General features: G+C 42.7%; 3 protein-coding genes across 6 annotated transcripts; 1 reads left to right on the top strand and 2 right to left on the bottom strand.

Moving 5' to 3' along the window:
* Positions 1–9,868: 9,868 nt before the first annotated feature.
* On the bottom strand, positions 9,869–27,575 carry TMEM182 (transmembrane protein 182). Its single transcript, XM_081003302.1, has 5 exons — positions 27,111–27,575; positions 26,655–26,754; positions 24,083–24,181; positions 16,897–17,034; positions 9,869–12,388 (listed from the first exon to the last, which is right to left on the bottom strand). Exons 1-5 carry the CDS (start codon positions 27,249–27,251, stop codon positions 12,165–12,167), a joined length of 702 nt encoding a protein of 233 aa, XP_080859428.1. The 5' UTR covers positions 27,252–27,575; the 3' UTR covers positions 9,869–12,164.
* A 4,570-nt stretch (positions 27,576–32,145) lies between these two features.
* On the top strand, positions 32,146–43,872 carry MFSD9 (major facilitator superfamily domain containing 9). 3 transcript variants are annotated; one of them, XM_081003107.1, is made up of 6 exons: positions 32,146–32,611; positions 33,901–33,984; positions 37,489–37,532; positions 38,756–38,885; positions 40,061–40,270; positions 40,901–43,872. In XM_081003107.1, the coding sequence occupies exons 1-6, from the start codon at positions 32,161–32,163 to the stop codon at positions 41,689–41,691; spliced, it is 1,710 nt and encodes a 569-aa protein (XP_080859233.1). In that variant the 5' UTR covers positions 32,146–32,160; the 3' UTR covers positions 41,692–43,872. The 3 variants fall into 3 exon arrangements, with proteins under 3 accessions (XP_080859233.1, XP_080859234.1, XP_080859235.1); XM_081003109.1 differs by having other exon boundaries at positions 32,317–32,611; positions 33,901–33,988; XM_081003108.1 differs by lacking the exon at positions 33,901–33,984.
* A 1,195-nt stretch (positions 43,873–45,067) lies between these two features.
* SLC9A2 (solute carrier family 9 member A2) lies at positions 45,068–71,316 on the bottom strand. Of its 2 annotated transcripts, XM_081003011.1 has the most exons (13): positions 70,915–71,004; positions 68,848–68,903; positions 65,270–65,733; positions 61,058–61,308; positions 58,430–58,647; positions 57,194–57,396; positions 55,551–55,640; positions 54,118–54,188; positions 52,356–52,517; positions 50,490–50,592; positions 49,401–49,526; positions 48,974–49,064; positions 45,068–46,086 (listed from the first exon to the last, which is right to left on the bottom strand). In XM_081003011.1, the coding sequence occupies exons 2-13, from the start codon at positions 68,864–68,866 to the stop codon at positions 45,761–45,763; spliced, it is 2,124 nt and encodes a 707-aa protein (XP_080859137.1). In that variant the 5' UTR covers positions 68,867–68,903; positions 70,915–71,004; the 3' UTR covers positions 45,068–45,760. The 2 variants fall into 2 exon arrangements, with proteins under 2 accessions (XP_080859137.1, XP_080859136.1); XM_081003010.1 differs by lacking the exon at positions 68,848–68,903 and having other exon boundaries at positions 70,915–71,316.
* Between the last annotated feature and the right edge of the window lie 207 nt (positions 71,317–71,523).

Here is a 71,523-nt window from a genome sequence, read left to right as displayed (position 1 = left end):
ATTAAAATACAATAATCTATTAAACATTAAAAGCTTCCCTAAACAGGGCTGCATTCAGATGTCTTCTAAAAGTCTGGTAGTTGTTTTTCTCTTTGACATCTGGTGGGAGGGTGTTCCACAGGCGTTCCTCTGCCTGGTTTCCTGTAACTTGGCTTCTTGCAGCGAGGGAACCGCCAGAAGGCCCTTGGCACTGGACCTCCGTGTCTGGGCAGAATGATGGGGGTGGAGATGTTCCTTCAGATATACTGGACCAAGGCCGTTTAGGGCTTTAAAGGTCAGCACCAACACTTTGAATTGTGCTCGGAAATGTACTGGGAGCCAGTGTAGGTCTTTCAAGACCGGTGTTATGTAGTCTCGGTGGCTGCTCCCAGTCACCAGCCTAGCTGCCGCATTCTGGATTAGTTGTAGTTTTCGGGTCACCTTCAAAGGTAGCCCCACACAGAACACATTGCACTGGACTAAAGTTTCCATCCAATACCATCTCCAGCCTTGGCCACTCCAGATGTTCAGACCACAACACCTGTGCCATCAGCAATACGCAGAAGGGGCTACTGGGAGGTGTCCTCCAAAACAGCTGGAGGACACCCAGTTGGGGAAGCCTCTTTGAGGCTGCTTGCAGTTCTGGCTTCTGCAGGTTCAACACACAAGGAAGTTTTATGGGTCAGAGTGTGCTGTTTAAAACAGGAATAGTGCGTACACTGTGGTGGTAGCATACCATAGGGTGGAATGGGAAGCAAAGGATTTTGAGATGCCCAAATCTGATCTGATTTCCAGACATAAAACACTGCAATCACCCAGCACTGCAGTGAGGTGCAAGACTTCTGTGTGGTGGACTATTCATCTTTCAGATTAGTAACAAGTCCGCACTCATCCCACACACAAACACCTCCCGGGGCTCCTCACTCACACACACCTAGATTCATAGGCTTCCAGTCTTGGTTCCTGACACGTCGAGCGCCCCAGGTGTTGTTCTTCATGAAGCCCTTATGCAAGATAAAGGCTTGGCTGGCCCCTATAATTTCAAATTGTATTAAACTACCCTGCTGTCTACTTAACCTTTGTGCTAACTGCTGTGCTGCTGCAATGGTTGTTTTTTTTCTGGATTTCCTCTTTGCAATTGAACTGTTCCCTGGCCTTCCAGTATTTTCGCTCTCGTGCGCAGTTAATCCTGGGGAAGGATGTCCTGTTGCCCCCTTGACAGGGAGTTCATTAGGAGAGGAGAGGACATTGATCAAACGCTGCGTCAGTGTCGATGCAAACGCAGAGCATGTGTACCAAAACCGAAAGCCGCCACCTCCTCTGCACACTATGTCTTAATTTAGGAGAATGATGACTTTGGGAGACAAGTGACAAAGTATTTTAAAATAAATGACAACTATCACCATAGATTTCACTTGGCAGGGTAGTAATTTATCTGATCTGTTTTCGCTGTGAGGAATTAGGGGCGAGGGGGAAACCAGTTAAACGTAAACAGAAAGAAAGCTTTGTCAGTTACGGAATTTCATGAAAATGTATTGTCTAGAAAGTATGAGCAAACTGAGGGATTACCCAAAGAGCTTTCTAAAGCAGGGGGTCTTTTATCAGATTGTTTATTCTTTCTGTTGCTGGTGATGTCTTCCTACCCTGCTAGGACAGAACACACTCATGCAACACACACACACACACGCAAACCATACACACGGAGGGAAGTTCTTTTGACAATTGTGTTTGTGAACTTGAAATTTTACAGTGGTACCTCGGGTTACAGACACCTCAGGTTACAGACGCTTCAGGTTACAGACTCCGCTAACCCAGAAATAGTACCTCGGGTTAAGAACTTTGCTTCAGGATGAGAACACAAAACGCGCAGCAGCGGCGTGGCGGCAGTGAGAGGCCCCATTAGCTAAAGTGGTACCTCAGGTTAAGAACAGTTTCATGTTAAGAACAGACCTCTAGAACGAATTACGTTCTTAGCCCGAGGTACCACTGTATATATAAACCAAGCCAGTCAAAGCTGTTTCCCAGGCTGTCTCACGCTTCTGGGAGCCACAGGTGAGATCTGAGTTCAGGGTAGGGACCCAAGGTGGTCAAACTACCCCAGAAGGAGCACAACGTCATCCCCCCACCAAAAATACTACCCCTCCCTTAACACCCTATGCACCCACAGGCAAAATATAGAATTTTGGATTCAGCACTCAAAATGGCAGACCGTCATATAAACATCTGGACATTTCCACCAGGAGATGATAACATACTTGCTCAATTAAACCAGGTTTTGTCTAGTTAAATGGTGGTAAACCACAAGAAGGGTACAAGTAGGGATGAGAATGGCGCTGTGGTCTAAACCACTGAGCCTCTTGGGCTTGCTGATCAGAAGATCGGTGGTTCGAATTCCCGTGACGGCGTGCGCTCCCGTTGCTCTGCCCTAGCTCCTGCCAACCTAGCAGTTCGAAAGCACACCAGTGAGAGTAGATAAATAGGTACAGTGGGAAGGTAAATAGCATTTCTGTGAGCTCTGGTTTCCATCACGGTGTCCCGTTGTGCCAGAAGTGGCTTAGTCATGCTGGCCACATGGCCCGGAAAGCTGTCTGCAGACAAACGCCGGATCCCTCGGCCTGAAAGCGAGATGAGCACTGCAACCCCATAATCACCTTTGACTGGACTTAACCGTCCAGGGGTCCTCTACCTTTTACCTTTTTTAGGGTACGATAAGCCATTGTTTGTCTTCAGCACCTGCTACTCAGAGGTATACCACATCTGTTCATAGAAGTTTAACTCAACTGTCTTGAGTAATAGTCAATGATAGACCAATTATCAAAAAACAAAAAAACCATCTGATCTAGCCATGATGAGCCTTTTTCAGGCTGGAAGCCATATTACCCTAGTGGAAATCTGTTGCAGGACACATCCAAATATCTTTCATCTGTCTTCACCTGCTATTTCCATACTGCTCAAGCCAGATCCTGCCCCATCTCTCCATTTTTTTTTTCATTTCTCTGAGGAAATGAGATGCACCAAGAAAATGAGAGGCTGCAGCTTCTATTTTTGCTGCTGTAAAGGAAGCAGTATTAGGTGGCTGGCTGAAATGCCTTTGCTGGCTACCCACCAGAAACCCATTTTTTAAAAACGACCTAAGGCAGTGGTGATCCTCAAAACCAGTGGTGAACACAATGAATTCCACAAATTAAGTGTGCATTAGGTGAAGACTCAGTGCCGGATTTTTGTATAAGCTAAACAAGCTATAGCCTAGGGCCCAACTCTCGGGGGGGGGGGGCAAATTACCATATAGCATATATTCAACACAAAAAACAGCAGCAATTTGTTGTTGACAAAGGACAGCTGGACATATAAAGGGCCCCATTATCTTCAGTAGGTTAGGGCCTCATCAAAACTAAATCTGGCGCTGGGTGAAGTATGTCCTCCTTCTGTCTATGGTGAACCAATCAGTCTCAAGGACTTATAATATTTCACACAGTACAACCTCTATATTCCACACATAGCTTTGCAGTAGTACCTTGGATCCCAAACGCCTTGCGAGTTGAACATTTTGGCTCCCGAATGCCACAAACCCGTTTCCAAACATTTTGGAAGTCGAACAGACTTCCGGAATTCCATTCCACTTCTGAGGTACAACTGTATACACCTCTATCATATTTGTGTCCCCCTCTTTCACTATCCTATTTTATTTCCTAGACTTAAAAGAACCAGACTTCTTAGCCTTTCCTTGTAGGAAAGATCCTCATGTCCCTTGATCATTTATGTTGTTTGTTTCTGTACTTTCCCCTCACCAAATCCATGATTTGCGATGTGGAGAATACACAGCATGTGGTTACGGCATACATAGTATTCAAAATGTAATTCTGACACTTCTTTCTCATTTTAAAACAGTAGTCAACCAATCCCAATCCCCCCCAGATTTACCGGTATATATCGGTAACTCGGGTTACATACACTTCAGGTTACATACACTCCGCTAACCCAGAAATAATGCTTCAGGTTAAGAACTTTGCTTCAGGTTAAGAACAGAAATCATGCTCCGGTGGCGTGGCAGCAGCAGGAGGCCCCATTAGCTAAAGTGGTGCTTCAGGTTAAGAACAGTTTCAGGTTAAGAATGGACCTCTGGAACGAAATAAGTACTTAACCAGAGGTACCACTGTATAACTAACCACCCAAAGATCTCCACCCATGTTTATTATATAAACTAAGAGATACAGGCCCGTGTGTTTGGAAGCTGGCAGAATTCTCTAAGTCATTCACAAATACCCTTGACAGTTCATTTCATTCTGTTTAGCACTTCTTTTTTTATTCTCTGTGGTCTATAAGCTCTTAAGCAAATGTAAGAGGGAAGAAAAGCTAATGTATCTGATAATTCACTATATCTGACTGACAACCTTGTGGAATTTCCCCTGTGGTGCTAGCAAAACACTGTTCCAAAAAGTAATAACATACCAAAAAGAAAAGGAAAGGGGGGGGAGGATCATAGGGCTCATGCCGTCAAATTTAATTTCAGAGAACAAAAATGTGTAAGATGATTTCTGTTTAGATCAGTCGCATGCTAGTTGGGGAAGCCGGTGCCAACTGCTGCAATGGGGTAATGTGATCTGAGCTTAAAATAGCTGCCAAATATACCATGTGGTGACTGGCACCATTAAATGTGTTGCAGTGCGAATGATCTCTTTCAAAGCAGAGCCACATAACATCAAGCCACGCTGGTGTAGAAAAGGAATGTTTTTCCATACAACTCCCCTAAGTTTCGCGCTCTGGTACTTTTTCAGTCTCCCTCAAGAGCTGGCCATTTAATTCAGGCAAATTGTTCTTTTCTCAGGGCTGGGCTTCAGTTCCCACCTGTCGGGCAAAGCCTTGAACACTGCGTACAGAAAGTTCCTAGGTTCAGTCCCCAACATCTCCAGCTAAAAGGATCAGGTAGGGTCTTTGAGTGTACCTGTCCAGACAGGCATGCGGGCGGCGCTATGGTCTAAACCACTGAGCCTCTTGGGCTTGCTGATCAGAAGATCGGTGGTTCGAATCCCCACGACAGGGTGAGCTCCCGTTGCTCTGTCCCAGCTCCTGCCAACCTAGCAGTTCAAAAGCACACTAGTGCAAGTAGATAAACAGGTAGCACTGTGGCAGGAAGGTAAACGACGTTTCTGTGCTCTCTGGTTTCTATCACTGTGTTCCGTTGTGCCAGAAGCGGTTTAGTCACACTGGCCACATGACCCGGAAAGCTGTCTACGGACAAACGCCTGATCCCTCGGCCTGAAAGCAAGATGAGCGCTGCAACCCCATAGTCGCCTTTGCCTGGACTTAACAGTCCAGGTGTCCTTTACCTTTACTTTTTACATTGGACTAAATGGACAAATTATGTCTGACTTTATATAATGCAAGTTCCTATGCTCCAGGAGAGCCATGGCCATCCCCTCCAACATTTCTGCAATGAAAATAGGTAAAGGTAAAGGGACCCCTGACCATTAGGTCCAGTCGTGACCAACTCTGGGGTTGCGGCGCTCATCTCACTTTATTGGCCGAGGGAGCCGGCGTACAGCTTCCGGGTCATGTGGCCAGCATGACTAAGACGCTTCTGGCAAACCAGAGCAGCGCACGGAAACGCCGTTTACCTTCCCGCCGGAGTGGTACCTATTTATCTACTTGCACTTTGACGTGCTTTCGAACTGCTAGGTTGGCAGGAGCAGGGACCGAGCAACGGGAGCTCACCCCATCGCGGGGATTTGAACCGCCAACCTTCTGATCGGCAAGTCCTAGGCTCTGTGGTTTAACCCACAGCGCCACCCGTGTCCTGCAATGAAAATAGGGACGTCCTAAGGAAAAGCAGGACATTCTGGGATCAAATCAGAAACCAGTATGGTTCCTGAAAAATAAGGACACTTGGAGGATCTGCATAGGGTCCCAGAAGTAGCCACAATTATGTGGTGGGGTATCTAAGAACTAGACCACAGAAAAGATTTAAAGCTGTAATCCTATGCGTTCTGGAACTACCGTAAATGGGACTTACGTCCAAGTAGGGTTAATCTGTAAGTGATTTGAGATTAAGTGTTTCGCAATACTAGAACCGACTCTATCCTGCTCAAGCTGTCCCACTGCAATCTGATGGACTATGGGACATCTGTTTCAATGCTTCATGCCATGCTTAGCCAGTAACAAAATACACAGGGTGCTCCCATTAGGAGCAATGCCAACTGCTTGTATTTGGGACTGGAGCTCCTGTACTTTAGAGAACAGTTACAGTACATTAGATTATAGCTGGAACTGGAAATGAGAAGAGAGGCAGCCTCAGTGATGATGGGGGACCTTACTGTCACAGAGCTGTGTCTTACCAATGAATGGGAATGTGGCAGGACTTTTCACTCAACTTATTTTGACCCTCATCTGTCAGCACTTTTGAGTGCTTTCAAAGTCTGTAAGCAAGATGTGTTGGGGTCAGTAAAAGGGGGCGGGATATGTTGACTTTATTAGTAGAATACTAGAAATACTTGCATGTTTTACTCAAGCAAAACCAGAAGAGGGGAATTCTAGATGCTATTCTTTCACTTTAGTTAAAAAAATAAAAGCAAGGCATCTGTGTGGCATGAAAACACCACTGATATCATTGGAGTCATAGAATCATATAGTTGGAAGAGACTCCAAGGGTCATCTAGTCCACCGAGAGATCTCAACATGTGGTCTCCCTTCCAGTGTGAAACCATACCAGATCCTGCTTAGCTTTGCCAAATGTGCTAACAGATTTATTGCTGCACTACTAGGAGTCCTTCTGTTAACAGTTGAGTAGCATAACCTGGGGCATTCAGGGGGTTTCACAATTAACAGACACCCTGATGAAGTTAGACCGAGAAACAATAACTTTCCAGCTTTCTTCCCTGTTAAATGAGATGAGTCCCTTACCTTTTTCACTTACACCTCAATAAATTACCAGGAATCTAATGAAAGACTCAGCAAGAACTCCAGAAGAGCACCTAGAAGTTAATGAACCAAGGGAAATACTTTTGAAATTGTCTACAAGGTGTCAGTGACTTTCTTATGAATCAATAAATCTGTAACTATTTAAGAGGGCTTATTTCCACTGGGAGAGAGAGGCAGTATTATGCGCAAGTACTTGTGCTAAGTAGATAATGGCTCACAAACAATATGGGCGCCAGCCAATTAGCAACAAGGGCATAGTCTGATCCTGCCACTTTGTCAAAGCTAAGAACATAGGAAGAGCCTGCAGGATCAGGCCAATGGCCCTTCTAGTCCAGCATCCTTGTTCTTGCAATAGCTCAACAGATGCCTATAGGAAGCCTGCAAGTGGCTGGAAACAGATGCATGAGGAATAACAAAGTTATCAAATAGCCTTGATATATGGCCATGCGCTGCACTGAGTTAGCAGAATAATTGCAAAATCATGTTAGGCCTCTGCGAAATTATTTTCATGACTTTCCGATTACCACCTCCGAGCTGCATTCTAAAGCAAAAGGGGCTAATCTTGAAAATGGAATAAATAGCGGGGGGAAATTCTGGATATTTCCCAATTGCAGAATGTGCTCGGTTGGGAGAGAGATCCCAGCTAGCTTACCGCAACTCTTAGGTGGTCGCTGTTTTGTTGACTTCACTATTCAGAACAGCTGTGGAACGAAGCAGAGTTCACTGCAAAACCAGCATAATATCATGTGGACTGTGTAACTTTATCACATTTTTAGATCACCTCAATTTTAACCAGAACCATCGTCACGCACATGACGTCGCACAACGTCCTCTGAATATTGAGGGGGCCCAGTCCCCTAAAAATAAAATTTGGGGAACTGAAACTGCCTTGGTCGCTAGGAGTCAGCACCTATGTTTCCAGCTGGTGGTTGGTATCCTGCATTGTCTTGTGCAATTTTCCAGCACTGGCAACGCCCAGAGACAGCAGTGGGGGACAGAGTTTGGCTTCATAAGGTGGTGATGGTCACTCACTCGCTCAGTGTACATAAGGGCAGCTGATTTGGGGTGTCATGAAAAGGTACCAGATTGCTCAATATTGTATTATTATTATTATTATTATTATTATTATTATTATTATTATTATATTTTACTGCAATGAAAGAAGAGTGATGCTTGCGGGATCTTTTACCTCATAGGTTGCGACAACTTGACCAGCCTTAGATACTGTGTACCTTGACTAAGGACTCAGCTACATTAGTCAAAAAACAGCATTTTGAATGCTGGTAAGGGACCCCAAACAGTTAAGTCCAGTCAAAAGCGACTATGGGGTGTGGCGCTCATCTTGCTTTTCAGGCTGAGGGAGCCGCTGTTTGTCTGAAGACACCTTTCTGGGTCATGCAGCCAGCATGACCAAACCGCTATTGGCGCATGGAGGACTGTGATGAGGGCCAGAGCTCACGGAAACACCATTTACCTTCCCGCCGCAGCAATACCTATTTATCTACTTGCATTGGTATGTTTTCGAACTGCTAGGTTGGCAGCAGCTGAGACAGAGCAATGGGAGCTCACCCCATCACCGAGATTCGAATCGCCAACCTTCCAAACAGCAAGCTCAAGAAGCTCAGTGGTTTAGAGCACAGCGCCACCCGAATTCCTCATAAACATGCAACACCAGATGACGCTGGAGAGCAAAAAAACAAACAATGCAATTTTCCATAGTTTTTTTCCTTTTGTTATAACGGTTTTATTTCAGACTTATTTATAGCATGTTTTTTTCCTGTGTGTAGATCTACCCCTAGTGTGGAAGATAGGTTTCTCATTTGGTAATCCACCTCCAACAGCAAAATGTCTGGCTCCACTAGCACAAGATGCTCCTTTTCCCTCTGTCTGCCACACACCTACTACTTATTTCCTTGACATCTGATGGGAGGGCATTCCACAGGATGGGCGCCACCACCGAGAAGGCCCTCTGCCTGGTTCCCTGTAACCTCACTTCTTGCAGTGAGGGAACCAGCAGAAGACCCTCAGTGCTGGATCTCAGTGTCTGGGCTGAACGATGGGGGTGGGGACACTCCTTCAAGTATACAGGGTCGAGGCCGTTTAGGGCTTTCAAGGTCAGCACCAACACTTTGAATTGTGCTGTATGTCTAGATGTGGCCAGTCACTGAACGGGAAATGGCTTGGAAACACTGGACACCACCTGGAAATCCATTGGGGGGGGGGATAAGATAGAATATAACCATAGCAACTAAAATAAGCAAAGTACACAGAGAAGCAAATGACAGAGTGTGCTAAAATAATGGAATTCAACTTCATGGATTGGCTGGAGGGAGTGGTGGGGAAGAAAGCTTCCTTTGTGCTGATCTTTTCTTAATTAACTTTTTATTTTTTTTAAAAAAGTAGAACATAGCAAGCCATTTTTACATAAAAACACATGTCGAATATATATATATATTTATATGTTTAAAGGTATCCAGTCATCATGTAATGCTGAAAGAAGGAGTCTATCTTTGAAAAATCTGCCCGGATTTTAAGGATGTGGATTTGGCAGACTTGTGAGTTGTTAATCCCATCCTCCTGGGACAGATCATGCAATAAATATAAAGCTGATGAGGATCTGAAGCTCTCTCTCTCTCTCTCTCTCTCTCAGGCTCTGATAGACACAAATAGAACTTCTGGACATGGAGATTCCCCAGTCACTTCAAAGGGAATAAGCGCTTGGGAGACTGAGAAATGGAGCTGCATGGAATTCCTGGACTGGGCTACCGGACTTCCACAAATTTATTTATAAGTAAGTCGTATTGTACATCATCATACATTTTATTTGCATACTGCAAATAAAATGTAGCCTATAGAGCAAGTTGCTTAGTAAACTTATGGAAGGTCTTTGTCTGGTTGGATGGCTTTAATAAGAAACGGGATAACTACAGAATCGCAAGAATTTGAAGGGAGCAAATACTAATAATAATAACAATAATATTAATAATAATTTTATTATTTGTACCCCACCTATCTGACTGGGTTACCCCAGCCACTCTGGGCGGCTTCCAACATATATAAAAACATAATAAAACATTACACATTAAAAGTCTTCCGTATACAGGGCTACCTTCAGATGTCTTCTAAAGGTTGTATCATCTTGACATCTGATGGGAGGGCATTCCACAGGGTGGGTGCCACTACCGAGAAGGCCCCCTGCCTGGTTCCCTGTAACCTCACTTCTCTCAATGAGGGAACCACCAGAAGGCCCTTGGAGCTAGACCTCAGTGTCTGGGCTGAACGATGGGGGTGAAGATGCTCCTTCAGGTATACAGGGCCATGTAGTTGCACTCAACACAGCAAGCATGACTCCTCTTTGGACAAAGTAGCTTCTGGTGGGCCGCCTTCCCTGTCAGTGGTTCCTGGTGGGCTTGTGATGGCAGCCCTCCAACAGCACTGAACAACAAGGCCTGGTCAGCCTTTAAATTTCTCTCAATGCCCCAGAAGAGTGCTACACCAGAAGCATCATGGGAAATTAAAAAGGTGGCTAGAGTGTCAGACGAGGAAAAAATGGGGGTGCAGGGCTGGCAATTGGGCCAGAGATTCCAGGTGCCAACACCAGACTTGGCTGAAAGGCCGGGCCGTTTCTCCATCAGCGGCCTATAGATATTAAGGGAAAGGGGCAGAGTTATTGACAGTCTCCAGCTAATTTGGAAGGACACACATTGCCACACTTCCTGCTTCTTCAGAGGTCCAGGCATCCATGTGTGGTGGAAGTGGCAAGCTTCTCACATTGTCAGCAGGTTTCAGATACCCTTTTCACATTGTGAGATTTCACATATCCGTTGCATGGTTCCCAGATTTCCTTGTATGTCAAAAGAAGAAAGCAGGCTGGCTGCAAGAAGGTGACTGATGGACACCAGTCAAGGTGACTTGACCAAACAAGTCAAGCCATAAAGTACAGAGGGAAGCAAAAATAATAAAAAATATACAATGGACAGCAGAAAAGCATGTATTGTTGTTAAGCCCACGGGGGAAAGGGGAATCTGCTATTCCAGAGAACTGAACTAAATGACCCATAAACTTCCCAGTTCCATTACACTGAATGTTTATGACTTGGACCACATGAAAGCATACAAACAGTTCTGTATTCATAGCAGCACCACAGCACTAATTCAGCGACCTGGCCTTCTGTACTACTGCCACATTGGCTAAAGCAATACATGGGCAACTGCAGAAATATTTGTTCATATTAAAGCTAATGCCAAATACCGAAAGAATAAATAATGGGTGATTAAGGGATTCTGTGGACACTTACTTTGTTCTGCATAAGCAGAACCAGGACTAATTCACACATTTCCTTTCCTAACGAGGGAACACACATGACTGAGTTTACTTTTGCTTAGGTTAGCCACAGAGAGATGGGAATAGGTTTCATTCTTCCAGGAAGCAGCACAGTTGCTTGCAGATGGGAGTTACAGCATTCACTTTCCCGTTGCCTTGCCACGACCAGATCCTGTGCTCATCACAAACCTAGCCAGCGTTAACACCTGCACCTCACTTACCAACCATGACGATTCCTATCGAAGCACACAAACCTTCCCCTTGGAAGGAGACTCTGAGCATGGAGAAATACAATCTTACATCAAGGGAAAGTAGCCATTGTTAAGATGAGCCAAGCACTGTCACTTGAGACTAGATTTGTGGCAAGCAAGAGGCAAGAGTTCTGGCCTTGCTAAAAGAATGGCACATTGGCACAAGGTGAATGCTAGGCGACTACTGGAAGGGTGATCTACAGCCTGTGCTGCCCATTCCCTTCTTCTGTGGCTAATATATATGAGCAGGAGGAGTGGTTTCATTGCATATTCCTTCATTAAGAAGATAATGGTTGAATTGGCTCTAAGCCAAAATTCTTATATGAATCATTTCATATTTTTATCTGACCCCCAGTGCGTTCAACACAGAGACATGAAGTTGCAAAATATCTCGTGTGTTGCATGCAGTTCATCAAGATCTGAAGGAATTTGAACAGTCTAATTTATGTCACTATTCCTTTATGACAAGGATATAAAACTGAGACCGCAAATCCTATAAGGACGTACCTGGATATAAGCTTCGCTGAACTCAGTAGGACTTATATCTGAGTAGATATGCATGGGATTGCATTAGTTACGTAAGCAGATCTAGAATAGCACCAGCAAACACATGGCTATAAGAGGGATAATGTATAAAAAATAGCTTTTCAGCAAAACCTCGCCATAATTCCAACATTTCAAACAGCCGACATCTGATTAATCAGAGTGCAGATAAATTGTACGCCCTACCAGTAGGAACAGCATTCCTGAAAACATGGTAAAAAAAATTCCAACTAGAGCCAGTATAAAAGACCAGCCATAACGCACATAGACAGAAAAATCAGGACAGTCTATTTTCTTCATATTCACATAGTTTTCAAGATCAGCCATTGCCTGGACCCAGATGACGTAAAGGATTACCACCAATGTGAAGACAATACCTGAAGGAAGGAGGGGAAAAATAAGTTTTAGTAAAGATATATGATGGCTCAGTTTGCTTGAGAAATGCTTGGTATAGCCAGTGAAGGACAACGGTCAAGTTTCCCCCTAACACTAAGCCAAACCAAGCCTTAGCACAAATGGTTTGTTTCCACCAGACAAACCATGAACTGCAAACCCAAGAACAAAACTTCCTCACAGCTTGTGGTTTGTGTGACACCCATGCTCAGAGGCCGCACGAAGCCAAACCATCGCTCAGCTTATGGCAGAACAGCAGCAAGAGGGCCAGAGGAGGAGAACGGCAGCCGTGATCATCTCTCTGGGAACCCGCACACATGCAGGTTTGCAATAAGTCACTGTCAAACTGCACCCCACTATCAGCTTGATATCGGTGTGTCCTCAATAGCATTGAAAGCTGGGGGGAAATGTGGTGAATATGGGGACCAATATGGACATGAGCAGAGTTCAGATGAAGTGCCATACAGAGCAAATGTACATATGATAGGGTCCTATCCCACTAGACATGCATCCAGCGTCATCTTCGTAAAACTACTATTTAGGAACTAACATTCAGTCACATCATAACTTGCTGAAGCCACTTCCTGTAACCTTAAGCTATCTCTGTTTGCCTGCCTTTCTTTCTTGCCTTTCTTCTTTCAGAACATTTATCATGCTTTGAAAGGCAGGAGAGGATCTACTGCAAGTCTAATTGCAATGTCAGTTCATTATGAAGCGGGACGTGTCAAACAAAATGTATTTATTTTGGGAAGGCTGTTCTCAGCCTCTCATGCTGACAATTGTCAGGAAGGGCCGTGTTTTCAAGCCCGGTGGCTGAGATTAACCTCATCCCTGCCATCAACTTCAAGAAGCAAGCATTTTTAGAATCATTTCAGGCTGCAAACATATTTCTTCGTTTTCAGCTTGTTAGACCTTTGCTTGGGGCACAAATATCTGTTGTTTAGTCAAACAGGATTTTTTTAAAAAAAGAAAAAAGCTGCAGTGAATCACAAGCGACTGGGGGCAATTATTTTTAAAAAGTAAAATATATGTCTCAGAGAGATTAGGATAAATAAGCACTTTCATTCTTTTTCCCCCCTCTCCCCATGCCTTTTCTATTTTCCTATTTTATTTTTAAAGGAGGCCCATGTTTGATACACAGCACTGTGGAATGAGATAAGACCCAGGCTCCTCGGAGGTCAGTCATTTCTGCCATTAACATTTATTCTTTTTAATCTGTTTCATGCACACACACACACACACACACACATTTCTGCTCATTGCGGGAAGAGAAAAAGAACACAGAATCTTTATAAATGCCTAGGAATTCAAGAGCAATTTTCAGGCCTTCCTTATTCTTCCTGCACAGCAAAATGTCTTTTGCTCCTCAGCTGTGAATGGCTGTTTATGGCACAAAGCTTCCACTGCGCAGACAAGAAGTCAACAGGTGCTGTAGAGAGTGACAGGAGCCTCAGGCGGGTGCCGCTGGTAAATGTAGAACTATGTTGATTTGTAAGCAGTTGTTTTGCTCACAGGTTTACCTCGCAGACTTTGCTCCCACTGTGGGTGTCGTCGGGCTACGTATTGATACTTTCTCTACGCGAGTCAATAACCGAGAAGTTCCGCTGTTGAGACTTTTCGTAAGATCCAAGTTACTGCAGCGAGAGGCTGGCAGAAAATCTGAGGGTGTAATTTAGCATGAGCTTAGTAGCAAAAGGAGAAGAAAAAACTATTCGCACAGCTGTCTCTGTAATGATAGAGACGAACAGAAGGAACCAAAGTGTTCCACAAACAAGTGGCTGAACAGGCCTAGGGAACAGCAGGCAAGGAACAGAAACCGAAGCAGGCGTTTTTGCACCGACCTCAGAAGACTTGCACGGTTGAAGGTCCTTTGCTGCCAACTCAAGTCTCTACTCTGAACACAAGAACATAAGAAAAGCCCTGCAGGATGAGGCCAGTGGCATCCTGTTCGCACAGTGGCCAGCCAGATGTCAACGGGAAGCCTGAAGGAAGGATCTGAGCAGAACAGCATTGTCTCCATCTCTGATTCTCAGCAACCAGTATTCAGAGGCAAAGTACCTCCAACAGTGGGGGTAAAACACAGCTGTCATGGCTAGATTTGGATAGCTTTATTGTCCATCAGCTTGTCCAACCCTCTTGCAAAGACATCCAAGTTGGTGGCCATCATTTCCTCTTGTGGGAGCAAATTCCAGTTTGTGCCTGGCATTAGGGTGTTGGTGGTTTGCACCCCATACATGAGACTCGCAGCGCACTTCTGTACAGGTAAACTCAGAATGTAAATTCCAGGGGCTTAATCTCAGGTTAAGTGGCTATAGGATCTCAGCGGAAATGTTTCAATTACAAACCTTGCTACATTCAAATTGTAAACCAGAAACTCCCTGAGAATAAATGGATTTGCCCCCATACAATCAGTCGTCATGCTTGGGAGCAGAGAGAATAATTTCTTGACAATTATTCTGGCTTGAGGGCTTTGCATGTGGCCCTCTAGATTTGAATACAGTCTAGACAACAGAGTACCTCTCAATCAGGGAGGGGGAAGCTTTTTTTAGTTTGAGGGCCACATCTCATCTTGAGTAATCTGGGGCCCCCCGCACAATACCCCACAAGCATCCCAGAAAAAAACAGGACATCCCATTTTCTCACAAGAGAGCATGGCAGCCATTCTGAGTACTGTCATCTCGTGCGATTTTGCACCGAGATTTTGCTCCAAAAAACCACCATGATCTTGTGTGATGCCCCCCAAAAAACACGTTTTTGGGTGCTATGCAAGCACGTCCCAGGAAAAAAAAAGTGTCTTTTGGATCCTTGCGCAGATCATGTGACTCACGCAGGAGCATGGGCAAGAAGACATGCGTCCTGTTTTTGGGACTCAAAATGTTGAAGGACATGGGTCACATACCAGTGTTGGCTGGTGCCATAGGGCAGGGCGACAGCTGTGATTCCTACTTTTGTACTGTAGGCCATGTTTCAGCCATGCCAATGTCGGAGGTTTCTACACACAAATCTCTCAACACAGACAAGCAAGAGGCACTGCCACAGCTCAAGGACACGTTCTAGTCAGGCAAAAGCAGTCAGGGTGGGCATGGATCAGGCCTGGCAAGGAGGGGCTGAGGAAAGGGGGGGTGGCCTATGAGGGGAATATTGCCTGGGCTCAAGGGCCGGATAAGGAGTCCTGGAGGGCGACATTTGGCCCATAAACCTGTGGTCTCCCATCCATGCTCCAAATACTTTGAAATAATACATATCAACAGGAACTGAAAAGCAGGAGATTCTGAACAGTACCAAACTGCTACGCTGATGCATTGGGCATGAATTCTTGGATTATGCGCAAACAGACACTGGCCACAAACTACAAAAGCACATCTTGCAAAAGCAGAGCCACAATGCAAACATTTCCTCCAATACTTAGTCCAGAAAGTGCTTCATATTGTCTATTATTACCATCTTACTGATTAAAGAAACAGAGATTAGAGACAATAACAATAAGCTTTCTTGGGCAAGTAGGAATTTCTTTTCAGGTGTTCTAAACCCAAGCCAAGCATTTTCTTGACATACTGGTCCTCACAGGCAAATCACACAGACCACCAAGAAAACTACATGAAGAAGCTTTCCCAGATTTAGACCGTGAGACTCTTACTCTCAGGGTTGTGGGTTTGAGCCCCACGCTGGGCAAAAAGAGATTCCTGCATTGCAGGTCGTTTGACTAGATGACCCTCGTAGTCGCTACCAATTGTACAATTCTGTGATTCCATGACAGTGTGGCCTTGGCACTGTTCCCTTTTCTTGACATTATAATCCTTCTAACCACGAAGGCCTGGGAATGAATGTCTTATGTAGTGTTGGAAGACGGATTCAGAACGCTAGATCAATCCTAGAACCATCCTACTTTATTACCACTTAATAATATCTTGTGTGCCCTTCTTGCATTATATAAATTATTAGTACGATTACACATATATTATATAATTACATAAAATTATTATGCATTGCAGGAGATTGGACTAGATGACCCTTCCAGCTCTACAATTCTATTATCCTATGATTCTATTATTATTATTATTATTATTATTATTATTATTATTTGCCCTAGACCAGGCATAGGCCAACTTCGGCCCTCCAGATGTTTGGGACTACAGTTCCCACCATCCCTGACCACTGGTCCTGTTAACTAGGGATGATGGGAATTGTAGTCCCAAACATCTGGAGAGCCGGGCTTTGCCTATGCCTGGTCTAGACCTATTGAAGTGAACCATAGCTGCAACATGAACTCTCCCAATTCTTCCCCAGTTCCCATTTTCTTCTGCGAGCCTTCTGCCAGAAAACCTCCAAAATAGCACTCAGAATTCCCTTGATGTGCATTTTTGTTTTGTTCTGTTTTGTTTTTTTAAAAAAGCCAAACCCACCATTCTAGGCCAAATGTTGCAAGGTGTTTTTTGTGTTTTTTTAAAGGAGCAGGGGTGGTTGAATTTGGATTAAAACGTTTAACACTTACCAGCAGTGATGAAAAAGCCTCCCCCAACTTTGTACAATGCGTGGCTACCAAAGGGTGCAGCGCAGATGATGAAGAAGCTCGCCACGACCACAGTGACCACTCCCAGCAACATGAGAACAGACCAGAAGCCACGATAAACTAGAGGTTATCAGGGGAAGGCAGGAAAGATACAGAAAGAGGATTTTTCAAAAACATCCTTACAACACAAGGCCATTTTATGAAGTCCCGTCCCCGTCCCCGCCTCCCATTTTCATTTTCTTCATCACCAAAGCTGATCATTTATTCTAACACGGCTTCCTGTGCCTTAGTGATCTAAGACGCCGTATGTCTTTCATTAGACTTGAACGCCAAATCCTATCGGATGATCTTGGAATATAATAACGTTAAGTATACGTGTATACGGTTAATAAGTATACAGTATACGTGTGCGGTTAATAAGTTCGTTTACTTGGGGAATGGAAATGGTTCATAAAATGGTGTGCTGAACTGTAGCCAAGATTCTTCTAGATAATTATACGGTTTCGCTAGATAACAACCAAGTTCACCAAAGTAGAAACAGACACAAGAAAGAAAGCTCATTTGGGCATTCCTAGGACAGGGCCAGTTTAAGGATTCAGAATCCTTCCTGCTTAAAAAAAAACAACCACAGAGATTTCGTGAAGCTTGTGTATTTTGGGGGGAAATACACTGGTGTGTGGTTTTTAAAATGAAACTGAAAACACCAACAGGACAACCGGGGGGGGGGGGGGAATATATCAAACGAGGAAGTCAAGTCTGCCTATCGCCATAGCCATTCAGTTCTTTGTATATTATTCAATTCAAAATGCAAAACTACAGAATCTCATTGAGCCAAGGGCAAGCAATGCTGAATTAATGGAAGCAGCTGGTGATAAATGGGCTGAGAGTTTTGTGACATATGGTGGCCCCCCAAAAATGTTCATAACACAATAATTTAGCTGCTTAATTACACATCTATTTTCGGAGACACTTTAAAGACCGTGGCCGCGGAAATAAATTCGTTCTGTACATTGTAAAAAGGGGAATATCAATTCTTCTTGTTAGACAAATTATTTTATAGCCTGTTTTCCTAGAGCTAAAATGGAGGAGATAAGGAAAGAAAGTGTAGGCCTATGTATCACGGGTGACAGTTTAAGTTTAATAAGTGGATATCAAAAACAGTTTAATACCAGGTTTTGGTATTAATATCACTGAACTAAGACAACCTATACTCATTCAACCAATCATATGTGACTGACGATGTCTCATAAATCTTACAGTATATGAGAATTCTAGCAATCCACACTGTATATATTATCTTCAATGGAGGCAGACATTTGTATTTTCATTTCATAAATTGACCTTTAGTTTCCTTCGTTTATAACTATTCTGCAGATAGATATAATTCTAAAAATATCTTAAATAACTATATGCTAGAGAGAGAGAGAGAGAGAGAGAGAGAGAGATGATAGATAGATGATAGATAGATGATATAGATAGATAGATGATAGATATAGAGTCATTGTAGGTCATTCCATTGTTTTAAAAATATATTCTTGCATGACAAGCACCCCACCTTGCCACACCCTGGAATTTATTACTTTGGCCAAATTGTTTTTCGCAACTACTTGTTGAACTTCATTTGTGGCTACAGACAAAAATTCCATAAGGAAAAACAACAACCAAACAATTGTTGGAAGTCATGAAAGTTAGACATGCCCGCAATGTAGTTGGCACTGAGTAGACCCAATCCTTGATGCCCACGAACATTGTGCTCTGTGATAGTACCAGGACATGTAATGAGGCCTTTTAAAACTGAGGACTGTAGGCAGGTTCAAATGTGGAGAACCTTTCTACTTTGGGGCATGCCATTTATGCCTATTTTGTGTAAATTATTTGTTTAGATTATCCTGAACCATGAAGGTCCTCAAATTTAGAAGTCTTTTCCACTGGTGATTCATCAAAGCATGCCTTATTTAAATGGTGTAAGAGCTTTTCATTCTATTTTATTGGTTGATCGTGTTCATTCAAACTACTAGAAATAGTGCAACATAGAGATAAGGTAAGATAGTTAATATATTGCTATCTGCTCTGACACCTTGGTGTGGATAATATATCACTCCAATTAAACTTCATTAATTCCTATATTTTTTTTCTATAAGGTTTTACCATTTGCCCACATATGCATGTAGAAATTGGGCTATTTATCAGTTGTCTTCAGGTGACTGTGCAATCATGAGACTGTACTTAAATATTATGGGTTGAATCCACTCACGCAATGGGTCTTCTTCCTTTCCTCCTCCTGCAGCCTCCTGCAGCCTTCCCAAGATCTGCTCAAAAGGATCCACAACTCTTCAGAGCAGATATTGGGGGGCACATAAGACTGCCAGACGGAGGAGAGGAAGTTTCAAACAGAGCTGGATACAATCTCATACAAATTATCTTCCATATATCAGTTGGACAGTTTAAATTATTTGCTTAAAAACTTTGGTCATCAATTGGGGGGCTAGTTAGATCAAGGTAAAGGTAAAGGGACCCCCTAGTTGCAGACAACTCTGGGGTTGCGGCACTCATTTCGCTTTATTGGCCAAGGGAGCCGGCGTACAGCTTCCAGGTCATGTGGCCAGCATGACTAAGCCGCTTCTGGCGAACCAGAGCAGCACACGGAAACGCCGTTTACCTTCTCGCCGGAGTGGTACCTATTTATCTACTTGCACTATGACATGCTTTCGAACTGCTAGGTTGGCAGGAGCTGGGACTGAGCAATGGGAGCTCACCCCGTCGCGGGGATTCGAACTGCCGACCTTCTGATTGGCAAGCCCTAGGCTCTGTGGTTTAACCCACAGCGCCACCTAGCATTATCACAGGGGGCCCCATGTTGTGCAATGAAATTTTGTCTACCAAAGCAAACACAGAAATCTTTTATGTAGTATAGTTAACCCCATCTATCAGCAAGTAACACATTTTCTCCCTACAGTTCAGAAAAGAAAACTCTCTGAAGAATCCATTTGAGAAATCCATCCCTGGGAACAGTAAAAGGTAAAAGGTAAGGGATCCCTGGATGGTTAAGTTCAGTTAAAGGCAGCTATGGGGTTGCAGCGCTCATCTCGTTTTCAGGCCGAGGGAGCCAGCATTTTCCCACAGACAGCTTTCTGGGTCATGTGGCCAGCATGACTAAACCGCTTCTGGTGCAACGGAACACCGTGACGGAAACCAGAGTGCACGGAAACGCCGTTTACCTTCCTGCTGCAGCGGTACCTATTTATCTACAGCGGTACCTTGGATCTCTAACTTAATCCATTCCGGGAGTCCTTTCATCTCCTAGAACCATTCAAAAACCAAGGAACAGCTTCCAATTGGCTGCAGGAGCTTCCTGCACTCAACTGGAAGCCACGTCGGATGTTTGGCTTCCAAAAAACCTTTGCAAACCGGAACACTTACTTCCGGGTTTGCGGCGTGTGGGAGCCGATTTGTTCAGGGGCCAAGCCGTTTGACAACCAAGGTGCCACTGTACTTGCACTGGTGTGCTTTCGAACTGCTAAGTTGGCAGGAGCTGGGACAGAACAATGGGAGCTCACTCCATCACGGGGATTCAAACCGCCGACCTTCCAATCGGCAAGCCCAAGAGGCTCAGTGGTTTAGACTACAGGAACAGTACAGTACATAATGCCCTATATCTTCCACTGCCGCACATAAACAGCAGTTTACAGATATTATAGTATGTCTCCCATACTGTATATAAATCAGTTTTATTTCCAATATTTACATTCAAAATCTTTCTAAAGTGAAGCAGTGTAGGAAAGTAGGAGAGAAATTCGACCAGGGCTTGGTATTCCATGTCTGGCTACTCTGTGTTGTTGCAACAGGATGACAGAGAATAGTTTCCATAACTTAACTGTGCAGCATTTTTCTTCATCGTGTCACAGCACTTGCCTTGGCAATGTTACCCAAAGCTAAAAATATAATTGAGTCAGGACAGGTCAAGGAAGACAGAACTGAATGGGCTGTACCCAAGTCTGATTTCTCAAATAGCAATATCATTCCGGCATCTCTCAGGTAGGCGCCATTTCCATTCTAAGAGAACGAGGGAAGTGTCCATGGTGAATCCTGGAACCACTTTTTCTAGAAAAATAGCACTGGCCATAACTAATATATTATTATCATCACCAAATAGGAGTTAGTGGTTTTTTTGTATTTTCGATTCATGATTGTTCAGAAAAGTTGTTCTTTATGGCTGTATTATTATTTTTCTTAAAAAAAATAATCAATATTCTAGACGACTGTTTGGCTCTTAATCAATTATTTGTTCAATCAATATGTGCTCACTTATTTAAAAATCTCAGAGATGACATGTCTGAAAGCAAAGAGCAGTTTCCAGAATGAGGCCCACAATTTTCAGTTGCTGTTCCTCACAGCTAACAGAAACAACTGTCTTTATCAAGGGTGCTTGGTTGTTGTTTTTTAAAATGTGCTTTTTCCCATTTGCAAATACAGAATCTGGAACGCTTCACATCAACACACAGCACAAGGCAAAATGCAAACTATAGAAGGGTCACATTTGCATAGATTTCTGAGAAGATCTATCAGGTACAGCTGCCTGCCTGCAGTTTCAGCCTGAAAAGAATTATCTGCTAACTTTAAGCGGTAGAAATAATGTTTCTGTTTTATCATACTTGCATAGGCATGTGGGATTAATAACACCAGATAAGGCCTGCAATCCTGCTTATGTTTACTTGGGAGTAAGATTCCTTGAGTTCAGTGGGATTCACCTTTCAGTAAACATATACTGTATATCAGGCTAGAAGACTTGTAGTCCTTGTTTTATGCCCAGCTGGGAAAAGACATTTAAAAATGCATAATATCACCATAGCATACCCTCCCTCCAACATCCCACAGAAGAAAATCAGAACGTGCATATTTTGGGGCCACACTCCCGTGGGAGCCAGGTGACTTGCACAAGATCATGGACCCCCAAAGCAGGCATCTTTGGGGCCACACTCTTGCAGAAACCAAAGCAGGATATCCCAGGATCCCATCAGAAGCCAGTGTGGATCCTATAATTTTGGGATGTCCCGCTCAGTGGGACAGTAGACGAGTATGCTATAGTTAGAATTAAAAGATGTAATGGGAGATAACGTTTAACAGAAATGGAATGCCCAGCATCCATCAGTGACAAATAGACTGAGAAATGCAATGCGCTTAACACTCAGAACACATATAATCTTCAGTGTGCACACATTGTAAGCAAAGGTGACAAATACTTTGCCGCATACTTCTTGTCTTGGAAATTAAGAGTTACCTTGGGAAATGGGTAGCTGAGGACACGAAAAGGGATTCTAAGAAGAAGAATGCAGGGCCCCAAAGACAAACAACAATATATCAAATGCTGTATAATAATAATACAGTGGTACCTCGGGTTAAGTACTTAATTCGTTCCGGAGGTCTGTACTTAACCTGAAACTGTTCTTAACCTGAAGCACCACATTAGCTAATGGGGCCTCTCGCTGCCGCTGCGCTGCCGTAGCACGATTTCTGTTCTCATCCTGAAGCAAAGTTCTTAACCTGAAGCACTATTTCTGGGTTAGCGGAGTCTGTAACCTGAAGTGTATGTAACCCGAGGTACCACTGTAGTTGCATTACTTCTTCACTGTGAACTGACTTGTTATGTGGTAGTGCCGGCTTATGGCGAATATTAGATCTAAATTTTAGAACTCCACATTTTCAATTGTCTCTGGAAAACAGCAATTTAAAACCTGAACATTTATTTAATCCTATTGCTCTGGGTAGTGAAAATCTTAAGATCGTAGTTAGCAATGAGATTGGTCCATATGAAGAAATTAAAGATGAGCATTTCTGTGTCATGGTGATTCCCAAGTATCATAAACACTGCAATCCTATACATTTTACATAGAAGTAAGCCCCATTGAGTTCAGTGAAGCTTACTCCTACTATGTAAGTGGGAATGAGCTTGCAGCCTAAGAATGTGTGCAAGTAAGCCAGAAATAACAGCAAATTTATTCATGTTTTCTTCTAGATAGGCACGACTATTTAGAATGGGTTAACAAATTGTTATTGCCTTTGAGGCAGCAATAGAACAGTCAGGAAGCTACATTTCTGTGGATTTTTTAAAATCAAAGATAATGCAATTTTAAGTACTGATGTCTTGGTGCAATTAGGTCAATTTGAAACAGCACCAATGTTTAAACACAACACATGCTTTATAAAATAGTAAAGGTAAAGAGACCCCTGACCATTAGGTCCAGTCGTGGCCGACTCTGGGGTTGCGGCGCTCATCTCGCTTTATTGGCTGAGGGAGCTGCCCTTTACCTTCCCGCCGGAGTGGTACCTATTTATCTACTTGCACTTTGACATGCTTTCGAACTGCTAGGTTGGCAGGAGCAGGGACCGAGCAATGGGAGCTCACCCCGTCGCAGGGATTCGAACCGCTGACCTTCTGATCGGCGAGTCCTAGGCTCTGTGGTTTAACCCACAGCGCCACACGCGTCCCAATAAAAAATAAAATAGTATATGATGCCAAATCAAATCACATGACACCAAAGCTTACATCACAGAAATGGAACAAGGTGTAAGTAGGACTTTTTTTTCCAAATAAAGCACTTATGGTAGATGAGAATCAGTTTCAATGCACACATTTAGGAGGTGCTGCTGTATAGCGATCATTAATGAAATGGCAATGGCAAATTATATTGATTGAAACATATGAAACAGTGGGTGGAAATCAACTAAGCCAGGGATCGGCAAACTTTTTCAGCAGTCCACTGTCCCTCAGACCTTGTGGGGGGCCGTACTATTTTTTTGGGGGGGGGGAATGAATTCCTATGCCCCACAAATAACCCAGAGATGCATTTTAATTAAAAGCACATATTCTACTCATGTAAAAACACCAGGCAGGCCCCACAAATAACCCAGAGATGCATTTAGAATAAAAGGACACATTCTACTCATGTAAAAACACACTGATTCCTGGACCATCCGTGGGCCGGATTTAGAAGGCGCTTGGACCAGATCCGGCCGCCAGGCCTTAGTTTGCCTACCCATGAACTAATCTTTCCTCAGATTGCAGCATGGTCCTTTTAGCCTAGGATTCTGTTTTCCAACAGGAGAGCTCTCATGCAAGTCGTGAAAGCGATAACGCTATTGACACAGTAGTGAACAGGAAAATACTTACTAATTGCCGAGTTGTAGGCAGTTGAATTGTGCTCATCTCGGAAGAACGGAAACGGAGAGAGATAGGCATGGGTGCAGTTTTTCGTAGGTGACTGGTTTGCTGAAAAACAGCAACCGCACACATTAAAACTACTGTCCTGCATTTATTGGAATCTGCAGAGGAAGCCGTTAGACATACCATGACCTAGACATGTCTATCTTTACAGTGATACAGAGAAGGGATTTATCCATGGTACAACAAACTCCGATGGACATCAGGCAGGCAACGGATATTGGATGCTTTCGCTTACCATTCAAAACATGCCTCTTTTCCAGCTTTTTCCAATTATTTATATCAGTTCCTAGCTTTCTAGCTATTGTGATGTTTTATTGCTGTTTTATTAAACAACAAAGAAGGCTTTTGTTATATAATGTGCCTTAAAGTGCATACATTGAGTATGTATGGGGTACAGTGGTACCTCGATTTTCAAACGTCTCCGTTGACTAACGTTTCGGAACTCGAACGCCGTAAACCCGGAAGTAAATTCTTCGGTTTTCGAATGTGTCTCAGAAGTCGAACCGGAAACACAGCTTCCGTATTGAGATTTCCGCTTTGAGGCTTCCATTTTGAGTTTTCAGTTTTCGAACGTTTCGGAACTTGAACAGTCTTCTGGAATGGATTATGTTCGAAAACCAAGGTACCACTGTAGTCAGTGGGGTGTTATCCAGATATTTTAAACCTCCACTCCCATTAATCTCAACTAATGGGCAGAGATTATGAGAGCTGGAGGACACAATATTCCTTTATCTACCTCTTTATTTAATTTCTATCCTGCTCTTCTTCCCAAATGGGCTTAGTGTGGCAAACAACAAAACTGCAAAGCAATCCAAACAAATGTTTTGTTTTGTTTTAAACATTTAAAACATTTTTTAAAGAAAAAAAATCTCAAAACATTTTTTTCAAAAGACCCAGATTATTATTTCATATTGGCTACACCTGCACTAAGCGGCTATTCTTGTGTTTTGTTGTTTGGCTAAAGTATTGCTACTGTTTACTGATTGTATGGTTGTAAATTATGTTATTGCGAAGCGTTCTTGTGCATTATATTGAAAGGAGGGCCATGCAGATTTCCATAAAATAATTAATAGCTATCATACTTGAACTTGTCAAGCACTGCAAGCAGCTCATACGCCATCATTTAATCTGTCCTGTTCTGCATGCCACCTGTTTTTCATTATGATTCGTTATTTTTAAAGCTCCCAGGATAATGAGGTGCAGTACAAACTAAAAAAAAAGACCCTGCCTGCCTGCCTGTGGGTTTGCAATATAAATCAAATATATTTTGGGCTAGAGTGGTGCATGAGTAAAGTAAACCCAAATCCAAGTATATTCTCCTACCTGTTCAACCTCTTGAACAAGCAGAGGCATCCAAAATTATGTAAAACCTAGTGCAAGAGCCTTTGCCAACCTGGTGCCCTCCATATATTTTGGACTACAATTCATATATATATATATATATATATATATATATATATATATATATTCTGTTTTACAATTTAAAGTACTCATTTTTACATGAGAGCCGGTGTGGTGTAGTGGTTAAGTCTCGTAATCTGGGGAACCGGGTTCGCGTCTCCGCTCCTCCACATGCAGCTGCTGGGTGACCTTGGGCCAGTCACACTTCTCTGAAGTCTCTCAGCCCCACTCACCTCACAGAGTGTTTGTTGTGGGGGAGGAAGGGAAAGGAGAATGTGAGCCGCTTTGAGACTCCTTCGGGTAGTGATAAAGCGGGATATCAAATCCAAACTCTTCTTCTTCTTAAGATATCAAAGACTTCCCTTCTTCTCTTTTTATGGTTCATTTTACATATTATAAATCCCTGCATATTTTACAAAAACTATACCATTCAGTATTCCATTATTACATACATCAAAACTTATTTACACTGTTGAATTTATCTTAATGCTGCCAGCGTTTTCAGCTGCACACAGTTATTTCCCATATATTCAATAAACATTTTCCAGTCTTCTCTAAACCTATGTTCTTCTCGTTCTCTTATTCTATATGTTAAGTCTTCAAGCTGCGCATATTCTGTCAACTTAAGTTGCCATTTTCTTTGGTTGGGACCTCACCCATTTTCCATTTAGGGGCTAACAAAACACAGGCCGCAGTCGTGGCATACATAAATAACCTTTTTTTGACACCTGGGAATTTCAGTCTGAATTATCCCCAACAGAAAAGACTCTGCGGGGTTTTGGACTACAATTCTCATCAGCCCCATCTATCCTGGCTGTTGACAAATGCTATAGTACAGAAGTGTGTGAACTCTTGTAAGAGCTGTTGCAAACACATTTGAATAATGTACTTGTACAAGCATTTGTAGAATTGCACCAAAGGGATCCCTCTGTGATCACTGCGAAACATCACAGCATTGTCGCTCCTAATGTGTGAGCAAACATCTATGATGCCCACCACTTTAAGAACCAGGGCATTATACAAATAGTGCTCTTTTGGGAAATGTAGACATACTTTAAATAAAAGCACCAATTCTAAGTAAAATTATATTGCCAAAAAGGGGGGGGGGGATACTTACTGTACCAAAACTTTAACATACTGTGGGCATTCTCTTCGACATTCCCATCAAACCAGCACCTCCAGAAAAAACCCTCATGGTGGAAAGTTACTCTCTCTTCCTGTATAAAAGAAACATGTAGATTGCTATTCACCAAGTGGAGCTCTACTCCCTGTGCAAATATAGACACATACAGGCAAGTAAAAAAATAGAGAAAAAATGTTAATAAAGGTTTCTGAAGACGCCTACAAAATTATGGGGAGGGGGGTTAATATCTCTGCTGGTTCTGAACGTAACTGACCAAGATGAGAATCACATAATATCATCTCCTGGATGTTAATAGGATTTAGATGAGGCTCACAGTAACCTATACAGAGTGTTCCTCATTTGTAAGAGATATTTCTGGTGAGAAAGAAGCAAGCACCTTTGTGGTCCTAGTGCAAGATGCCATTCAGAGGAATAAAAATATATACTAACCCTGGTGTCATTCAAGCCTTCTGAACACCTTCCAACCTCTGTAGCAAGAAGCCAATAGTCCGTTCCAAAGGCAACCAAAAAGAACAAGATTCCAAGAGCTCCAAATAAGCCTCCAAAAAATATCCCGACTCTCAATTTCATTGCTGATTTGTTTGTTTATTGGTTGTTGTTCTTTGACAAAACAGACGTGAAAGATTTATAATATACTTTTAGTGAGAAAGAAAAACCTCGCCCGAAAAACAGCGCATTGAGGATTAAACTGCCGGACCAGAAGTTCTTCTGAAAGAATTGAAGTCTTGAAAGAAGTTGGGGTTTTTTTAAAAAAAATCTTTCTCAATGGGTTTCCCACTTGTGCTGTGGTTTGATTAGTGCTCCATTAAAGTGCAGCCTAACGAATAGACAGGACTTCTATTTTAGGACACTCCATGGAAGAAGGAACTTGACAGGCTTTCCCTTCGCTAGGAGTGGCCAGCCCAAAATAGCTGACCTTCCCTTAGCTGGGTATTGACTGGAAATATTGTGGCACTTGGTGCATCAACAGACCTGGAAGAGGGATGAAGTTACTGCGTGCCCTTGTTACTGGGCGCAGGTTTGAGTTTCAACTCCAGCAAGCATGTACACCATGTAATCAATGTATCTACCGCCCATAAGCAGGCAAGGAATTGGCTCAGCCTCCATCGCAGACAAGCACACAAAAGCACAGAGCCAGGCTGAGACCCAGGAACATACATGCTACACCGAAAGCTTGGGCCTCATTGATCGACGAGCACACCCAGACAAATATCAGGCGTTGTTACAGAGCTTTCTTGACCCGTTAAAAGTGACAATTTAGAATAGATTTAGAAAACTTATTGATTAGAATATTTGTGTGAGATTGTATGGGGAAAATACGGAATAACAGATACATTCTTGCTTAAAATGTATATAGGAAGTGCAGTGTAAGCGATGGAAGTCAATCAATGAAATTTTATTAATATTTTCATATTGAGATATTTGTAGAATAAATTTGGAATAAATTCTTCCAACTTTTCTTCTTTTTTCTTTCTATTTTTTCTTTTTCTTTTTTCTTTTTTTTCTCCTTTGTTCTTTTATATATATATGTGTGCTTATCTGAAATACGTATGTATGTATGTCGGTGTGTGTGTATGTATGTATTTGCAATATTTTGCAATGATTATGTTAAATAAATTAATAATTTTTTTAAAAGTGACAATCTATCAACCTCTTACTCCCCCCACCCTCCTCCCTCCCCCAAAAAGGAAATTTTATGCCTTGATCCAAAACCCATAGCTAAAGTCTACTTCATAGCAGCAGAACCAGCACCAGTAGACTTGGCGCATTTGCAAAAAAAAGGAGATGCAGTCATTGGCAAACATGCATGCCCGACAAGCTATTCCATTGGTGGCAATGCTGTGCTTCCTTCAGGCCAAATTTCAGAAGGGAAACAGTAGAGAGGCGGTACCCTGTAGGTGCTACTGAAGACCTTTGTGATGCAAAGGTTTCTGAGCACCATGATAGTTGACTCCTGATATAAAGGACAAAGACGTACAGCTTTTTAACCACATTTCAGACTCCTTTTTCTATTTTACGTCAAAACTATGCCTCAGTTTTAAACCTCTCTAAGGCCCACACGTGTTAACTGCTTTGTTACAAATAAATATATATATTGAACATCTAAATAAGAGAATTTCAGGCATATTCAGTATCCCTGAATCAGTGGAAGTGATGGCAATGTTTTTATCTCCTTTGTGAAAGTTTAGACCTTTTAGGAAACGGAACGTACAATTGCAATAAACTTTGGGTGGGGTGGGACCAAAACAACTTCCTATGACTCCTACAATGTCCACCACAGTTACTCTCTACCTAGCGCCCACGTCCGGCCATTTTGTAAAACTTTTAGAATTCCATTCTTCAGAAGCTGCGCAATTCACTTTCAGAGGTCGCTGTTTCATACGTTTTGCTTATGAAACTAACAAAATAAACACTGCCCACCTCATGAATCTTTGTGGGAAATCTCGCAGTGGCATCTCTTACACTAAAATTAAGCCCTGATGTTTCGTTGTAAGAAATAAATTGTAGCCTTTACAGCCATGGCCTCCAGCCTTATGGAAACAATTATTCGCTCCCCTGATAAAGATAAAATCTTTTAAGATTCAGATTTTTTTTTTCTTAATGGAGAAGTTACTGGGCCAAATATATGTTTGGTTAACCATACACACACTTTGCGTTTCCTGGGGTTCGATCTGGCATATTGTGCCTATCTTTCCGTTGCAATCCTATATGCAGGCTTATGTTGAAGAAAGCTCAACTGAACATCATAAATTGGATCCAGACTGCGGATATGTTCACAATACAGCTTTGCTCAGCATCCAGTCAGGACCGGATTTAGGTTTGATGGGGACTGAAGGTAATGAGGCCCTTTATATGTCCAGCTGTCCTTTGTCAACAAGAAATTGTCACTGTTTTTTGTGTTGAATATATGCTATATGGTAATTTATGGACATATAAAAAAAGCAGAGACATCACCTTGCCAACAAAGGTCCGTATAGTTAAAGCTTTTGTTTTCCCAGTAGTGATGTATGGAAGTGAGAGCTGGACCATAAGGAGGCTGATTGCCGAAGAATTGATGCTTTTGAATTATGGTGCTAGAGGAGACTCTTGAGAGTCCCATTGTAGCAGGAAACCCCCCCCCCCCCAATCATTCAGTTTGTGCAAACTTCACACACACTCACACACTACATACGCTACGCTTCTGTTATAAATTCATAGAAAATCAACCATACATCGGATTTACACTGTTCCACTTTTATTTTACTCCATGAAGGAAGGACTACAAAATGGGGAAGGTTTGATACAGGCCAGCCATAATCCCTTGAACATCCCAGCACATTCACAGGAGCCCTGCCCAGTTGCTACGCCAACCCTGATGGTCCTAGACAGAAGACAATCAAGATCACAAAGAACTTGCATAAGGGAGTGGATTCTGCATGGACTGGAACAAAGGACAACGATCAGATCTTCCCTCAGGGGGCAGGAAACTGCGACTACCTTTTGTCTTCAGAAAATGACTCATGGGGAGGGGTAGAGGGGAACCAGCCAGGTGACAGGACACTCAGGTTACCACCACAACTCCTCCCTCAACCCCTCCTTTCTGTAATGTATGCATGATGTTTCTGGGGGTGGGCTTGATCTACAGGGTGGGAATTTCAAAAGTTTTTATAAGGTCTTGCACACCATTTTCTGTGTCTTTCCTCTCTCCTGCAAGTGAGGGGAACACCCTGTTGCAACAGTTCAATAAAGGCCAAGCCTGCAGGCTGCTGTTTTGCTCCAAGTTATCCTGGTTGGTGTCTTTGTTTTTGTCCAAGGGAGCCCTCAGATTTTTCCGGTAACACCATGGACTGCAAGAAGATCAAACCTATCCATTCTTAAGGAAATCAGCCCTGAGTGCTCACTGGAAGGACAGATCGTGAAGCTGAGACTCCAATACGTTGGCCACCTCATGAGAAGAGAAGACTCCCTGGAAAAGACCCTGATGTTTGGAAAGATTGAGGGCACAAGGAGAAGGGGACGACAGAGGACGAGATGGTTGGACAGTGTTCTCAAAGCTACCTGCATGAGTTTGACCAAACTGCGGGAGGCAGTGGAAGACAGGAGTGCCTAGCGTGCTCTGGTCCATGGGGTCACAAAGAGTCGGACACGACTAAACAACAACAATTTATGGACCTAATTGGTATCTAAACTATTTGCACATAACAAATAGCAGCCTACACAACACAAAACACTGTTGCTATATGTAGATTTTATTTTATTTGTTTTTTAATCTTATATTTTGGAAATGTACATCCAGGGTTATTGTTTTTTCTTTAATTTTTTGGGGGCCCCAAGAGAGTGGGGCCCTAAGCTATAGCTTGTTTAGCTTATACATAAATCCGGCACTGGCCCAGATTGCAATTGCCCAGGCTGCCTAAACGCCATGCATTTAAAGCCAGGTCACCCCCACCCCAAAGAATCCTGGGAACTGGGGTTTGTTAATGGTGCTGAGAACTGTAGCTCTGTGCAGGGTAAACAACAATTGCTAGGGTTATTTGGTGGGGGCACTTTAAATGTGCTTTCTTAAAAAAAATGTATACAGTGAGCTCATGACAGAGTCAAGCTTCAGAAAAGGAACCAGTAATGTCAAGAGGTCATGCCTAGAAAGAGAGCTATGACTGTGTGTTGCTGTTCAGCAAAGATAGGGCAATATAAGAATGATGAGCCAAACAAGCTTCACTCCGACTAGAAAACATAAGCCACATTTGCTTCGTCCTTAAGACTGGTGGTACACCTATGCACACCAACCACATTCCTTAACACATTTCTATTACCATCCAGAAGAACAAGGGGTTCTTCTTTGATCACAGTTTGAATCAGAATCATAAGAATCTTTATTTGCATCAGCAATAAAATAAAATAAAATAAAATAAAATGTACTGAATACAGAGGTAAAAACTTAACTACAGAATATACATTTTGGGGTTTTACATCCACAATCAAATAATAGATCTTATTCTAATTGCCCCCACTAAAAATCTTGCAGTTTGATATATAGGTAATCCATGAGGATAAATACGCCCTTTTTCTTTAATCAAAAATCAGGATAATGGATTTGACAAAACACTCCAAAGCCAACTTTATTAGGTCATCCAGCAGAAATGTCACAAAGCTGTGAGAGAGTTTTTTTTATTATTATTTTACAAAAGGGTGAAGGGGGAAGTATTTCTGTCACAGAACTTTAGCGCTGGAAGGGATGACGAGAGTCACCAAGTCCAACCTCTTGCTGAAATGAAGCTCATATAGCCCAGCGTGGGGTTCTCCAGAGACTACAACTCCCATCATCCCTAGCGACCAGGTCAGGGACGATGGGAGTTGTAGCCCAACGGCGGCGGAAGCTCCAAGTTTGAGGCAACACCGGACTACAACTCCCATCGTCCTTTTAGCTAGCAAGCCCTGTATTCGGGGTTGATGGGAGGTTATGCGACCCAAGTTCGGCAAAAAACCCTGACGAGCCTATATGCCCCGCCCATCCTCTCGTTCCCTCTCCTCACAAGCGAATGACGATTCCCCTCAGAACGCCGAGCGGGCGCTGCGCAGGCGCGGAACTCTCTTAGGCCCCGCCTTCCGGGGGCGGGGCGGAGCGGCTGCCGCTCCCCGGCGGAGCCTCCCCGCTGTTCTCCCGGCCGCTGCGCCGGTTGTGTTTCCCCGTTTCCTGGTCGTCGCGGCTCCTCCGCCCTCGCATGGCGAATGGGAGGCGCGGCAGGGACCGGGTGCCGCCGGAGCTGCTGGGCGGCCCCTTCGGCGCGCGGGGGGCCGAGACGGAGGCGGAGTCGGCCGAAGAGGAGGTGGTAGTGGCGGCGACGCCGCTGCGAATGCCCTCGGTGCCGTCGACGTCGTCCTTGCGCGGCGGCGGAGGGGTCGCCTGGCCCAGCCGCTTCGTCCTCTGCCTCTACGCCGTGGGCTTCCTGGTGAGCTGGGCCTCGGCGGGCAAGGAGGCCGGGGGAGACCCCGGGGCCGGCAGGCGAAGCCCCCTGAGGGGGTCGGGGAGAGAGAGAGAGGACAGACCTCTCTCAGAAAAAAACACCCCCCCTTGAACTCGTGCCTACCGAGGAGAATGCACTCTGCACATGTTCAGAGGCGCGCGCGCGCGCACTGCACCGCTGGCTCCTCGCCAGCTATAAATCCTGCCACTAAAAAAACAGTCTTTTCTTCCCCCAAACTTGGGCCTCCCACCTGCTTTTGGACTACAGTTTCCCTCATCGTCCCTGACTGCTGGCTAGGGATGGCAATGTTTTAGGAACAAAATAAAAAATAAAATTCCTTCCATTAGCACCTTAGAGACCAACTAAGTTTATTGGTATGAGCTTTCGTGTGCATGTGCAAATGCCATAAGCATAGCTGTCAACTTTCAGATTTGAAAATAAGGGATCAGCAGCCTCACCTGTCCCGGGGACAGTCTACGGGATATCTAACAATCTGGGATATCAGCGGGAAACGGCACTGGAATAAGGGAATTTCCTGCAAAAAAAAGGAAGGTTGACAGCTATGGCCATAAGCACCAAATGTACACAGCTGTTTGGAACGCAGAAATAAAGAAAAGTCATCAAACCATCAAATCTAGCATGCGGGGTAGGGAGGCGCCTAAGTTATATAATTCAGCATTTGAATGATTGGTATAAGTAACTATTATAATTTGGTGTTGTTATAATGAGGCTATTATTGGTTTGTAATTGAAAATTAATCAAATGGTACAGTGGTACCACCAGGGATGATTTGGGGGGCACATGTCCTGGACCATGCCACTGCAGAATGAGCAGGACAGCCCCCTGCCCTCAGATGCAGTAGGGCTAGTTTATCACATCTGTAAGTGAAATGATGCACAATGCTGTCTTGAAGAGTTCCTTCAGGCCTAAAATCCTAACGGCGCTTCTGAACGTACACACTACATTCAGCAAGCATGCCACATAATTCGCACACCCTCCCCACCCCCATAGTCCAGAAGTATCCCTTAAATGGGAGTTTTATAAGCAAGTGTAGTCATATTTGTTTTATATTACCGGGACAGGTCCTTTCCTTGGGACGCAACAATAGAACGTGAAGCAAAAGCAAGTGATTACACAACGTAGTAGGTTTCTTTGTTGTGCAAAAGTTGCTGTGAAATTACAGTGTCAGTACATAACTGTACATCACAGTGCATAACTGGCCTGGGTATATATATATGCTTAAGTCGCTGAAAATCTGTGTTGTCTGTTTCCAGGATTTCTTTGGTGTCAGCATGATTGTCCCCTTATTAAGCCTTCACATCAAGTCTATAGGAGCAAGCCCAACAGTTGCAGGAGTGGTAGGTGAGCACATCATCTAACCTTGTAAGCAATTGGAGGAAGTGTGCCTTCCTTTTCAGCGAAAGGCTGTGGAAACCAGCCAGTCCGAAGCAGCAGGGTCTCACTCAGAAGCCTCTGGTATAAAAATGTGCAAGTTGTCATTTAAGTTAGCAACAGTTGTTAATGGACCTGGGGATAGAAAATGAAAGACTTCCCTATACCCTGCTAAGCAGCCAGCAGTGAGGGCCTTTTCTTGAAAGTCGGTCTGTGACATCACAAGGCTGGCTCTTGAACAACTGACTTACTTGAAAGCCTTTAGCACAGAGCGCCTTTCAGCAGTTTGGGTTGGTGTGTCCAGCTGAGACTTCTGGACGGAGATAGTCTGGCCATAGTTACCCATACGCTTGTTACATCCCCCCTGAAGTATTGCAAAGCATTATACAGTGTGGGAGCCAGTGTGGTGCAGTGGTTAAGAGCGATAGACTTGTAATCTGGGGAACCGGGTTCGCGTCTCCACTCCTCCACATGCAGCTGCTGGGTGACCTTGGGCCAGTCACACTTCTCTGAAGTCTCTCAGCCCCACTCACCTCACAGAGTGTTTGTTGTGGGGGAGGAAGGGAAAGGAGAATGTTAGCCGCTGTGAGACTCCTTAAAGGGAGTGAAAGGCGGGATATCAAATCCAAACTCTTCTTCTTTTTCTTCTTCTTATACACTGTGTTCTCTATGAAAATGGTTCTGAAACTTCAGTTAGTGCAGGTTGTGCTGACCAGAGTTTTGATTATTTACTTGCATCATTTCTTGCCAACCGTAGAACTTCTCTGGCTGCCTATTGACTTCTGGGCCCAGTTTAAAGTGCTGGTGCTTCTTTTTAAAGCCCTAAATAGGTTGGGACCTAAGTATTTGAAGGAATACCTTCCCTCCCATACCAGCTGCCCACACACTAAAGTCACGTGGGCAAGTCCCTTTATTTCAGTGGGTCTTCTCTGAGCATTACATAGTTGGATATCACCCTTTGTGATTATCATAAAAGAAACAGAAAGTCTAATGACTAAACCAGTTGTCATTTACATTTTGCATTATGTTACTAGTAAGGCGGGAAGAAGCTGGGCTTAATTATACCATAGGGGGGAAATCCACTACAACTGCTGTTTAGATATTAAATCTGTAAGGAAGAATCCTACAGAGAACATGCCAGGAATCATATAATATCTCAGAGCTCCATCTCTAACTTCAGAGCCAGTGTTGGATTCTCCCTTTGGTGGAAACATCTAACTACCACCAGAGCTCTGGCATTGGTAGAGCCAAAGGCAGGTGGGGGGTGAATTGGAAACAGTTTGGGGGGCATGTTGGGCAAGACCAGGAATTGGCCTGGATCCAAACCATATTAGCAACCCAGGATGTTCCCAAACTGGGGAGATATTTAGAAAACTTTGTGAATTTCCTACAGTTTCCAGTGGGAGGGAAATGGTTGGTTGGTTGGTTTAAAAAAACAACAACCAGAAAAAGCGCAGAAAAATGCAAAAGTGCTCCTCTGCCTTTGTTTCCACTCTGCTGATAAGAGCCCCAATGAGAGCTTTGTCTAAGGCAGTCAATCTCTGGGGCTTGCCTCCCCTTCCTTAGAACTGCAGCTTGAGTATGCTTAGTTGATGGCCATCACCACAGCTTATGATAGTGAGATTTGTATGTTTTATGTGAAGAAATGCTTCTTTTTCTCCTGAACCTATTCCTGTAATTTCACTGATGTACCTGTGCTCTAACTTATTGAAGACGATTTCTTTTTTTCTTTCTCACCACTGTTTTCACACTATTTTTATTCCCATGTGCAAGTCAAATTGAACTTATTCTAAACTGCTTTATGCATGTCAGCATCAGGAGACCCCAAAATCAAACCCTGAGTTTATAACTAAGGACTCAACACATTACAATCACTTAATTACGCAGTAAGAATGTCAGTGGTTTGCCTTTATTGTGTTCAAATACATGCCAATGAGTTTTTACTTTACTGTAAAACCTCCAGTCTACTATACCGTTCCATTGCATTGCCACCAAAGAGAACTCTGATCCGAATTAAACTTGTCTCATAAATAAACCTACAAAAGTTACCAGCCTGCAGCAGCCTGCTGATTTGTATGCTGCATACAGAGAAGGGGGACTTCCTTTTTCTTGTGATTGCTTCGTTTTGTGCTATGTTTGCTCCATCCCTCCTCCACCAATTTGCTCTCACATTTGTGGAATTCCATGCGCTTGCCTTCATGCAGTTCCTTGTTGCTAGTAGACAGGTGATACGCTTCAATGGCCTTTTTCCAAATTCAAACAAAAATGATATATCTGGAAGCGTTTCTTTTAGTAAAATTTAGAAACATGCTATTTCTCAAAGTTCTGAAAGTTCTGAAGTTTTGCTGGACACAATTCTGGCCTTTGGTATATGTAACTATGCACTGCACTTGCCCAGTACAAACTGCATCCTGTCGTGGCCTCTTAAGATCAGCTGCCATCTGCCGCCCATGTCTGAATCAAGGACAGATAAGTTGTGGCCCTCCAGGTTTTGTTGAACTGCAACTCCCACCAACCCTGGCCCTTGACCATGTTAGACGGGGTTAATGGGAGTTGCTGTCTCTAAATCTGATGGGCACCATGTTGGGAAAGGTGTGTTAAAATGGCATTGGTTCATAGACTGTTCCTGATTGGTTCAATGTTCCACAGCTGCAGAGTTCCATTGGGCTCAAGCAGTGGATTCAAGCTTCCCACACGAATTTGTGGGAAGGCAACCCCACACAGATTTGTCTGGCATCATATCCCAAGTATTGCAGAAAATATAAGGCATATCTTGGCTTCTTTCAGTGAGTTATTCATACCTCTTCTTTCATCTGTCTTTGACACAGACTCACTAAATGGTGGGATTTTTCCTATTTTTTTTATTTTATTTTTAAATTGCCTAGCCGGAAGAGTCAGTGAGCCAAAGTTTGCAGCTGGAACAAGTCAGGATATATTTTCCCCCTTCATTGAAAATCTGCAAAAGGCACTCGCCAGCTAAAATAGTACCGTATATGCAAACAAATGGGGAGCAGGAGAAGAGATACCCACAAAAGAAATTTGGCAGAACAAATTGATAGAATACATAGAACTAGTAACCATGACCAGGAAACTAAGGAATAAGGATGAGTTAAAGAGAAGAGTGGAGGTGTTTTGGAGATTATTTTAGAGGGTACAATATGCAATTTAACCTACAAGTAGAAGTTAACATATGAGCAGCAGATAAGATCAAAAAAGGAAGACTTGAGATGATAATGGGTGAAATATCAGGATATGCCTCAGATCCAGATTTCCCTAGAATGTCACAGAGAGATGGATTGGGAAGTCTTAGGAAAAGAGCTAAGTGGTGGATAACATAAGATGTGTGTATAAAAGCTGGTAAATTGCGTAAATAAAAGTTAGAATTGCATACATAAAGGTTTTTTAAAAAAAGAAAGTCTATGAAGTTATAATTCTACTCTGATTTTTAAAAATGCTTCCTTCACTTTTAGGATCTTTATATGGCGTTCTGCAGCTCATTTCCAGTACCTTAGTGGTAAGTTTGTTCACCATTTTTAATGTCTGGAATAGTGTGATGCAGTAGATAGAATGTTGTATTTAAATACAGGCATTCCAGCTTCAATTTCTTGTTGAACTCTTTAGCTTATTGGGTCGCTGTGAGTAAGTCAGTATCTCTCAGCTGAGCCTGTCCCATAAGGTTAGTGCGACAATACATACATATGCTGTGGAAGTGATGTGATAAAAACTGATCAAATTAAAAGTGTATTTTTTGAGTGGGATGCATAGTGACAGAGCTGGCATCTAAGAGTTCCATGGGTAGGCAAACTAAGGCCTGGGGGCCGGATCCACCTGAATCGCCTTTTAAATCTGGCCCGTGGACGGTCCGAGAATCAGCGTGTTTTTACATGAGTAGAATGTGTCCTTTTATTCTAAATGCATCTCTGGGTTATTTGTGGGGCATAGGAATTTGTTCATTTTCTTTTTCCAAAATATATTCCGGACCCTGACAAGGTCTGAGGGACAGTGGACCCCTGTCTGCTAAACAAACGTAGGGGAGCTTCCATTGTTGTTCAACAAATGACCACCATATGGCAAACTGTATTTGAAACTCCTCAGTTTCAAAAGCAATTTGTTGTGCATTATAGGTAGCCTCTTGGGCTGCCTTTATTTTTGGAGACAACAGAGTAATTAAACCATTACTTCAGATTAATTTTGAAATTTCCGCATGTACTTCAAAATAAGAAGCTGCCCTTTCTGTAGCTGGACTTTACTTATTTATTGTTGTTACTGCAGTTCTAGAAAATTATCTAATACATCAGGGAAATGTCATGCGGTTCTTTAGCTTTTACAGGATGGGGTCCCTAAATGGTGGCATTTAGGTTCTTCCTCCCCCCCTTAATCCCAGCCTATAACCAAATGTTTATGTCTCCCCCTCCTTTTCTATAGCTCCAACACCAACACCAACCCAAGCAAAAATTGCTTGTTCAAACCAGATATCACAAAACACATTTTTACGTTTGTAATCATACCCGTGTTCAGTACCAGTCAGTGCCACTATCTATCTAAAATATCAACTTCTTTATTTAGCTTAACTGTTATTGTCACACTATGTTAAGAGAGTGAAATTATTATCAGAACGCATTAATGAAAAGGGTTGAGCAACAACCCCATCCCTTCAATTAATGTTATTTATAATTCCATGGAAATAGGAAGTAGGCAGCTGTGTTGATTTGAACAGGCTCCTTCTGTATTATCCAGGGATCCTGGAGTGATGTGGTGGGAAGACCTTATTGCCTACTTGTCTGCATTATCTTCAGCGCATTGGGTTATTTTATGCTTAGTGTCTCCAGCAATGTGGTTTTATTTGCTGTTGCTCGGATTTTTGTGGGTAAGTAGCTGCTTGGCTATTCATACCCGAGCTCAGTTCATCTTTCAATCAGTAGTGGATAATCATAGCATAGTTCATTCCTCTTACTTCTGAGAAGCACAAATTCTGAAGAGTTAAATGCATTATATGTAATAGAGCCAGTTAAGCACTTTTAATACCATTTTTCCCCAGTGGGAAAGCTATATTTCTCCCATTTTAATTAAGGGGACAAGATTTGAAACGAGGGCCATGGTATGCCCATTCTTGCTATGAGTGATAGAATTATTCAGTGTAGGGCTGTTCTTACTTTTAGGATAGCTTTATCCTTCAAAAAAACCTTCCTAGGGTAGCTTACATTTGTTGTTGTTGTTGTTGTTGCCACAGTCAAAAGTTCCCAAAATGCAACCTTTTAATTTCATTATGGCGTCATTGGTTAGCAAAGTGGGAGCATCTTGTCCTCCAGCCTTGTAGTAAAGCTAGCAACATTGCAAAGTATCTCCCGCCGGCTGTTTGCTAAAGGTATAGGAAATCTCTAAACAAGAACAGAAACAGCAGTCAGTTGCAAAAAGTACATCCTAGTGGGTAAAGGGCACCAGGGAGATCCAGGTTCAAATCTTCACTCAGTCAGGAGGCTGGTTAGTTACTTTTGGAGCTGTCGCACGCAAGCTCAGCTGAACCTTGCTCACAGGGCCTTTGTGAGGATTTGAGGGAAAGGCAGAATAAAAATGCGATAGAAACCATGAATTGCAGTATTTTTAAGGCTGTTATTATAGTTTCAGAATAAAAGCTATTTGATTTAATTTTGTCTTAAAAATAATCTTAAGTATCTGTGATTTTCTTCTCGTAACACTAATGCCCAACTTTAAAATGATCACACAATTAGTCACTTCTGGGGAGGAAGAAGAAGAAGAGTTTGGATTTGATATTCCGCTTTATCACTACCCGAAGGAGTCTCAAAGCGGCTAACAATCTCCTTTTCCCTTCCTCCCTGACAACAAACACTGTATAAGGTGAGTGAGGCTGAGAGACTTCAGAGAAGTGTGACTAGCCCAAGCTAGAAATTGAAAAGAAAATTTTATTGCATTTTCAACTTTTCTTTGCTTCTCTGCTGCCTTTATGACATGGGTTTGACAGTTTGGGATCTGCACTTCTCTAAGTAAATTTCTTCTCTAAACACATTTCTCGTTCGTTTCTAGGTATTTTCAAACACACACACTCAGTTTCCAAAGTTCTCATCTCTGACTTGGTTTCTGAGAAGGACCGCCTCCGAGTAATAGGACATTTCAACGCCGCTGCCAGTATTGGTTTCATTCTGGGGCCTGTTGTTGGAGGCTACCTTACGGAGCTCGAGGGGGGCTTTTATATCACAGCTTTCATCTGTGCTTCCATCTTCATCTTGAATGCTGGTATGTTGCTTGATATTTTTCTCTTGATGCCCCTCCTTTTACAATATAAATGTTGTTATTGTTATCAGTCTTTTGTATATTTATTGACCAACTGCAGTAGTTGCATCAATTACGGATGGGGAACCTACAGCTCACAGACCCTCTCCATTTGTCCCCTGGGCCATTTTGGCCAGATGATATCCATTTGCCCTACAAGTAATTGTCAGATCTCCATAGGCAGCATTCTGTTGTAGCCAATATAATAGATTCAGGTAGGTAGCCGTGTTGGTCTGACGCAGTTGAAATAAATTAAAAAATTGTCCAGTAGCACCTTAGAGACCAACTAAGTTTGTTCTGGGTAAAAATCTGAAGAAGTGTGCATGCACACAAAAGCTTATACCCAGAACAAACTTAGTTGGTCTCTAAGGTGCTACTGGACAATTTTTGTATTTATTTCCAACATAATAGGTAGCAGTGTGCGCTTGGTTGTGGCATGCATATGTTGCCCACAACAGTTTCTCTGCTTTGCCCCCAAAGTTTGGCTCCATCTTACGTCGGGCCTGCGTAATACATTTCGATGGGCACTAGGTTATTTCTAGAAAACCGGCAGCACAGCCTCGATTTGTAAAGGTGTCTCAATTTCCTTTGCAGGTCTTTTCTGGATACTGCTATGGCTCGAAAAGAAAAAGCATGGTAACGACTGGAGCATTATTAACCCAGCAAAAGGCAGTCCCTTACCAGTGGCAAAGCTCAGCTTGCAGAAGGACCCTCTATCTCGCGAAGCCACAAGGAACAGTACACACCCCCAGACCTCTTGGGCTCAGATTGTCTCTGTGTTGAAGAGGATTCGCAGCATTACCCGTTCCGATCTGCGGGACGTCTTCCTGGTACGGCTACTGATGTCGATCGCAGTCATGCTTTACCATAGCAATTTTGTCTTGGCACTTGAAGAGAGGTTTGGGATCAAACCTAAACTCACCGGTTACCTCATAAGCTACAGCAGTGCGCTTGGAGTGGCTGCTGGCTTTCTGCTCGGACCAATTACAAGACTATATAAGCACAATACCTACGCCATCTTACTGCGGTCCACCATCTTCACCTGCGTGCTCACGATGATATATTCTCTCTCGAAGAATGTATGGGCGGTCGTCCTGTCCTCCACCTTTTTAGCATTTTCGACCACCATCGGACGTACTTGCATTACTGATCTTGAGCTGACTTTGGGGGGGGACCACGCCAGTGGTATGCTCATAGGTGTCGGTCAGTCGGTCTCGGCCGTCGGCCGCATACTTTCCCCTCTTCTGTCAGGAATCGCCCAGGAGTTCAGCCCTTGTGGGCCCCCCATTCTCGGGGGCCTGTTGGGATTTATAGCTGTTCTCATCATGGTCCTCAACAAATCGCGATACACAGTCATCAGGGGCGCCAGAGTTAAAATGAGATAAGCTGTTAGTGCTGCTACTTAAAAAAGCAACACAACTGAGAAATGAAAATGTTAAGGGTTCAGGAGGACTGTTGTTGGGACGCTTTATAACGAAACACTATAGCGTCAAGGAAAGAACAGTTCCCTTATCTTTCATCCTGACCAGTAAACTTAACAGGTAAATTTGAGACTGGTGAAGGGGCGTTAATTCACACAGCTAATAAGAAATCTTGCTGGTTGTAGTGCAAAGGGAAAGTTGCTGAACATTACATCTATTCAAATAATTTTAAATTGTGATTAAAATCCTGGTGTAGGTATTTTTAAAAACAAGTATGACAATAGGACTAGAGCCTGACTCCAGGTATCTGGTGTCATTCCAAAAGAAAAACGGAGAATGGAAGAGATGTTATCCATTTCTGCTGTGGTCCAGTTAGATCTCAAAATGTGGGGCAGACTTCCTTCAAGCCTCACACATCGTTGCCAGAATATGCAGGGCAAGGTTTGGACTTTCTGCAGGGCTGTGGTCCTTGTATATGTTTGCAGAGGAATGAATCTTTAGTTAACATGCAATTATTAAAGGTGGTGGTCTACTAGTTGTGCCATCTTGGTTTGGAACAATTCTAACACTGAACACTTACTGGGGAAGGGGACCTTAATGACAGATGTGCTTTCGACTTGGGAAGAATACTACCACTCAGGGTCATCAGCTGTGGGGTTTACAAAGCCGCAGCAAAGACTCAAAAGCAGGAAGAGTCCATATTGGGGGTTTTCAAGGAGTTTCCTACCTCCTCCTTTGCTACAGGACATCCTAAGCAAGTCGTTTCCTCTTTATTATGGTTTACTGAAGTGTTGTGTTTCAAGGAATGCATGTTTCCTTTATACTTGAAATAGTACAGGAATGGGGAAAGGCTGCTCTCTGCAGCAGACATCCTGAAAGGAGGCTTGTGACGGCGGCCACATATTTAAAAGAGAGTTTTAACTTGCTTGGCGGCAATTTTGTTGTTGAGTTTGGGGGCTTGGAGGAATTACCTGGTCAGGTTTGTCAGGAGCATTGGTTTCGTACCAAGTGTAATAATGTGATGTAACATGAGAGCATTGAAGCTGGAATCTGTATTACATGTAACTCAAACCTCAAGAGCCACAAACCTTAAACTAACGGTATGCCTTTTTGAAAACAAGTAGATGGAGCTTGCTTCAAAAATATATAGATAGGGATGTCCCTGTTTTGTATTCATCCGTCTTTGATCAGCTGCTTGAAATAGAAACAATTGTCCAATCAACTCCAGCTGAAATATAATGAAATATGGCCTGCTTTTTAGTTAAAATGGCACTGGCACAGGCTTGGACAACTTGGTCCCACTAAGATTAATGCATATTGTAGACTGCAATCTGAGGGAGGCAGCAAAAACAAGAAGGCTTGGTAGGCTGCACTCATTTAATAAAACATAAGAAAAAAAGTGATGCATTTACAAAACAGGCAAGATAGAATTGTCATCCGTACTAAGGCTGCAATTCTAAGCGTATTTATTTAGGGCCTAACGACATATTGCACACAAAAGCAAGGAAATGAACCTTGATGGCCTCACCATCCCGAAAAGCTAGTTGGCAAGGGATGATGTTGAACATTTTTTCTGCCTGCTGCTTCTGCACTCCAGGTTGCACCTCTTCCGCTTTTACTCTCCACACCCTCCAAATGAAAGTCCAGTTGCATTTGTCATAAAATTTAAGGCTAGAATTTCAAAGCATGTGAGGGTAGCTGTGGTGAGATGGGGATCAGAGCAAAGAGGTGGTGAGTTGGGAGCTGGTTAAGTACCTCTGCCCAAGCGTAGATGCATTCTGTTCTTAGGAACCTTTGCTTGCTTTAGTGCCGTCCAGGAAGAGGCTCAATTCCTAGGGAAATGTGCGTATGAACATTTACCTGCTCACAGTTCAAAACTGGTCTGCAAAGTTTCTTTTGAAACTGCGAGCTCAGAAAACAATCTTAACTACTTACATGATGTAGCAGAATAAACATTTCGGAATCATTTCTCGTATCTGTGGAGCATTCGGGACAAAGAACATCTGTAAAAAGAGTCCCTCAGGGATGCATTGTACTTCATTTGAAGGCAGTTTAAAATGGCTTCGCATTGTTCTCTTGAAAGTTAAGAGCTCTTGGAATTACATAACAATGTTGGTAACTGGAAATAAAAGGGAAAAGAATGTCCACCTTTTCTGCTTGTCGTCGGTTATTGTTGTCTATTTGCTCATTATTCCAGCCAAAATAATTGCTGGTCTATAAATTGCACATCCCACACAGAGGCTGTTCCAAACAGCTTCCATGTGTTGAGTATTTACACTTGTAAAGTGTTTACACTATTTATTATTATTATTATTAGAATTTATATACCGCCTTATACCCAGAGGTCTCAGAGTGATTCACAGAACAAAATCAAAATATAAAAGCACAAAAATATATAATCGAAATAAAAACAATACCCCCCCCCAAAAAACCCCACATTTTAAAGGGGCACTTGTAGAACAACTTGCTATATGGATTATCAATTGGAGTTTTCACACCATTACCAACCACTCCTAAGGCTGTTTGAGGTGATTGTGTCGAGAGTCCTGTGGTGGTGGCAAACCTTGTAGTTTAGCCACGTTATAAATCACAAACATTTTTGTACTAAATGATAAACAATAGTTACATCACATGTATAGAGTTTGGACTTCCTCACTTTGTCACTGCCTGGTTCCTCAAATATTAGTTTGTTATGCGAGGCATAAACTACCCACATTACTCTGCAATCTTCAATGGGGCTTACTCCAAGGTAAGTATGTATAGGACTCTGTCTTCAAATGATCAAATCTTCTCACAGAGCTTTTAATCACCGTTAGCTGATGATTGATACTTTTGTATAAACATGAAGTATTCTGTTGGTACAGAGCAAACTGAAAAGAAAGTTGTGTTTTGTATCTTCCAACAGATGGCACTAGAGATTAGGTATTATTTCAGCAGTTCTGCTTTCAAAGCATCCGTAAACTTACTGCAGCACAAACCCAGGAAAAACTAGCCACTTTACCGCCAAATAAAGATGCTATTAGAACTGCTTGGGAAATGTTTGTCAAAATCATATTTTTTCATAGCCCCATCCAGTTTATGCTTCATTTCACACTTTGCCATTCTGTATATATATCTTTTCATTTATTAAGCAAATATAACTGTATTTTCTGTGAAATAAAATCCAGATCCATAAAACCTACTGAGAGGATCAAATTCAATTTTGAAGTCAATAAACGAAACAATTTTGGACTGAAAACAACGTATTGAGGTGACTATCCAATCATGAGCTCATTTACTTATTTGTTCAAACTTTGTAGGTTTAAGACAAAAATGACAAAATGCTCCAGAAAAGTGCATATATATTTATAAATTAATATATTTCAAGTGATAAGTTTCAACAACTAAATCCAAAGAGTTGTTGGAATTATCAAGTAGAGGGGCATTTCTGACAATGCATAAGAGCAGTATATTCCAATACCACTTTTCTATTACAGTAAAAAGCATGGCAATAGAAACAAAAGCTTTTCCATTTACATCTTTACATAGTGTTAGAATTTGGGTTTCAGAAGCAACTTCCATATTGCATGGGCAAAATGATAAAGGCTGTACTGCGGCCTTAATCTCTTGCATTTGTTCAGTTTCACAGTTTGCAACACCTAATTGTGCCTCAGTGCATCAGGCACTCTTAGAACTGCTTTCTGAGGATGAATTCTTTTAAAAAGAAGTGCATTGTGCAATCTCTTAGTGCAACTTATACTGCAAACCTGCCACTGGCAAACACACAAAACACAATTTACATTCAAAAGTACTGTATCTAACTGATAAAACTTATCTTCATCGCAGAAGTTTAAAAACAAAATATAAAACAAAATAGTTGCATTATTTGGTTCCACAGAAGGTGAAGAGTTTTTTGTTTTTTTCACGTAGTGAAATAACATGATTTCTTTCCCTCCCATCCCCAACCAGTACCCATGAACTTAAATGGCTCCATCTGTCCAGTTTAAAGTGCCTCCCTCTGCTGTTCATTGTTAATGGCTCCATTTAGCAGCTTTCAATATGGTTTATTCTCGGATTTATCACTAGGCCTTTTTGAAGCCTGTCGGATTAAACGAGGCGGTGGGAGTGGTTTGGCGGGTCCCTCATCTTCCGCTGACTCTTCTTCGTTCAGTGCGCCAAATGCTGGCCTTGGCAAAAGTGGTTGTCTGAAGCCTCTGTTTCCCTGGCTTGCTGTCTCTCTGTTGTTCCTCTCCGTTTCATTTTTCCATTCCATTCTACACTGCTGCTGTCGAAGCCTCTGGTCTCTCAGAATTCTTCCTGCTTGGGATTTCAAATTCAGCACTGTGCTTTGATCAGATTCAGAATCGCTGTCGTCCGGTACTGTAAATTAAAGTATATATTAATATATGCAAAACAAAATCTCAGCATGCCCAATGCTTCACTACGCAAAGTACCATGATGTAACGATGGCCCTATTTGGGGGGTTAATCTAACACCGTTAACAATTATATGAATCGAGAGCGAGAGAGCAGAGTTATGCTTTCCAGTGCAATCATGGTTCCACACCATGGGGTAGGGGAAAATCATACAGTGGTACCTCAGGTTAAGAACTTAATTCATTCTGGAGGTCCGTTCTTAACCTGAAACTGTTCTTAACCTGAAGCACCACTTTAGCTAATGGGGCCTCCCACTGCCACCACACCACCGCCACACAATTTCTTTTCTCATCCTGAAGCAAAGTTCTTAACCCAAGGTATTATTTCTGGGTTAGCGAAGACTGTAACATGAAGCGTCTGTAACCTGAAGCATCTGTAACTGAGGTACCACTGTACTTGCATAAAGCAAATGCCCTCCTACACACGTCTGCTTCCCCATATGTAGATTGGGGGCAGCAACAAAGTGAGTTCCCACTATCCTTCCCCACATATCATGTATTTAATCATGCAAGTGCCCAGGTGTAATGTATTACTAGTTTCCTAAAACTGTGGTGCATTTCATTACCTATGGTCCAGCTTCCTGCCATAGCCAAACGCATCCTTACACTGTCATTTTTTGCCAGCAAGTTTTTATTTGGAATTTAAGGTTTGCCGCAGCGGGGGGGGGGGGGGGGGGGGTCTAATGAAAACGAAAGTTCATGCTGCCACTGCTAATACCAAGTCTTACCACATGAGGGCACAGTCAGTCTCAGTACAGAAAAATGATGGGAGAAGGACATTTTGCAGAGGTTTTTACCACCCTCGCAACTTAACTTTGGGACACGTACCACATTATTCCCCAGCTCTGTAGTGAAAACTGCACAAGCTTACCTACCCAAAGCTGCCTATACTAGGGTTGCTAGATTTCAAACAGTGAAAATCCAGACAGAAAAGTTGTTGGTGTCCTCTCAAGTGAGAGGTCGCAGGACCAGTGGTCAGGGTTGATGGGAATCATAGTCCAAAAAGAGCAGGAGGAGACCCAAGTTTGGGAAACACTGATGGTGCATTGGAACTGAGTGCTTATTTACTTTTAAGTAAGAGTTACATAATTTTCAGAGCTATCTGTAAGGAATTCTCTGCAGGAGAAGATGTTGCAAGGTTAGACCTGCAAACAGGAGATATTAACTCAAAGGCACAGAAGCCCTGAGATGTTATATTTGCCTGCCCACACTGGACAGGCTGGTGCTGCAATTGCATTGTGAGGAAAAAGAAATGCCAAACTTCAGGTCTGAGAAAAAACAAAGAAAACATTGGGTGGTGATGATTGTATAGGGAAGTTTTTAGTGTTTGATGTTTTACTGTGTTTGATGTTTTAATTTGTTGGAAGTCACCTAGAGCGGCTGGGGCAACCCAGACAGATGGGCGGCATATAAATAAATAAATGATAATGATGAAGCTTGGGAAATCACAACAGGCAGATAAACAACAACACTGTCGTTATTTTCCTGTTCCAGAGAGCGAACATGACATCTTAGGACAGACTTTTGAGATGAAAAAAGCTGTTTTGCGACGGCATGTAACTAACAAGCAAGGTCTTAAGCAGGGGTCAGCAAACTTTTTCAGTCCACTGTCCCTCAGACCTTGTGGGGGGCCAGACTATATTTTGAAAAGAAAAAAAAATGAATGAATTCCTATGCCCCACAAATAGCCCAGAGATGCATTTTAAATAAAAGCACACATTCTACTCATGTAAAAACACGCTGATTCCCAGACCGTCTGCGGGCCGGATTTAGAAGGCAAATGGGATGGCCCTGGCCCCCGGAACTTAGTTTGCCTACCCATGGTCTTAAGAGTCTAAGACATTAGACACAGTTGCAAGAATCTGATGAAAATCTGGCTAAGTGTCCTAGTCACCACAGTAACCATTCAAAAGTTGTTGCCATTTGCTTGAACCTGATGTTCACATAACAATTTATTTGTTTATTATTTTTCCTTCACGTGTGTGTGCTGAGTAAGAGATGTTCTGTTTAAAGCAGAGGGTATGAAAGGAACAGGTGAACACACAATGCAGTGCTATTGGGAACTCAACATTGTGGTGAATCGATGGCTGAGATCCAAAGAATCACACAACTAGCTCCTCACACCCCGGGCCTTTGGGCTTGTGGTTCTACAAGCAGGCACCTCCCTGACTGCTTTGGCAACAATGGAGCCGTTCCAAAGCAGTTCATGGCTGGGAATCTGCAATGCAAAGAAGGAAAGCCAAGAATGGTACAGTACGTTCAAGCTTTTGGGTGTGTCTAAAGTAGCTTTGGATCCGGGCCTAGGGCTATAAAGTCAGAGGAGGACAGTAAGTTTTCTTTCTCCCTCCCTGAAAATTAAAGGTGCAGTGATAGAGCCACTTCATCCCATGTTCCACTTTTGTCCCTGGCCAAACAAGTTTGGTAGGTTTTTGTGGAGATAAGATCTACAATATAAGGCCTAAAGGATGGGGGTGTGCTGCAGAGGCAAATATGGCTCCATCATAACCCTTTCCAGGGCTGGGGCTTCAGCCAGATAACGCCCCTTCCTGGTAGGTGTACTGCCCTGCTAGAGACTCCTTCCTTCCTCTCCCCTTTTCTCTAGATAGAATGCAGACAGCAGCAGCTGCTGCTCCTTGCCACTGTTGGTCACTCATCTGAGCAGGTAAGCAGCTGCCATCCCAATGGCTACCATGCTATCCCTTGAATATGGAAAGTATGGAAATAACCCATGATCCTCTCTGGCACATTTGCTTGTTTTCCAGGTAACCACTTCATTAACGAAACAAAACAAAAGCCAAATTCACTTTTCTTTTTACTCAAAAACTGTATTACCTTTATAAGAAGATTGATTTCTTTTCCGTACTCTCTCAGGGAGTTTAGTGTTTTTAGGCAGTGACAGATAACGGGGTGGTTTGGCTGCCACCTGCAGAAAGAAACATGAAATGTGTTCTGTACAAGCAAAGTGAAATATACGCATGATTAGTATTACGGCAGCTTCTGATACATTTTGTACCTGGGGACAAATGAAAGCATATAAAATGCATATTACACTGTGAGTTGTGATGAGGCCGTTATTTTTTCAACTCCCTTGTGCAAACTTTGATGGATCAGTTGGTAGAGCATGAGACTCTTAAACTCAGGGTCGTGGGTTTGAGCTCCACGTTGGGCAAAAGAGTCCTGCATTGCAGGGGGCTAGACTAGATGACCCCCGTGGTCCCTTCCAACTCTACATTTCAACGGTTCTGTGTTATACAAGTACCTGTCTTGACAAGCTGCTGCCCCTCTTCACAGTCTCCCTCAGGCTGTGTCGGCGACGAATCAAAATTTCTTTCGCCTGCTTTTCGCTTGCATCTTCAGCGAGACTGTATCTGTTGTATGATGGAGTCTGAAACGAGAATAAAAGCAACGGCCATATTAATGCCATGAGTGGTATAAGGTAAAGGGACCCCTGACCATTAGGTCCAGTTGTGACCAACTCTGGGGTTGCGGTGATCATCTCGCTCTATAGGCCGAGGGAGCCAGTGTTTGTCCGCAGACAGCTTCCAGGTCATGTGGCCAGCATGACTAAGCCACTTCTGGTGAACTAGAGCAGAGCACGGAAACGCCGTTTACCTTCCCGCCAGAGCGGTACCTATTTATCTACTTGCACTTTGACGTGCTTTCGAACTGCTAGGTTGGCAGGAGCAGGGATTGCGGATGGACCCCCAGAACGAATTTAATCTGTATCCGGAGGGTCCACTGTAAAATGCAGTGGAATCCATTACGTGGAGTTGTATTTAATCATCAGAAACCCTGGGCGATCCAATTCCAGCTTAAATAATAGGATCATGAACATTAACAGCTACAATAAGCTTCAACATCCTATTTACATAGAGGTCAGCCACACAGGGTTCTCTTAATGACCAGCGGATAAGGAACTATTTTAAGCTACTGTGAAACTCACCTATGCACAGCACCTTAAATCTGTGTATGTATTAAGTGTGTGTTTGCGTGCGTGTGTAGTTCAGAATATTCAGAATTTATGCTCGTGCCTAGTGTTGAGTGGCACATCTTTGTGTTCTAGAAAACGGTCACAAACTCCTCTTCTTAAGACATTTTATAAAGCCTGGAGTACAACTTCTCATACTTCTTTGTCTTTACCATGTTTATTTATCAGCTTTCCCATACACTAATCCTAAATACATTTTCCCAGAGGCGAGTCCCACTGATTTTAATGGAAATGGCTTCCAAGTAAGTTTGCTTAGGATGGCATCCTGGTGATTTTATTAAGGGAGGAAAAAACATTGCCAGCTGAGAAACTAGATACATTCACCACGGGGGTGTTCCATTAATGCTGTATTCTACTTACTCTTTGCCGTATCTGATAGAGATTTTTTGTTAAAATGTATCTTATGTCATCCATCTTGGCAGGATAGGAAGGTCTTATTTCTTCTTCTTCTTCTTTAAGTTCACTGTAAGAAGGTGAAACAAAATATAAAGGAAAATACATAATAACTTGCAATACTATAAATAAGGCCACAGCTAGGTGAAGGTAAAGGGAACCCTGAGTCGTGACCGACTCTGGGGTTGCGGCGCTCATCTCGCTCTATAGGCCGAGGGAGCCAGCGTTTGTCCGCAGACAGCTTCCAGGTCATGTGGCCATCTTGACTAAGCCACTTCTGGTGAACTAGAGCAGAGCACGGAAACGCCGTTTACCTTCCCGCCGGAGCGGTACCTATTTATCTACTTGCACTTTGACGTGCTTTCGAACTGCTAGGTTGGCAGGAGCAGGGACCAAGCAACGGTAGCTCACCCCATCGCGGGGATTCGAACCACCAACCTTCTGATCAGCAAGTCCTAGGCTCTGTGGTTTAACCCACAGTGCCACCCACGTCCCAAGGCCACAGCTACCTGGAAGTAATTGCCACTGAACTCAGCAGGGCCTACTTCTGAGTATACAGAATTTCACTGCTACTCACATTTCTCCATAAATGGGGTGCTGGGAGGGCAGGGAATGCCTATCCTTACAATTTCTATAACAAAAGTCCCGGCTGGTTTAACTACAGCTATTACATTTCAAACAATTTCAAGATATATGCAAGTACACAAATAGAATTCTAGCAAAATCCTGAATAGGACTGAGCCACGGGTTCTTTTAAATGTAACCAAGATAGAATTTTGTTCACATTTGTTACTGGTGGGTATGTCAACCGACTGTAGATTGCTTTGAAAAGTTGAAAACATCAGACAGCAAGGAATTTCAGTGTAAGAAAAGCTCATGGCACCTCACAGTAAAAAGCATGCATTAATTGTTAGAAGGAAAAACTATCTTCAATATGTCAGTTGCCATTCCATATTACAGTAGCACAGGTTGTTTGTGAAAGGGCTGTAGTTTACTCGTTAAGTATCTGCAGTAGGTCTGAGATTCAAGTCCTGAAATCTCCAGTTAGGGCTGGGTGACACGCCAGTCTGAAAACCAGGAACGCTACTGCTAGTCAGTCTAGACAGTATTGAGCAAGATGGCACAAACATGGGCCTCAGAACCAAGATCCATTGAGTTGAATGGACTTTACTCCCAGCTAAGTGCGTGTAGGATTACAGCTTAGATGTCTGATATCAAAATTCTGTGTATTTCAACACAGAAGAAAGTTCAAGTAAGTTCAATGGGGCTTATTCCAGGTAAGCGGGTATAGGGGTTGCAGCTCTGGTTGATTAATTTACCAACTGAAGTCTCATTGAGTTTGCCCATTCACTAAGAACATTATTAAAAGCCTTTCTTGCAGTGCCTCCACTTTTGTGGATACAATGGGTAGATACAACAGGTTTTGGGGCCTTTTCAGTGGTGGCACCCTGGTCATGGAATGTTCTGCTGGGAGAAGTTCACATGCCACTTTCTTTATTGTGCTGGATCCATATATTGTACTGCCATTGATGTATTTAGCTTTACAACATAATTTTTTTATTTAATTTATTTATTTCTTTTATTTAATAATAAGGTGTGTTTTTTTTTGTAAGCTGTTTTTTCTTCTATTGCAAGTCATCAAGATGTTTTTAATGTTTTGGACACAACATAATTTTTGAAATAAATATACAGACTAGTTAATCCTAGATGTAGAAAATACTGTTTAATTCACTTTTGGCTATGATTTGGCAACTGTAGAATGCACACTTCAAAATGCAACATAGTCAAGATTCAAACTAGCAATGATATTGCACCCTACTGCCCTCAACTTACCTTATAGAAGCCAGCGATGGTACTGTACTTATCATTCCACATTCTGCCATCTCTATCGCATGCTTTATTTCAAGTTTCTTGTACAGGGAAACTATACTTGATTTAGGCTCACTTTCCCTAATCAGAAGCCTTCGCAAGTATTTCTTGTCAAACTTTATAAACCTGTGAGGAGCAGAAGCAATGCTGCAGATTAAATTCTAAAATGCTGCAGTCTAAACACTGTTACGAGATCAACTTTTTGGCATGGATAGCCTGCACAGGGAATGGCAGCTAAAATTCTGCTCACAGGCAGGACTAGGAGCAGCCTGAGCTATAACCAAAAGACAGGTGGAAGACATACTCTGAAATGCTTCCTATGTGACACACACAGTCAGCACCCCTGAGTTATGCCCACTGTTATAGTTTCCAGCTTAATCCTTTTGCTTCCTCTGCTCCTTTTTGGAACTGCCTGGCAAATTGGAAAATTCCCAGCTTAGAAGTAACCGAAGGGGACGGTCCCAGTTACTGTTCATTTTCACCTTCCGTTTTTAGCCCAGGAAGGCACAAGACCAGGCTTCCTCAACCTCAGCCCTCCAGATGTTTTTTGAGACTACAATTCCCAGCATCCCTGACCACAGGTCCTGCTAGCTAGGGATCATGGGAGTTGTAGGCCAAAAACATCTGGAGGGCCGAGGTTGAGGAAGCCTGGACAAGACCTTTAACCAATACTGTAACCTCTTAATCCAGGTGTAGTACCCATCCTGACTTCAATGAGAAAGGGAAGGAGGGTTGTTAGCCTTTGTTAGTCTCTCTCTTTCTTATGCCTCTAGATATTTTTCCTGGTGTAAGAAGGGCCTCCATGCCATTTCTCTTCCATCAAACTCCAGCTTCACAGAAGTAAAGGATGGGTATCACATACTCTCTTTCCTTGCAAGTCCCTCAGCTGTCAGACTTTTCATTCCCTTCCATGTCTCCTTTATAAGCCACCTTTTCTCAGGTATTAAGCCAACCCCTCGCCCTTTCACATTCCCAGGCAGCTAACTGCTTGGTCTCATCCTCTCTCTTCCCCCTGCCTTTATCATCCAGCCCACAAGCTTCTTCTAGCCTCAGCTACCCTACACACAGAGAGACATTCTCTGACCAATTTCCCCACATCTTAACTTTCCGATGTACCTGTATGGATGCTGATTGAATGAGCAGGTTGACTCATTAGGGGTTAAGGCTACTGATACCGTGCTGTTTATGAAAGTTTGAGTCCTGCTTAACACCTTTTAAAGGAATGTGCTAATTCCATGTTATTCCAATAAGATGCTTGAATGATACTCAGTGGTATTCTTTGACTCCATGAAGTGCCACTTTCAGGACACACTTGGGCCACAAAGTCAAAAGATCCAAAAAAGGAGTGTCAGGTTTGCATGGAAGAACTGCAGGTTTGGACACAAGCTATGCACTTCATAACAACACATTTGAACTAGAATGGTCCAATAGCTAAACCAAAGTCCCAGAAGCTTACTTCATGAATATTAACAAAACTTGTATTTTGAATGTAGGATTATTGAAATAAAGTCAGGTTTTTAATCCATGTAGTTTGATGAATACAAATGCTTAAACTAATTATATATCAGTATTCAGGTTTGCTAAAATTATCTCAACCACAAAGCCACACAAAATAATGCTTTATAGAAATCATTGGCAGATTTCAGAATGTAATTATTGAACTGAGGAAACAAGCTGGGCTTCTCACTTTTCCCACACTCCACTAACGTTTCAGTACACTACTTACTTATCTCTCCAAAAGTTGTGACTCCAGTGTCCACACACATCTTCAATTCCAGCTTTCACGTGATCAAAGAACTAAAATGTGGAAACAGACTCATTACTTGCTTTCATATGTGCCACAGACTTAAGCCACATGCAATCACTGAGGAAAATATAAATATTGTTTATCTAAGCTTCTCTTAAAGTCACTCAATGTTTGTAACCTAATGACCCAGTTCTAAGAACACAATGGCTGAGAGAAAATGGCATTTCTTTCTTCTCTCTAAATCTATATTCACACCATACATTAAAAGCATATGGCTTACCCAAAAAATTCTGGGAACTATAGTATGTTAAGAGTGCTGAGACATATAAGCTACAGTTCCCAGGAGTCTTTTAGGGAAGTCATGTACTTTAAATGTATGGTGTGCATGCAACCATATCACTCTAGTTAACCCTTGGCCACTATCGCACAGGGGAGTGGTGGCACTGTGGTCTAAACCACTGAGCCACTTGGGCTTGCTGATCGAAAGGTCAGCAGTTCGAATCCACACAACAGGGTGAGTTCCCGTTGTTCTGTCCCAGCTCCTGCCAACCTAGCAGTTCGAAAGCACACCAATGCTAGTAGATAAATAGGCACCGCTGCAGCAGGAAGGTAAATGGTATTTCTGTGTGCTCTGGTTTCCATCATCTGTTGCAGTTTAGTCATGCTGGCTACATGACCCAGAAAGCTGTCTGTGGACAAACGCCGGCTCCCTCGGCCTGAAAGCGAGATAAGCACCACAACCCCATAGTCGCCTTTGACTGGACTTAACCATCCAGGGGTCCTTTACCTTTTAACTTTACTATCGCACACTGCACCTAACCAGCTGTTAGTTTCAAAGGGTGGCATGTGCGTGTCTCGTCTATGTATCAGAAGCCATACGTCTCTTCTCCAGCATCCTGGTATACCAGTAGCTCAGGCTCCAGGGGAAAGAGGGAAGCGAATTAAGCAGCTTGCCCTGAGTCACATGTGCACAGCTGTGTCTATAGAGAGTAGATCACACCCCTGCTTTCATTATGTGTATAATTTAACTGAGCTTCAATACTTACTTGGGAGTTAACAACCAGTGAGCTCAGTTGAAACTTACTTCCAAGCAAACATGAAGGACTGAGCTATAAAGGTTAAACTGAATTAAATTGTTGTGCCTAACTAGTGTGTTTTAAAGTAACTATCTTAAGATTGCCGGGGGGGGGGGGTGTGATATGACACACTTGGCCAGAACTGCAGGCTGCAGGCTGAAAAGATGTTCACGAACTCAAAGACACACAGTTATGTGACACATGCAGTACCAAAATGAATTAATTCATGTAACGAGCACATGTTATAAATGGCACATTATTTCCCACCAAAGAAGAAACATTCAGCTATTAAAAGCACATTTCAGTAAATGCTGTTCACCCAAAACTCCAACATACCCGACAATAAATTTCCTCGCTAACAGCTGGTTGTTTCTTATTTGCTCTTTTAACATCCAGAAATTCCACCAGTGGGCGAATTGTTATTCCCTGTTTTCAGGAAACACAAAAACAAGCATGAAAATCACATCAGCCCTAAAATTTCCTTTCCACTGTGTCACTCTCATATTCTGTTCAGTGTGCAGCTTGGTAAATGAATGTTCAGAAGCAGTAGAACAGTTGCATGTTGCCTCAAATAACAGCACAATAAAATCCCCCAAAATGTACCTGGCTTTCTTTCTTTTTCTTATTTTTGAAACCAGACAGCACAGACTTTAAAGATCTACTGCTGATGTCTGAATCCAGTTACCCAAGAAATATAGGTGGTAGGTGATTGTGAAAAACTGGCCTTGGCCCTAGAAATCTGTTGTCTTTCACAGAAAACCATGCTGGACTAGGTGGAGAACCAGTCTGGCCTGGGGCTGCTTATATGTAAACACACACATCCCCAAGAATCCTGGGAACTGTATTTTGTTAAGGGTGCAGAGAATTATAGCTCTATGAGGAGTAAACAACAGTGGCCAGGATTCTGATGGGAGGTACTTGAAATGTGTGGTGTATACACAGCTCTGGAATAAGCTAGCTTCCTAGATTTCTATCTGTGGTATTAACAGGGCAAAAAGCAAAGTATGTTCTCTGTGAGCCACTACATTTCCAGATAAAAGGAGGCTGGAAGTCAACAAGCTGTAAAATGCATTGGGTCAAATTTATAAATGACTAGGGGCTGCCACCCCGGCTTGTTCTGATTCCTCCACACCTGGCCAACCCCTTCTCCCTTTACACCTCACCCACCTTCTCGCAGCTCAGCCAAACCTCACCTCCCCCTCCTCTCTCAGTTTGCCCCACCTTTTGTGAATGAAGCACCTCCCTTCTCCATTACATGTGGCTGCAGCCATGTTTAACAGAGGGAGACAACCAATTTACAAAGCGGTTTGTCAAAAAGCTCTGTGAAGCTCTCCCCTCCATGAAACAGTTCACCTGAGTCACCTTCCAACCACACTGCGGCTTCACCTGACAGACTGCCAACACACTGGAGCTGGTGTGGCCTCCTACTGGCCACATGGACTGCAGTATAAGGACAGCCTTGCATTTTTATGTATATTACTGGCAAGTCACAAATTGTGATCTTTGTTTTTAAAACTGATTTCGCAATTTGCCTGTAAACAAGACAAGATGTGTTAACTAGTTCAGAATATGATTTACTAAGTTGTGTATAAGTCCTTCTGTGAGATATCCACAGCTGTCAACTTTTCCCTTTTCTTGCAAGGAATCCTATTCAGAATAAGGGAATTTCCCTTAAAAAAAGGGGAAAGTTGACAGCTATGGAGATATCTCTTCCAAATTACAGAATATTCATTACAGAAGTAAAATATGATCATGCAAGACATTAGGAGGACAAGAGAAAGAAATTACTCTTGGGAGTGAATTCACTTATTCCAGTAGAAGTTTCAGATGACATTGGTACTGGGCTACTTACGGGCTGTCAGTGCCAATACTATATTAGTCCCATGGCCAAAATAAGTAGTAGGAACATTGACTGGGCTCTTTGCAGGTTTTAGTGCAGATAACTATTTAATCCCATCCCAAAAGAGGGATATTCTTACCTGAATGAAGACTGTGAAGAATATCACCACAATAACAGCAGTAATGAAAAGCTTCTTTCTAGGGAAGTCGGCAGAAGGAAGCAAGAAAACAAGAGAGAAACATATGGCTCCTCGGAGGCCTCCATAGGCAATAATAAACTGGTCCTTAAATGTTATAGGAATTGTCCGGAATACATTAATAATTTGAGTCAATGCAAAAACTCCTAAGGAAAACATAGAAAGACAAGCATGGTTCAGAACCTAAAATTTAAGACAAATATAATAATGTTTCCAAAATAAATGTAAGAATGTTATCTTCCATTTTATGTCATATGAAAAAGAGGTGCAGAAGTTTTATTTACATGTGACACTTTCCCAAGGGCTTCTGTTGCACAAGCAACCTGAGTGTCCCTGCACTTCTCTCCACACTTCCTGCACAGCTCTCTCTCTCTCTCCCTCCCTCTCCCTCCCTCTCTCTCTCTCTCTCTCACACACACACACACACAGAGAGAGAGAGAGAGAGACTTTTCTCACTGTAGTTGGTGGGGGTTGAACCAAGGACACTTTCCTAATGGAAGTATCATGATAACCTAAATCAAGAGGAAGAATTTTAAAAAGCTCCCCTACCAGGGACAGTCCAAAACATTTCACTGCCTGAAATGAACAGCAACATTCCCACCAACGGAGGTGGATTTACGGGAGTCCAACTGATTTGGTCACACTGGAACCAAAGCTACAGGGGCGCTGCAACTGTAATGTAGAATGGAAGTGGAGAAGTGGAAGGAGGCCCTGAATTTTGGTGTTGCGGACAACCTGCCATTGAAATGTGAGACACCACACCACTCCCAAGCACAGAAGCCAACCAAATTGACATTATTATTATTATTATTATTATTATTATTATTATTAATACCCCACCCATCTGGCTGGGTTTCCCCAGCCACTCTGGGCAGCTTCCAACAGAATATTAAAATACAATAATCTACTAAACATTAAAAGCTTCCCTAAACATAGCTTATAGACTGGCGGACTGATTTACTTTAGCACTTGAAATAACATTGAAGGATCATCTGGAGAGACCCACAGTCTTCCATGTCCAGAACATGTCTTTCTCTCAAGCAGTTTTTGCTTTTTCTCTTGATGGCAGCTTTCTTTTCTTTCTTTTTTTGGTCAAGCACACTGTTCCATAAAAGATAAGCATGTTTCAGGTGTAAAGTATGTTGAAGTGCAATCTATACCGTTTTAAGTGTCTCTTACCTAGTGCACGCCAAATCAAACAAAACAGGAGGGTAAAGCAAACAAAGGCCCAGTTCCACTCATGGTTTTTTCCAACTGTGGACACGCCCATGAAAATAAAGATCAGGGTCTCGCTGACACTGCTCAGCATCTTCATGAAGTACTTTATTGTGGTGTAGGACTTTTGAGAAACATTCGCCTCCACGTATTTACTCATGGTCATAGCACAAGCTGTAATCCTGCAGAAGAAAACAACTTTTAATTCAGCTTCCAAAATACTTACATTAAAGTTTACACAGCCCAACGCGAAAAGCATAGCCTGTTATCCCAGGAAGGTTTCAAGGCAGTTCCTCAGATTAGCAAAATTCTGCTTAAGTTTCCATTTCAGCAATCCGGCTGCTGTTGCAGCATTAAATACATGGAGAGGTTCAAAAAGTGATTGACTGAAAGGTGGAACCAACTTTAGCTAGAACAGGAAGGAAGAGCTCTGAGAATTTAGGCTGTAAGCCTATACACATGCTGGAGTACATCCAACTGAACTCATTGGGGCTTCCTTCCAACCAGATATTTGATAGGATCATGCTGTCGGTTGATTGTGTGGGTCAGCGTTAGTAAATATAAGGGAACTGCGTGGACTTCAATGGGACTGTGTGCGTCATGGGACATTGTTTCACTGTTCCTGAACAGCAAGTCTCTTGCATAACTTCATATTACAAACTGATGTTTAAATGCAAGGAAGTTTAAAAACCCATTTGCAAAGCCAGGGAGTCATGGTAAATTAACATGCACACAGTGCTTCATTCCTAACCTTTTTTTTAAAGGGAAGGCTCCGTTTCAATTTACTTGCAGAAAACGAAGTGATCATTCTTTGAGGAAACGCTTGTTTCCTTTGCTGTTCTGTAAGGACGTTACATGCTGCCACAGTGCACCATGGGCACCAGCTGACTGCTATAATTAAGTGTCTCCTTTTTAGTTACTCAGCGTTGTGGGATTCAGCGTGTCATGATTTCACTTTTCACAAGATGCCATTTCATGACAGAGGATGAACTTCAAACAGATATCTTATGTGGGTGGACCTAGGACCATGCTTCCTGTTTTAATTTTGAACTCTAAGGTATTTTCCATGATGTTGAACGGCTGCACCTATCAAATGTCTTCCATTGCCAACCAAGGCCAGATTCACACACGAATTAGCCATTTAAAATATCATGTAGAAGCAAACCTATATGGTTTTATATGTCACATTTTTGGGGTGTATACTTAAATCATCCAGGTAACTTAAAAAACATAAAGGGTGAGATACAAAGAATGCTTTGAGTGAGCGGAAGGCACATCTGCTGGGGACAGGCGGCGAACAGGAAGTTTATATGGTTTCAATTATTTCTGTTTCAGCTATAGTTGCACGCACCATAAACCTGCAGAGGACACACAAGTGTGCAAGCTCGATTGTGTGGCCTGGCCGTGGACCTATGGTCCACACACTCTGGTTCCCAACTAAAGTGTGAAGAGCTCAACAGACATCACTGTGACTGCAAGTCAAGTAAACTGCATGGAGGTTGCTCCACTGGGGGAAGACAGTGATGTGAAGCAATTCACCAAGCAGTTCTTGGAGAATTCATCACATCATCACCCATTCACACAACCTCTGCTTGATTGTGTGTTTGCAGTTTGCAATGGAATGTTGAAAATCAGCCACATAGCCAATGTATGGTATCTGACCGTCATAGTATAACTATGAACTGCAGCTATAACAGCTAGAATATATCATTATTACTCAAGATTTGCACCAGACTCAGAGCATTTAATAATATCATATGTCTAAGAAGATGCCAATTTTCTCTTAATTTTTATTTTATTTCTGTGCCCAGTTATCAAACAAAGAGTCGAGAATACTTTATTCTATTGATTTCAGTTGGGTTAAACACACTTAAAGCAATCATATTCACTTATCTAAAACCATCTTTACAGCAGGAAAGGGAAAGAAAAAAGTTTGATGATAATACAAACTGCATTTCATCATGGTTATACCAGTAATGCAAGTCACCTTGCACAAACAAGGCAGTTTCTGTCTGGTGACTGGAAAAATCTAGATCACTGGATGCAGTCATCAAGTTTTGTTGACCTGCTACTAAACTTTGCAAAAGTTTCAATGTGCTTCTAAATTTCACTTCACTAGGGTCACTTTACTAGGGATCCAAATGAAAAATAAATTAAATGGGAAATTTTAACATGAGTAAATGGGGGGGGGGGGATGTTCTGCTTGTTCCATGCAAGAATTTAAAAAGTGAGTACATACACAATGTTGTTTTCAAAAGCAAAAAAGGTTCCTGCGCTGACCAATTCGCATTGCTTTATCAGTAAAAGTAAGGCACTAGAGGTTCAGATACTGATCTGGATAAAAAGCTGCTCAAAACCCAGCTTTGAATTTGAACTCTGGCATGCACCTACCTCTGCAGTTGCCATCTTGACTGATGACAAGATGTTAGTCAACTGACAGTGAAATTCTATGCATGTCTACGCAGAACAAAACTCTATCATTGTCTTGCTCCCATTGAGTCAGCATTGGGCTGTGGTCTTATAAGAGCAGAGGTTAATGTTTCTAATATATCCACGGTATTCTTAGCGCAGTATATTTTCATAGATACTTACGCCATAATGCTTGAGAGATGAAACATTTCAGCTGTTATGTATGCCAGGTAACTGTACAAGAAGACAAACAGTGGTTCAATCACTCGGATTTTATGGGTGTAACGTGTCGTAAAAGCTGCTACAAAGCCCATAACAATTCCAATCAAAACTCCGCCGATTCCAACTACAAAGAAATTAGCAATTCCAGCAAATATGCTAACAGCCGCAATTGTACGCATCTTGCAGAAAGACTTGAAGAGGTTGTACAGGACCTATGAAAGGGAGAGAAAAAGTTAACTTCTTTTAGAATCCTCGCTGTAGCTTTAATTGGAAAATTTAAATTATGTAATATTGCTACTATGTAATTTTAGACAATAGTACAGTTTGATGTAACTGAAGACCATGATACTACCCCAGTGAAAATGATCTGTCACTCATCCCATTAGTTAGACAAGCAGTTGCCCTGAAATAATGCAAAGTATGTTTGCATTCTACCATATCAGAGGTAGATATAATAGATCTAGATGATCTTCGTCTAGTCAGCACAGTGCAGCACAGTAGCTGCTTTAAAATATGGCTGACTTGATGCTGCTTCATATAGGAAAAATGGGCATACATCAGACTCTTATTCCATTCATCTTTTTATATTGCCGGCCCAACCTAGTTTCTGAACTAGGACAAACTGTGGTTAGCGTTAACTGTAGTTTATCCCAACAGGATAATTAGCCATGTTTGAAGTTGGCTTGTTCAGACAAACCATAGTTAAAACTACCCACAATTTGTCCTCATTCAGACATGATGAACCACATGCAGTCAACTGAAAACAGAAGCTATCACTTCTGATCTCCTCCTCATGACCACACCAGAGGATGGAGGAACGCATGAGCCCAGGGATCATGCTACATGTAGGGTAAACTGTGGCTCACTGCATGGAACAATGTCCACGTTGCTGCTTTAAAAAAATGCAGTAATCACAGTACTGTGAACTGAGACACAGAAAAAGCAGAAAGTCTGGAAAGGATGCAACAGCAGGATGCATTCACCTGAACAGATTTAATTTGATAAGACGCTTGCATAATTAAAAGACTGGCCACCACATTTAAGCCCCAGAACAGCATTTCTTTTAAAATATATTAACATGCAATGTAAATCTACAATATAGAAGATAGAAATGGAACTCTCAGCAGTGCATTCCCATCTCACATTAAAGCAGCAAGCTCACTTCCTTGTTCAATTCCCCAGGCATTCCTTGATGCTATCAAATGATATCCATTAAACCTAGGCATCAGTCCAGTTTATACTCAGCAGAACTAAGCAGCAAGGCTTTTCCTGGACAGTACCACTTTCGTTCACAGAAGGTAGACCTTGCATGTTTGAATACACATACTTTAAAGGCAATTTTATCAAGCTTGTACTTTCCAAAAGAATATGAGGACCAAAACGAAGCCATCCTCAAAATTCACAGTTATCTAAATTTAGTTTAGCAGTAGTTCTCTATCCAGTGTTTACAGAAATGCATGTATTAGGGTGAAATGTGTAAAAAATGAATATATTAGTGAAAATAACACAAACATGCATCATAATGAGAGAGGTGATCCCACCTCAAAAAGGATACAACAGAAAACATGGAGAAAAGGGCACCCAAAATGATCAAGGGGATGGAGGAATTGCCTAGAGCATGGGTGGCACATTGCATTGTGCTGCCTGAGGTGAAACAGGAATGTACCACTGTGACCCATGCTGCCATGCCGCCACCACAGCTTCCCTTGCTTGGGTTGCATGGTAGCACCTGTGGAGCAGTGGCAATGATGGCAGCTTCTGGCAGAGGCAGTGGGATGCCTAAGGAAGCGCCACCTCTTGGCTTTCTGCTACCTGAGGCAGCTGCCTCACCCTGTCTCATGTGTAAGCCGGCCCTGGCCTGAAACAAGAGGGGGAAAGAAGACTGAGCGTGGAGGATGACAGGCCAATAAGATTATGTCTGATTAATTTATGGAATTCATAACCATGAATTTATATGCATTCAGAAAGAGTTCAGATCAAATTAATCACTGATAGGCTTGTCAGCAGCTATTGGCCATGATACTTGGATGGAATCTTCCAAATCCATAAGAAGCATGTTTCCAAAAAGCAAGCGCTGACAGGCAAACATTAGGGAAGGGCAACTGCCTGGTTACTGTAGGAAACAGAAGGCTGGATTAGATGAATTTATGGTCTTATCTTGCACAGCTCGTTTTATGCTCTTATGTCCCTAGAATAATACTAGCACATTTTATAAATATTCCATAAATCTCCAGAGCTTGGCTGGTGAAATACGCTTTTCATATTATTAGATCAGATACATTATATGGGCGAGAAGGGAATCAAGTTTTTTTTAGTCCTTTTCATTTATTTTAATTTTTTACTTTGAAGAAAGTACAGTCAAGAAGGACTTACATTAGCATGTTGTGAATTATGCTACATTGGTTTGAAACATAGTAAGGCATCACAGGGTGTTGATTTTACGGGATGCCTGGACTGAACAAGTTTAATTGATCATCTCCAATACAGAACATTGCCAAGGCCATAGCAATTTCGCTCAGCAACATGAAGAAGGTCAGGTAATTTCGTGTTAAACATAGAAAAAAGAATCAGCTTGGAAGGATTTTGTTGCTGGAGTGGGTAAATAGGTGGAATTACCTCATGATGTCTTCCCCTGGGCCTTGACTGAAGCCTGGGCACCCAGGAAGGCCTCAGAGCGCAGACCACTGGTTAGAATCATAGAATTGTAAGGGACCACGAGGGTCATCTAGTCCAACTCCCTGCAATGCAGGTTAGATAATTTGTAGAATGAAAGACACCCCTCGACCATCTCAAATTTAAGACAATTGCATCAAACAAAAAACTGTACTTTACCACTGAGAACTTTGCCAAAGTTTTCTCTTCCCTTTGATTATTCTCAGATGCAATTTCTTATCTCACTTATTGGTAGAGAACGGTCTGGAAAATGTATGAGAAATTTCCAGCACTGCACCGCTTCAGACTGTTGAATCCAGCTGACTTCTGGGGCCTTCAAAATCTTGGGAGACCAGTGGTAAACACTTTAAGGGCAAAGTTACTCAGATTCACTCTGAAGTAGACTTCACTATCGGGGCAGTACTAGGGGAGCGTCCAGTGCACTGTCTAGTTAAATTTATTTAGGAGCAGTTTCCGTTACTATGGTGTCAGGATGTGGACAAGATGCTTCACAACATTCAGTCTGCCACATGAGCTCTCAGTAGTTGTGTATCTTGGGTTGTAAGAGCTAGCTGGAAGAGGTTGACCAAACCACGCCTTGGACAGCTAAGGTGGCTGGTGAGGGGACTTGCTAGGGACTGGCTTTTTTTTTTAGTTTAGTTTAGTTTAGTTTAGTTTAGTTTAGTTTAGTTTAGTTTAGTTTAGTTTATAACAAGACTTCCACCCCAGGCCTCAGACAAGCTCTGCATGAGCCTGCCCTGAGGTATATGACAACTACCACCTATTCACACACTTCCCCTTCTTATGTGTGCCTGTTCAGGTGTGTGAATCCATGCATTGTGTGGTGTGTATGTGCTTATATAGGTGCGAGTCATTACACCACCCATAAAGTGGCAATTAAAACAATTATAGCAGGAAGCGATCAGTGCAGCAATACTTTTCCAAAAGGAACCTGAGGTAAGTACAAAGTCTAGCAATGTTCCTGGTGTGATTATTCATTCATATGGAAATGGATAGCTTGGGGAACTGGTAGATGGATGAAGTCTATGATCTTTTAAAAACCAATCCAGTTAATGATTAAACATTGCTCCCATGTAACGGCTGCAAAGTGTGCTGCATAAAATAAACTGGCAATCTCAGTCCACCTACAAGCAGGTAGGTACAGTATATCCACAACGAGGGAGTGATAACCGAAACATCTGTTTGAAGCCATTCGATCAGCAGACCTACTTGTCCTATTACTCATTCAGTGCTAAAGACCTCTTCTGGCCCCTTTCACGAAGACACTTCTGCTTCCTGATTAAAATGACCCAAAATGTTATAAAGTGCACAAATCACTTAAAAGATCCAATACTAAATCCATTAGCATGTATCGCAGGCATTCTTCTGCTCTAATTATTTTTTTCCTAAAACACAATAAAGCCCCAGCTTCTTCATTTTCACTCTGTTATACAGCTGAAAGAAATGTGGGAAGTGGGAAGAGTTTGAAACAATGAGAAACACTTAAGCAAAGTGACTTACCACCGTTACAGCATCATTCAACAGCGACTCCCCAAAAACTAGGATGTACAGCTGCTCGTTGACATGAATGTTTTCAAAAACGGCCAGCACTGCCACGGGATCCACAGCTGAAATCAAGCTGCCGAAAAGCAGGCTCTGCAGCAGAGTGATATCACTCAGGCCAAATACTTCAATCTGGCAAATGGCAAAGAGGGAAATGCCAATGCCAAATGCGTTCCAAAGAGTCCCCACAACCGCATACCAGAAAATGGTGCCGAAGTTCTCAAAGAAGAGGCGTGTTGGCATAAAGTAGCCGGCATCGAGGACAATTGGGGGCAGAAGGTACAAGAAAAAGGCGTCACTGTTCATCACCGTTATAGACTTTTCTTGTACTCCAAACATAATTCCACCTAGAATTAATCCAACTAGAATAAGGAGGCAGCTCTCTGGCACTACGTGGGGCAGCTTGTGGTACAGGTGGAAACCTTCAGAATGAAAGCACAGAGGGGAGGTTGGGAGAGAGAGATAGAGACGGTTAACTTGTGCACAAAATGAAAGCCAGTGCCATGCTGTCCTTAAATTATCTACTTATGCATCTATTGGTATAAATTTACACCTCAGTGAAGGGATGCTGAAGGCACCTAACAACATACAGGTGAGAGAGAAAGCATCATACAATAAACCAAGAGTGAAAATCCAGATAACATGGTATGCAGAGGGACATGGGTGTAGTCAGGGTTTTTGTTGGGGAAAGGAGCAGGACTTTTCTTAGGAGGGGCAGAACCAACATGATTGGTCAGTTAGTTAAGTACAGTGGTACCTCGGGTTACATACACTTCAGGTTACAGACGCTTCAGGTTACAGACTCCGCTAACCCAGAAATAGTACCTCGGGTTAAGAACTTTGCTCCAGGGTAAGAACAGAAATCGTGCTCCGGCGGCGCAGTGGCAGCAGGAGGCCCCATTAGCTAAAGTGGTACCTCAGGTTAAGAACAGTTTCAGGTTAAGAACAGACCTCCGGAACGAATTAAGTACTTAACCTGAGGTGCCACTGTATTTCTATTGTTTTACTTGATGGGGGCGCAGCTGCCCCCGTTGCTACGCCCATGCAGTGGGGTGATGTTCACCAGCAAAATTTAAGTGCCAATCAAAACCATGACTGTCAAAAAAATTTTTTTAATGGTCCTGTATCTGAAGGACACAAAGAAAGGGAACAGTCTGATCTTCCACAACAGTGAGTTCTGCAGACCCTCTGCCAGATCCCCACCACCAACCAATCCTCAGATACACAGCAGGGCCTCCCCAGCTTCAGTCAGTGGATGGACAAGATAATGTTGAAGGAAATGGTCCTTCAAATATCCCTGTCCTAAGCAACTGTAATGGCTGTAAATCTTAACCATACTTATCTCACAGTGAGGTCCACTGACATCAGTAGGACTTATTTCTGACTAGACATGATTAAGATTGCACTGAATTTAACTACTTAAGAAAGCTTTATCCCAATCTTCACAATTCCTGTCCCCCGGGCAAGGTAAAAACCATAAAAAGCAATAAAATACATTTTACAAGAGGAATAGATAAAACTGATATGAATCAAGTTAATATTCATAAAACCAGCAAATACTGCAGCCTTTAAATGTAGTGACCAGCTTGGTATTTGTCCAGTAACTTAGTCCCCCCCCCCTCCTTGTTTTAATACAAATGTTCTGAGGAACTAGGAGATGCAGGCTTTAATATGTTGCAAAATACAACATTTTAAGTCTTGGCTAGGGTACAATATTTTGGGGACATTGTAGAATGAGCAGCAGTAGGGGAATATCTGTACCACAGCTATGAATGTGTCATGGCCTTAGTTCAATGTCAGATTCAGAAGAAGATAGTCAGCTAATATTCCGGTACCACCAACTGAGATACTGGACTAAGATCCTAATACTGAACCAGAGGCCAGTAGTGGACTGGTCAGGAACCTACAGAACTCTCACCTTCCATCCCATCACAATTCACCTGAACAGTCATAACTCCCATCCTGCGCCCCCTGTCCAACAGCATGTTGAGTGTGCCACGTTGAAGGCTACATAGAGAAGGAGAAGCGTTCATCTTAAGGCCAGAAGGTTTCCTCTGTAGGGATTCACACACTTTAGGCAAAAGGATGACAGTTTAGGAGGGGTAAACTGGATGCAAGGACTCATAAGGCCCACTCGTTGCTTTAATTGCCTGTGTCCTAACAAAGCAAGAAGTAGTTCACAGGCAGTCATTGGTTCTTAGACTCTGAAGGACCTTGGTCAAATTTTCTACAACATAATCCTATCCATGTCTGCATCCAGGTAAAACTCACTGTGTTAAATGGGGCTTGCTCCCAAGTCAATGTGCTCTAGATTGCAGTCTTAGTGCACTTAGTCCTAAGAGCACTTTACTAGGGTGCTGGCCCCATTGAACCCAATGGGATTTAGTCCTGAGCAAACATGCTTAGGAGTATGTTGCCCAATGGTGAATCCCATTGCAGTATTTCTTGTATGGCTCATTTTCTTTTTCCATGTCGAAACGGTTCCCCCCCAGGCACTAAGGGTCACATTTCACATTTGACCCATACCTCTCCTTTTCTATATATAACCCATATAATTACACAGCTTGATGAACTGAAAACACAGCTACCCAATGGAAAAAGAAAATAAACCACTCCTAAATAGCTTTATGGTTCTTGTTCACGGAAGGCGAATCAGCCGTTGGTAGTTCACCACTGAATTCAACTAGAAGTCATAAGTTGCTAAGTTCTGAAGTACATCCTACGATGACACTTACGTGCCCTTGACTTTTGGCAAGTTCCAAAATTTCACAGCAGCCTTTCCTAGATGACTAGGAATAAAAGTTTAAAACGTAGCTTTCCTTGTACATTAGTGTCTTGTGAACTGCTTTTTACAACTCTTCTGCACTTTTATAGTTTACAATGATAAGTGAATGCAGTACTTATAAAAATTATTTGGAAGAGCAATTGAAACCGATCAGGTGCATGTACTGTATCAAATTTTCAATGTCTGACATTTTACATTTTTTTATGTGCTGTAACCTGCCCAGAGTGGCTGGGGAAACCCAGCCAGATGAGCGGGATATAAAGAATGAAATTATTATTATTATTATTATTATTATTATTATTGGAATCTACATAGTGCTGCTCAAACTTTAATTCCACATACAGTATAATTACTTTTTAACCATAATCTCTTATATTTTTAAGCTATGTATGTTTTATCTGGGACATGGGTGGCGCTGTGATCTAAACCACTGAGCCTAGGACTTGCTGATCGAAAGGTCGGTGGTTCGAATCCTCACAACAGGGTGAGTTCCTGTTGCTCGGTCCCTGCTCCTGCCAACCTAGCAGTTCAAAAGCACTCAGTGCAAGTAGATAAACAGGTACCACTCCGGCGGGAAGATAAACGGCATTTCTGTGCGCTGCTCTGGTTTCTCCAGAAGCGGATTAGTCATGCTGGTCACATGACCCGGAAAAACTGTCTGCGGACAAACGTTGGCTCCCTCGGCCAGTAAAGCAAGATGAGCGCCGCAACCCCAGAGTCGTTCATGACTGGACTGTCAGGGGTCCTTTACCTTTATGTTTCATCTGCATTTCTTTTATTTTCTGTGAGCCTCCTTGAGTCCTGGTTCTAAGTGAAATAAATAAATAAGCAAGCCAGCATTTGAGAGTCATCCCACTCATTCTGCTGAGTGAGGTTCTGGATCTCTGCCTCCAAAATCCTATCCTGGTGAGACCACTGTCACCGTCAGTTCAATGAGATTATTCCCAAGTAAGTGCAACACCTTTAGTACTTTAAAACAGTTGTGGGATGCATTCAAAATTATGCACTTTTATATCTCATTTAAATTTCATTGGGAGAATTAAACACATTCTGATATTGGACAGTTTGCACAACTAAGAGAATAATGCCGACATGGGATTACACTGGAACTGGACTACTAAAGGGGTTATATCAAAACTGTTGAAATGCTGAAAGGATTTCTACTGATTATGAAATATGCAATATTGCACATACATTCACTGCAAGATGGCATGCCCTTCCCTCTGCCATATGTGAAGAATCACATATTATATCACAAAAACGGAAAGATTCATCAGTACCAACAATAGATGAATGATTGTTGAAATTAAGACTTAGCTGAGATAGCAAAACTGACATGTTTACTAAAGACTGGAAACCTCTCATAGACTTTTTGCGTGGAAAATAAGTAACAACATTTGGGTTTGAAGGCTGAAGATAATGTTTGTTTATAGAAAGTGGTTTTGTTAGGTGCTATAGTAGAGAGGAGGAAGCGATTATTGTTTATATATAGTGGGCAGATGATGAATCAGAAGTTCTTAAATCTCTAAACTTTATCTTTTCTATTTCCTCTTGAAAGTTCTTTCCTATTTCTTCTTTCTTATCTCTCCATCTCTCTCTCTCTTTTTCTTTTCATTGTGTTTTTATCCTACTTAGCTTAATGTTGGACAAAAAAAGATATTTGAGATTAAGTTTTGTATTTCTCTTTATAAACTCTAATGAAATTTATTGTAAAACAAAATATTTTTTACCACCCCCTTCCTCTACCTTTCTCTTTCTTTCTCTCATTTTGTTTGAAGAAACACAAACAGAACCTGCCAGCAAAAATGCATAAAGGCTTCAGGTTACACACACCATCAAGTTATTATGCAGGAATCCTCCCAAGAGATGTTTATCTCCACTCTAGACCTTTGTCAGGTCAGGAAAGCAAAGAGATGCCTGTTACTTCACTGCTTCTTCAGTGACAAGCATCCACGCTGATTCCCTTATGCATAACAACTGCAGCGCAAAGACATCTTCACCACAAGAAGAAACGGAGGAGGAGGCAGCAAAGTTGAGCCTGCTCAGGATCTCCTTGTCCTGCTTCTTGTGGCAATTCGTGAAGAAAAAGAGCAACAGCGATCTGACTTCCCAAACGTGGACTCTCCTTCCTTGGAGGCATATATTTCTGTTTGACAATTTAAAGTACTCATTTTTACAATCCTTAAGATATCAATGAGTTCCCTTCTTCTCTTTCCGTGGTTCATTTTACATATCACAAATCCCTGCCTATTTTACAAAAACTATTACAAAATTCAGTATTCCATTATTACATCCGTCAAAACTTGTTGAATTTATCTTAATGCATTTTCAGCCCATATATTCAATAAACGTTTCCCAATCTAAACGTTCTTCTCCTTCTCTTATTCCATATGTTAAGCCTGCAAGCTGTGCATATTCTGCCAACTTAAGCTGCCATTCTTCTTTGGTTGGGACCTCACTAGTTTTCCATTTTTTGGCTAACAAAACACCGGATGCCACAGTAGTGGCATACATAAATAACCTTTTTTGACACCTGGGAATTTCAATCTGAATTCAGATTCCTTGGGGGTTTTTAAGCAGAGGTTGGGGTAGCCACCAGCTTTAGCTGAACTTCCTGCATTGCTGGGGGTTGGACTAGATGACCCCTGGGTCCCTTTCCAACTCTGATTCTGTCTCCCCACAGAACAGGGCGTAGACTGGAAAAAGGGGGCTACTTGGAGATCAACCGCAAGCTGGATGGGGGCAACACGCCTGTTCCCCTCTTGAATAAAGCAAGCAAAACTCGAAATCGACCTGGTGGGGTTCTCCCGCCCCTTACCGATCTTGGCCAAAGAAGCCAGCAGGATCCACAGAGTGATCTCGAAGGGCACCCTCACGTGCAGGTAATCCAAGGTGAAGACGTGCAGCCTGGTCTCCTCGAAGGGGGTCCCGCTGGGCGGCGCAGGCGCAGGGGTCTCCGCCCCGGGCGTGGGGCTGACGCCCAGCCTCGCCGCCGGCTCGGGCGCTCCGCTTTCCGACAGGGCGAAGGAGACGTCGCCTGGCAAAAGCAGCAGAAGCCAAGCCAGCAGCGCCAGCCAGGGGCCCGGCCGGCGGGGGCCCCGAGAAGCGCCCATCTCCTGGAGCTGCCGCCGCTTTCCCTCCCTCAGGCGCGGCTAGGAAAGGGAGCGGAGGAGCGCGCGGCTCCCCGCTCGCCTCAGCCGCGCCATGGTCGGCGGCGCTGTGTGGCGTCGGGGGGTCCTGCGCTCGCCGCCTGTAGGGGGAGACAGGCGTCACGCGGCCGGGAGGCGGGCAGCTCGCGCGCACCTGCTGCTTGCTGGCCCCGCCCCTTTCTCGAGGGTCCGCCTCGCCCAACCCGTGTCGCCTCGCCAGGCGCTTTTCAGTGCCGGGCAGGGCGCGCGCGAGGCTGGTTGCTCCGGCGCTAGGAGGA

The sequence above is a fragment of the Podarcis pityusensis genome (genome assembly GCF_964106645.2).
Source record: "Podarcis pityusensis genome assembly, chromosome: 4".
NCBI lineage: Eukaryota > Metazoa > Chordata > Lepidosauria > Squamata > Lacertidae > Podarcis > Podarcis pityusensis.
Note: the sequence above shows the minus strand (reverse complement) of the source record. Positions and strands in the feature narration are given on the sequence as shown.

Excerpts from the sequence above, each read along its gene's own strand:
- MFSD9 (XM_081003107.1), top strand. The coding sequence starts at position 32,161 with ATGCCCCGCCCATCCTCTCGTTCCCTCTCCTCACAAGCGAATGACGAT. Across the intron at positions 33,985-37,488 it reads GCCCAACAGTTGCAGGAGTG|GATCTTTATATGGCGTTCTG; the intron begins GTAGGTGAGCAC and ends CTTCACTTTTAG. Across the intron at positions 38,886-40,060 it reads TGTTGCTCGGATTTTTGTGG|GTATTTTCAAACACACACAC; the intron begins GTAAGTAGCTGC and ends GTTCGTTTCTAG.
- TMEM182 (XM_081003302.1), bottom strand. The coding sequence starts at position 27,251 with ATGAAATTGAGAGTCGGGATATTTTTTGGAGGCTTATTTGGAGCTCTT. Across the intron at positions 24,182-26,654 it reads TATGTTAAAGTTTTGGTACA|CAAACCAGTCACCTACGAAA; the intron begins GTAAGTATCCCC and ends GCTGTTTTTCAG. Across the intron at positions 17,035-24,082 it reads TGCCTACAACTCGGCAATTA|TTTATCGTGGCTTCTGGTCT; the intron begins GTAAGTATTTTC and ends GATAACCTCTAG.
- SLC9A2 (XM_081003010.1), bottom strand. The coding sequence starts at position 71,209 with ATGGGCGCTTCTCGGGGCCCCCGCCGGCCGGGCCCCTGGCTGGCGCTG. Across the intron at positions 61,309-65,269 it reads TGAATGATGCTGTAACGGTG|GTCCTGTACAACCTCTTCAA; the intron begins GTAAGTCACTTT and ends TCCCTTTCATAG. Across the intron at positions 49,527-50,489 it reads TCTATCAGATACGGCAAAGA|ACTCCATCATACAACAGATA; the intron begins GTAAGTAGAATA and ends TTCTCGTTTCAG.